Source organism: Camelus dromedarius, chromosome 12, assembly GCF_036321535.1.
Source record: "Camelus dromedarius isolate mCamDro1 chromosome 12, mCamDro1.pat, whole genome shotgun sequence".
NCBI classification, from domain to species: domain Eukaryota; kingdom Metazoa; phylum Chordata; class Mammalia; order Artiodactyla; family Camelidae; genus Camelus; species Camelus dromedarius.
Window position 1 is genome coordinate 64,304,938 of NC_087447.1, and position 60,948 is coordinate 64,365,885.

The following is a 60,948-nucleotide window of genomic DNA, read 5'->3' on the forward strand; positions in this document are numbered from 1 at the left end:
TGGCAACGTTGGATCTCTTGACCCAGGCGTTGTTCCACTTCTGTTCACTGTATAGTCGTTTGTTGAATGGTCCATATATACTTTATAGATTCCTACAAATACTTTGTATTTCATAATTTTAAAATGTTTTTAAAAATGCACTAACATAGTGTCACGTAGTGGTTCATAGAATCATTTGGTTTATAATGTCTTGTTTTGTACGTTGTTTCAAAAATCTAGATTATATTTCTAAGTTTTTAATCCTAATAATGTTCAGTGATGTCATCTCATGTTTATTTATTATTTACTTTATGATTTTTAGAAATATCTAATTTCTTTTAGATTTACAGAAAGTTGAGAACATGGTTCAGAGAGTCCCCAACCTACCCCACTGACATTTCCCCGTATTTCATCTTAATTCCTATGGTACATTTATTGCAATGAATGAACCAGTAACAAGATGTTATTATTATCAAAGACTGTTCAGACTTCCACAGTTTTTACCCAGCGTCCTCTCACTGTTCCAAAATCTCAAATTAGGTGTAGTTTTCATGTCTACTTAGTTTTCTCTTGCTGTTAACAGATTCTCACTCTTCCTTGTTTTTGACAAAATATTTATACAGAAACATGACCATTCTGGGGTACTACTGGTCAGGTATATTGTAGGATGCCCACCCACTGGAATTTGTCTGAGGCTTTAATTCTTACGATTATCTTGGGTTTATGCATTCTTCCTGAAAGGATTACAGAGATAATTTTATCACATTTAATCACATCACATCAAGGACCAATAGTGTCCAGGTAATCTTTGACTCTTGACAGAGATTTGGCTGGAATAGTGTTTGGTTGGGTCCTCTATAAAACCACACCCTCCCCCCATCCCACCCCACTGGCCACCCTTTACCTGCTGCTCACGCTCAGGGAGCAGGGGGCCACACTCTCTTCCTTTGGGGTGGAGTACTACATAATTTATTTGGGATCTTCCGCAGAAGAGGTTATTTGTCTCTTCTCCATTTTAATTTCATCAACCCTTTATAACAGCATGAACTCAGATACATTTTAAGCTTTGGGTCATCTTTGGACACTACTTTCATTATTTTGTTGCTGAAATTGTTTTAGCTTCGGCCATTGGGGCTGTTTTCTGATTCCTGTGCCCCTTTGAGGTGCCCACATCACTGTGCTTGTTGTTAACAGGCCCTTAATTTCAAGCGCTGTAAGATGCTCCAGGCTATGCTGTGTATTGCCGGCTCCAGCCCTGGAAACTTTATCAGCATAGCCAGTTCTTCATTTTATTTTACTTTTAGGTATCAGATTTCTGATTTAGTGACATTTCTACTTTGGTATATGGTTGTTTTCCTTTTTTTTTTCAATCATTCCATCATTATTTTTATCTTTCCTTTTCTTGTGCATAGTTCTTTTTCTTGCTTTGTTTTTGCTAATCCCTTGCATTCAATGTAAAAATCAATAGAGTTTTAGCTATTACGTGGATGTTACTGTAGATACTCTGTGGATATTAATTTTTTAATAAATATGCTTGAATTCAGTTTCTTAATTGTGGATTTTCAATTTTATTTCATTGTGATCAAGATTGTGTTCAATATGTTGATTCTATGGAATTTTTATTGATATTTAATTTGCGATCTTCTAGCGGTAAATTCCTATAAAAGTTTTCTATATATTGAATAGCATTTTCCATTTTGCTATGTGGGTGTTGCCAGTTATATAATCAAGATGGTTAAATTTGTTGCTTAAAGTTCTATAGCATTCTTAATTTTCTTCTCTGCTCATCTCTCAGTTTCCGAGAGAAAGGTGTTCAAAAAAGCCTCTCACCACGATTTCAAATACGTCCGCGTTACCTTAAAATTCTTAGTCCTTGTGGTGTCTGTGTCAGTGCTATGTGGCTAGGCACATAAAGTGCATCACTGTAATATTTACCTTGTGAGATTTTCTTTTGTATAACTTTGAGATGTCCATCTTTAATCTTATAAATACATTTGATATTAATTGCTGTTAGATCGGGTTTCTTTCGTTTAATACTGGCATGTTTTGACTATCCGACTCCTTTTCTTTTTAACTTCTTAGTTCGCTCTAAGACTGGTTTAAAAAAGCAACAGGGGCTGGAAAAAGCGGGCTGAGGAGCCGGAACCCCCATCACGTGATTCTCGTTGATTGGTGCTGATGAAACTAAAGCGCTGCTCAGGTATAAAGCTGCGGCGCCCAGGACGGGGTCTGCATGTGGACACTAGCTGCCAAGGGAGCACCATCTCTCTGGGTCCCTGAATACCTCCGACTGGAATCTGGATTTTGTTGGTAGCAGGTAGGTCACTTTATTTCTAGTATTAGTGCCTGTGAGCCTAAGAGTTATTTTTCAATCACAAGCTTAAAGTGAGTGTAGTTGTGTATGTCTATCTAGCTGTCTGTCTATCTATATATTCAGAGAGAAAGAGAACCGCACACAGGGGTATCATTTTCTTGAGGTTTTGTTTTTTGGGGGTATTTTTTTGCAGTGGTTTCAGCCCCTATCTTTGTTTTCCTATTTTAAATTTACCTTTCAGTTTAATGTACCCTGTTTCTTGAGTTGAGTGCTTAACTCATTTATTTTCAAACTTGCCAATTTCCTTTTAGTTCAGTTAGATAGTCCCCCCTTTTCTTTCTTATGATTTGTCCTAATTTTTTCCCTTAAAATTGCAGCTTTACTAAGGTATAATTGACATATAAGGTATATATAAGTGTAAAATATAAAATATTGAGAGTGGACCTTGTGGTGATTTGACAGACATTGTGAAAGATTCCCCCATCTAGTAAATCAACACAACAATCACCTCACATACTTACCTTTTTTGGTAAGAACTTTCAAATTCTCATCTTTCAGAAAATTTCAACTGTACATTCCAGTGTCACCAACCATAATCAGCATGTTTTATATTAGATCCTCAGATTGTATTCATTTTATAGGTAAAACTTTGTATATGTTTTCCAACCTCTCCCACATCCCCCTGCAACCACTTTATCTATTTCTTTCTCTTTTTTTGTTTTAAGATTCCACAAATAAGTGATGTCATATTTGTCCTTCTGTTTATTTTACTCGGCATAATATCCTCCAAGCCCATCCATGTTACTGCAAATGGCAAAATCTCATTCTTTATTGAATGGCTGAGGGGTGTCCCATTGTATCTGTATATATACCACATCATCTTTATGCATTCATCTACCGATGGACACTTAGCTTGTTTCCATATCTTGGCCCCTGTGAATAATACGGCAATGAATGTGGGAATGCAGATACTCTTGGATATTCTGTTTTTATTGCCTTTGGATATATACCCAGTAGTGGGATTGCTGGATTATATGGCAGTTCTCTTCAATTTCTGGAGGAAACTCCATACTGTTTTCCATAGAGGTTTCACCCATTTACATTCACACCAAAAAAGTGTATTTTTGCCCTTAAATTTGAGGTTTGAAATTACACCAATTTTTAAAAGCATGATGTTAAATCAGTATTTCTATTGTCATGCATGCACTTATTTTCACATATTCTGTATTCCTTTCTTTAGGTTTGGCTTTGAAACTTCCAGGAAGAGACATCCTGCTGCAGTGAGGTGAGACGTCACCCACGCACTCAAGCCTGTGGGTCTGCCTCGGAGGCTCTTATCCCCCTAACGGAGGAGACTCGCAGAGCTGCAGGCTGAGGCACGACTTGGCTCAGAGAGCCTTCTCCACTGGGAAGTATTCTCTCCTTTCGGCACAAAATACTGACCAGCCTGGAGTCCCTCTGCTGGATCGACAAGCCTGGAAGAAGAGACAGCACCTCGCTTGTTGACAAGTTCAAGTCCCAGTTACTGCCTCACAGATATATCGTAACTTTTCTAACGATTAACAAAGAACAGAGACGACATCCGTCCCCAGCATCCTCAGGTGTCTGAAGCCTGCCTGAGAGCCTGGGAGTCTGCTGCTCATCCTAGTGCAGCCATGAGGGCCAAGCACCTTGGTCCCCAGAACCCAAGGTGTGCGATTATGACCTTCCGCCCAACCACGGAAGAATTCCAAGATTTCAACAAATACATAGCCTATATGGAATCCCAAGGTGCACACCGAGCGGGCCTGGCCAAGGTAATCCCACCCAAAGGCTGGAAAGCCAGGCAGACCTACGATGACATCGATGACATCTTAATAGCCACTCCCCTCCAGCAGGTGGTCACTGGCAAGGCAGGTGTGTTTACTCAATACCACAGAAAGAAGAAGGCCATGACCGTGAGCGAGTATCGCCGCTTAACCAACAGCGACAGATACCAGACTCCGCTGTACTATGATTTTGATGATCTGGAGCGCAAATACTGGAAAACACGCCTCTATGATTCCCCGATCTACGGCGCGGACATCAGTGGCTCCTTATTTGATGAAAACACCAAAGAGTGGAACCTGGGTCACCTGGGAACCACTCAGGACCTGCTGGAGCAGGAGTGCGGAGTGGTCATCGAAGGCGTCAACAGCCCCTACCTGTACTTCGGCATGTGGAAGACCGCCTTCGCCTGGCACACGGAGGACATGGACCTGTACAGCATCAACTTCCTGCACTTCGGGGAGCCCAAGACCTGGTACGCGGTGCCCCCGGAGCACGGCCGGCGCCTGGAACGCCTGGCCAAGGAGCTGTTCCCGGGCAGCTCGCGGGGCTGCGGGGCCTTCCTGCGGCACAAGGTGGCTCTGATCTCGCCCACGGTCCTCAAGGACAACGGCATCCCGTTCGGCCGGGTCACTCAGGAGGCTGGCGAGTTCATGGTGACGTTCCCCTATGGCTACCACTCTGGCTTCAACCACGGCTTCAACTGTGCGGAAGCCATCAATTTCGCCACCCCGCGCTGGATCGACTATGGCAAAGTGGCCTCGCAGTGCAGCTGCGGGGAGGCGCGGGTGTCCTTCTCCATGGACGCGTTCGTGCGCATCCTGCAGCCCGAGCGCTATGAGCTGTGGAAACGCGGGCAGGACCGGGCGGTGGTGGACCACACGGGGCCCACGGCGCCTGGCGGCCAGGGCCTGAGCACCTGGAGGGACGTCCGTGTGCCGGCCGATGCCGTACTGGGGCTGAAGCAGCGCCAGCGCCCCCGCGCCCCATCGAGATTTGTGGTCCTGGGTAATGGGACCTGCCGGAGTGCCCCTGTGTGTCCGGAGTCTCCGGGCCCCTCGCTGGCTTGGGGTTCTTCTGTCGCCCACCTCAGGCCTCCATCCACCAGCAACTCCACGGAGCCTGGCCTGACCCTGCCGCCTACCCCAGGTCCATCCATCCCTGATCTCCAACCAACAGGCAGATGTGGTCCTACTCGGCGTCCACGGGAACAGGGGATTCGTGAGCCGACTGTCGGAGCCCGGGCTAAGAGGCGCCTTTTGGACCTTGAGGCTCAGTGCCTCCTTGCCAGTGAGCCCTTGATACACAAGACTTCACCGCGGAACTCTAGTCGCCAGCATCTTGCCAAAGCTTCTGGGTGCTGCTGTGCCCCTGATCTTCAACCCTTGGGACCCCCATTGGATCCAGAAAATCCTATGCACCCTGGCCCGTGCCTCACATCCTTGGACAGTATTACAGCCAGTTTCCTTGACAGCATCCCTCTGATTCCTCCCAAAGTCACTGCGACTGAGAGAATGTTCCCCAGAGACCCAGTTGAGGACTGCAGGGCTCCTGTGAACCTCTGTGAGGTTATAAGTTTGGAGCACTCTTATGCCTGTAGAAACCAGGTCCCAGATGCCGAGACCAGAATCTCCCACATCCCTGGCTGTGATTCCCTGGAGCTAAAACTAGAGGTAGCTGCCTCTCTTGAGTCCTGTAATGGGTTCTCCACCAATGGATGCTCTTCAATCTATGAGCCCATGATGACTGAAGAATTTGCCAAATATGTCTTTATCTGAGTCTCAACCCCAGAAACCACAGAAGCTCCCAGCCAAGTAATAATCTGGGCTGGGCTTGTCCCCAGTGGAGATGCTTTATGTCCAAGAAATGACACATTTCCGAAGCTGCCAGATGCTTTCTCCTACTATGACAACCAGGGCTCCCAGCAGTCTCCAAAGTGGACCTTCCCATCGGGACAGCTGCCATGAAATGTACTTCTCAGGGATTCTCACCCCACTCCTGAACACTGATGGGCCTTTGGCCTCTGCCTTGGCCTAGATGCCATGGACGCTGCTTGTTTCTGATGGCACCCTCAGGGTACCTCCCTGCAGGGGTGTGCCCCTAATCCCCACAGTAATTCGGGGCAACACTGGATGATACTGAGAATCTGGCTAGGCCCCCTCCATCCCCAAGTCTCACCTGGGCCTCTCTGTCACTGATCCTGGCCACCAGTGGACAGTGCCGCAGCCACAGGGAGCCTCAGGAGCTTCTCACCCTGCTGGGATTCTGACACACCCTACCTCCCGGGCCACTGCACATGCCAAAACTAGCTAGACCTTTGCCCATTTGGATCTGCTCACTAGTTCTGTCTCATGGATATTTGTAACTTTATTGATGTTTATTAAAGTTGTTATCCTGATGTGTAGCTGCAACTTTCTTTCTTTTTTTTTTTTTTTTTTTAGTTTTGAAAATCAGAAGAATCCCTAAAAGAAAGTCCCCTGGCAAGCACCCACCTGCTCTTTTGCCTGGTATAATGTCCTCATTCCCACGCCCTTCTGCCTACGTCTTTTATTCGGTACCGCTCTGCGGTTCTCCTTTCTGCTAGACCGGATGATGCCAAGTTTGAATTACATTTTGCACAAATAAACTTTTAATATACCTCAGTTTCTCTTTTTAACAATCTAAAACAAAGGGATTCAAGAAAAAGAACATGAAAATGAATATATGTATGCATAGGCATGACTGGGACGTTGTGCTGTGCACCAGAAACTGACACATCGTAACTGACTGCTTCAATTCAAAAAAATTAAAAAAAAAATAAATAAATAAATAAAGGGATTCAGAAAAGTTAAAAGTGAAAGAACAGAGCTATACCAAGAAAAATATAAACAGAAACCAGGAGTCATGAATCTTTAATGTCACACAAACTAGATTGAGGCTCAAAGGTAAATGAAAGGGTCTAAAAGCTAAATTTCACCATGAGAATATAGCAATCATGAGGACCCAAGCAACCTTGGAAAGTGTTAATTACAGAAAATAAAACAAGCTGAAAGGAACACATTAAAAATAGGAGAATTTAAGTCACCTTATGTGATCTTGTGATGTATAATATGAATACATATTTAGTCTTCATCCCTGTTCCTGGTCCCTAGCTCCTAAAAGCCTTGGAATTTTCTAAGTGAAGGGAGTGGCAGAGGTGTCTTTTGTTATGTTAATGATGCAGGTACTGGAAAGCCCCTAGGTCACAAAAGGATGGGGGCTGGTTGCCAGGGGAACCGATCCTTTGGTTAGAGGGTTGGAATTTTGAGCCCCACCCCAGACCTGCAAGGAAGGGAGAGAGGCTGGAGGTTGAATCAGCCACTAATGGCCAATGGTTTAATCAATCGTGCTTTGTAGTGAATCCTCCATAAAACTCCCCAAAAGGATGAAGTCGAGGGAGCTTCTGGGTTGGTGAACATGTAGAGATTCGGGGACAGTGTCATGCCTAGAGAGGTCTGGAAGCCCGGTGCCCTTTCCCCATACCTTGCCCTGTGCATCATTTCCCCCTGGCTGTTCCTGAGTTATTACAAAAGGATACAAACCAGTGATCTAGTAAGTAAAATGTTTTCTGAGTTCTGTGAGTCCTTCTAGCAAATTAATCAAACCCAAAGAGGGGGTTGTGGGAACCTCTGACTTAGGCAGCTGGTCAGTACAGGTGACAACCTGGACCTGCAACTGATGCCTGAAATCCAAGGAGAGGGTGGTGGGAGCTTCCAATCTGTAGTTGCTGGCTGGGAAGCACAGGTGACAACCTGGAGCTTGTGACTGGCTTCTGAAAGTGTGGGGGGAGGGCAGTCTTGTGGGACCTGCTCCTCAACCTGGGAGATCAGATGCTATCTCCAGATAGGTGATGTCAGAATCGGGTTGAATTGTGATGCTTGGCTAGTATCCCAGGCATCATTGGTGGCGCTGTGGGGGAACTGGAACACACATGGGAACTGGATGTTCAGAACTCCCTTTTACCTTAGTGCAAGACAGACCTTTGTTTAGATGATAACGAAGGTGTGGAAAAGAACATTTTGGAATCTGTAATTGGTCTGCCTGCAATGGAATTATATCAGGGCTGATTGAATAAAATAATTCTTTCAGTCATATCCATCACATAAATCTTCACTAATTTTTTTTTTGGCTGAAATCCCATTTCCTTTGTACAAGAAACTGCTGAATCTAGAATTCAGATCCTGAATGAACTGAAAAGCTGGGAGATATTTTGATAACTCTAGTTGCTTAGAGTTGAGGGTAGAATTGTTGATTTTGAGTGACATGCATGCGAGTTTGAGGTTGTAGGGTTAATACTTAACGTTTTGTGTGATAAGGATTCACGTGGCTCTCTAGCAACTAATGCTACATCCAGAACAGCTCCTGGGATTTGGGAGTTCAATGCTTATTAATTTAAAACCATAGCATCTGAGGAACATGCCATCTGGAATCTAAGTTTTACAATAATAACACTTTGTCCAGTCGTGGGAAAAAAATCATTTCACAATTACATTGCTCACATGGAATCCAAAGACTGAACAGGTCTGGCTAAGAAGTAGAAAACCAGGATGTCTGATAGTATTGTCATAGCCACTTGGTCCAGCAGGGGGCGAGAGGGAGGCAGGTGTGTTTACAGGGAAAGAAAAACCCCAGCGGTGAGGGAGCATCTGGGGGGGGGGGGGGGGGGGAGGACTAAAAGCATCAGACTCAGGCATAGGTGGGTTTTGAAGATTTGGAGGGAAAATATTCGGAGAATTGCTTATACCTACGATCAAATTACGGGGTTAAAAGTCAATCGCTCCTTATATGGTAAAAATTCTGAAACCTGGGAACCATTCAGGACCTGCTGGAGCAGGAGTGCGGAGTGGTCATCGAAGGCGTCAACAGCCCCTACCTGTACTTCGGCATGTGGAAGACCGCCTTCGCCTGGCACACGGAGGACATGGACCTGTACAGCATCAACTTCCTGCACTTCGGGGAGCCCAAGACCTGGTACGCGCGGTGCCCCCGGAGCACGGCCGGCGCCTGGAACGCCTGGCCAAGGAGCTGTTCCCGGGCAGCTCGCGGGGCTGCGGGGCCTTCCTGCGGCACAAGGTGGCTCTGATCTCGCCCACGGTCCTCAAGGACAACGGCATCCCGTTCGGCCGGGTCACTCAGGAGGCTGGCGAGGTCGTAGTGACTTTCCCCTATGGCTACCACTCTGGCTTCAACCACGGCTTCAACTGTGCGGAAGCCATTAATTTCGCCACCCCGCGCTGGATCGATTTCGGCAGTGACCTAGGAATATGGATTTTGCATGATCTTTGCTGAAATCTGAATCAGAGTTAAGGGAGATTTCAGGTGAGCATCTTTAAGAGGATAGAAAAAGAGGGGCAAGTCCAGAAGGAACCTATAACCACCCTCTGGGAAAGGTTAGACTAATGACATTAAGACAAGAGCTTTGTAAGGTACTGAAATTGTGTGTGTGTGTGTGTGTGTGTGTGTGTGTGTTGCCGTCTTTTGTTTTCCTGCAGCAGTAAGAAACGAAGACTTTGTATTCTTGGAGCAGCAAGGAGTTAGGGAGTAGGGAGATTTTATCTTCCTTTACAGCCAGTCTTGGAGATAAAGGAATAAGATGAATTTCGCCATGGAGAGGCGAGGACGATGGCCGAGTCCCTGGGATGCACTCTAGAGAAGAAAGCAGACTTGGGGTGGCCTGCCTGGGTCTTTATGGGCCTGGGGAACAGAGCTTATATTGTAACAATGTCTCTGTGTTGTTCTCATCCAGGGCCTGCGAGGAGGTTCAGTGAAGGACGTCTTTCTCTTAATGGCATAACCAGAACTGTGGCATGAGATTCTGATGTCTCTGGAAATGCCTATTGTAGGGGATGGGTGGGGGAGGCTCTGCCTGCCTCCTGTTAGAGCTTCTGATGGACAGTGGGTTCTTTTGTATTGTTGGAGACCTGAGACTTGGCTGTTGGCCAGGGAAGCTTGGTCCTGCAGATGGAGAAAACTGCAGAAGGTGGAGTTACACAGGGTGACCTCTGGCACCTGAGATAACGAGTTACAAGGGCTAAGTGAGGGCAGTGAGGGGGACTGTGAAGGGAGTTGGTGCTGCTGAGCTGGGCCCCCAGATAGGCTGCGGTAGATCAGAGGTGCTGTGATTAGGCCCCGGTCCTGAGCAGCACAAAACTTTCTAGTCTGAGTCCCCCCACTGCTGCGCCTGCCACTGCATTTTTGCACTGTCTCACCGGTTCAGTCCTCCCATCAGTACATCCAGGGCCATGGGGGCTGCTTCAAAGTGGAGCCAGATTTCCTGGGCCTGAGCCATGACCCTGCACTGTTACCAGGCTGTGAGGCATCTTCCCTGGCTCCGCTGCACAGCTGCAAAGTTTCCTTCCTTCCTGCAGAGAGGGGTGACTCCCCGGGTGACTCCCGGGAGAGCCTGATTCTGTCCATGATGAATCTCCTTTCATCCTGGGTATGGGAAATTCCAGAAAGGCTATTACTCTGGATGGTAATAGTAATTTTCTATTTAGTATTCTTTCCCTAGCACCTCTCCTGCAGCCTCTTATTTTTTTTTTAATGGTGAAGGAACTAAATGTGATGTTGTTGATGTGGTTGGTTCTGTGTTTTCCCTCCATCCTCAAACTCAGTCCATCGGTGGACCCGCTCTGTATGCAGATGTGCAAAGCTGATTCTGAAGTCTGATGTGTTTAGTAAAGCAGCCCTTTCCGTTATCACACCTTTAACCTTTCCAGCAAGTGCTTAGAGAGGGGGGAACTGGACCTAGAGTTAGCAGAGCAGCATTCACACCTGCACTTTGCTTCTTTCAAGTCTTGTGACCTTCAGCAAGAAATCACTGATTTTCCTCTGAGCCAAAATGACAGCGTGAGAGTTTTGTGAAGTTGCTGGGGATGTAAATGTGACAGGCATGTAGGAGGTGCTCCGTTAATTTGCATGTGCATCCATACACTCTCGCCATCTAGGGCAAGCCCGTGGCCAAGGACATGTATTTTTTCTCTGATGCTCAGTTGTTACTTTTCTCACCACCCCTAAAGGCTTACCCATTACTTTTTCTTTAATTAATAGACTTTATTTTTCAGAGTGGTTCACAGCAAAATTAAGTAGAAAGTACAGAGAATTCTCACATACCCCTCCACCAGCATCCACCTCATTACTACCCCGAGTCCGCAGGTTAATTTATGGTCTACTCTTGGTGTTGTGCAGTCTATGGATTTGAAGGAAGTCTAATGACAGGTATCTACACTTGTAAAACCATACAGAATAGTTTCATTGCCTAAAAACCCTCTGTACTCTGTCTACGCACCTCTCCCTCCTCCCAAACCGCTGACAACCATTGATCTTTTTACTGCCTCTTTAGTTTTGCCTTTTCCATAATGTCATTAGTTGGATTGTACAGTATGCTGTCTTTTCTGACTGATGCCTTTCACTTAGTAACATGCTTTTAAGTTTCCTCTGTATTTTGTGATTTTATAGCTCATTTCTTTTTATTGCTGAATAATATTCCATTGTGTGATGTGCCACCGTTTATTTATCCACTCACCTGCTGAGGGACATCTTGGTTGCTTCCAAGTTTTTCTGCAATCATGACTAAAACTACTATAAACATTCATGTGTGGGGTTTGGCGTGGATGTAAGTTTTCAACTCATCTGAGGAAATAGCAAGGAGTGAAATTACTGTATCATATGGTGAGAATATATTTAGTTTTGGAAAAAACTGCCAAACTCTCTTCCACCCATTATTTTTACTGGTAGAAAACTTCTTTTTTTTTCCCTCATGATCCACCACCTATTTGTGCATAAGGTCACACGCACTCATTTGCAAATTCCACTCCTTGCTGTGTTTGTCCTCACTGAAGTGTTACCAGGGCAAGGTCAAGATTTCACAATCGGTCAGGAGCCAGAAGACCCAGCCTTTATTCAGACTCCTACACCGATGTGTTGAGTAATCTGCCAACAAATCAGGTCTTTCCGTTGGCTGTCTGCTTCCCTGTGGAGGGAAAGGGAGCTCTTCGCGACAGTGTGCCTGTGTTAGGGTCTGCACGTAAGTGTAAGTGCAGGCCACTGCAAACGTAATTTGTGCTAAATAAATATCAGCTATTACTATTATTACTTATAAACCCAAACTTGTAAGATGGACATTAGAACCTGGGCTTAAGTGTAACTTGTAAGAGGTTGGTGTTCAGGTCTTGGGACTCCTCTAAGATTTATGAATAGCCTCAGTTATGAATTTGCCTGACTGCCTGTCTGACTACCTGGCCGCCCTGAGTTATTCATAGAGATTAACCATTACAGCACTCAATTTCCGTGTGTGTAAGGAGTGCTTTCCAGGCACTTAGAAATAACTTCGCCATGATGTTGATTTCATTGGATGTGGCTATGCAGGGATTTTGAAGTTGCTTGCCCCCGCCACAATGCTCAAGGTGGTGGGAGTGGCAGCAGGGATCTGGGTGGGCAGAGACACATGTCCTTACTTAGTTAATACAAACTCCTCCAGAAAACCACTGAGTGATGGGAGTGATTGGTGTTTTAGGGTGAGCTGGGCCTGGAGGAATTTGGGGACCACAGGGCCTTTGAAATCGCTCATAATTCACAGCCGTCCCTGGAAATGGCTCTATCTTTCCTACCGGATGCAAATCCTGACAACAGGAGGTGTGTATGTTCTGGTTTCGTGCAGTACCAGCTAATGTGGCTCGTGTCTGACTCACATTGAATTAGATGGGACTCTAGCAGCAAACTGGCGTTCACTCAGTTGAGAATGGCCATTCCAGCAACTTATGAGCAACCCCAAATCAATGCCTTGCAGTCAATGTTTTGGAATTTTGCTGAGGCCTGTATTTGAATAATGCAGAGGGCTATCAAAGAAGGCGACAGCTCCTGGGGAGACTGCAGCAGAAATTCTCTGGAAACACATCTCCCAGGTGAGAGGTCAGGTATGAGAATTGAACAGGCAGTGGGTCTGAGGCGATACACGAGGAATCCTGGCTTCAGATGAGGATAATATTTAGTAAAGCGCTAGCATTAGGAGTCTGCATAGATCTCAGAATCCATTCCCTGTGAATGTCAAGGGTCCACTGAATAAATTTCTTTTTCCGGAGAAACTTCTTCTTTTTTGCATTCTTCTTCATGGAAGTCTAGTCAGTTTACAATGCTGTGTCCGTTTCTGGTGTACAGCATAATAGTTCAGTCATACATATACACACATGTTCGTTTTCAGGATTTGCAGATACTAACTACTATATATAAAATAGATAAATAAGTTTCTTCTGTATAGCACTGGGAACTGTATTCAGTATCTTGTAGTAACCTATAATGAAGAAGAATATGAAAGCTGAGAAGCTTCTTAGTAACTAGGTGGCTTAGCCTCACCTCTCCTGTGCTGGTGTCACCTTGACTGTCCTTACACATCTCCCTCTAGGACCCCAATTACTATATATACCTATGGTTCATCTTAGATCTGTATTATCTGATAATACAATGTTTGTCTCAGATCTGATAATCTGTATTACCAGATTAATACAATCGGTTATTATCTTTCTTGATTTTCTCTGTAGAGTGGAGATGCAGTGACAATGGTTGATTCAATCAATGACTTGGCACCAGCGATAGAAATGAAAAAAAGAGCTAGCATTGTAAGAAATAGCTAAAATAAATGAATAGTTCCTATTATAATGTTATTGCTTTCCCATTAATTGTCTTTTAGAATAAGGTGTCCAGTTCTGAGCTGGGAGTTGAGCCAGGTAACTTGCAGAGCCGGAGAATAAACTGTATTTCTCATCTTCCAATACAAGACTTCCGTTTATTCACTCAACAAATGTTGTTAAGGCCCCTCCCTGGGCCAGGCTGGTACCAGATGCTAAGAAAACATAATACGGAGTTTACAGTTTGTTTGGAGACAGACCAACAACTAAGCAGTTTCATTGCATCACAGCTTCTTCCCAGCAACCATAGCCGTAGCCAGGACCCCCCCAGTCCACTGGCTTCAGAGCCCCTGAAGAAGCATATCTTTTACTGGGAACAGTAAAAAGGCCCATGAGGCTTTCAGAGGTGTTTTAGTCTGTTCTTGGGCCCATGGCAGCTTTCCTGATCACTTTTCTCAGCCGTGCCTGACAAATGGGCACAGGTGACTTTTGCAGGGAATGACGGCTGCTCCAGGCCTTCCTGTCCTGCCAGGGCTGCAGAGGCATGGGGCTGCCTTTGAATGCCCCCACCAGCCACTTCACTCTAGGAGTGAGTGCAGTTCACTGTGAAATCCCTCCCTTCCTCCACCCACGCCACTGACATCCCTCGGCTCCTTTAGGGAGCCGGTCATTTCAATTCCCTTTCCTGTGTTCCATTCTGCCTTCCCACTCTCTACCCGCTACTATCTTCCCCAAACATGTCTTACTAAAATCCATATCTTGACACCCTAATCCCCGATGAGGGATTTGCAGATGGGGCCTTTGGGAAGTGACTAGATCCTGAGGGTGGAGCGTTCGTGAATGGGATTAATGTCCTTCTAAGAAAGATGAGTACTCTCTTCACCATGTGAGGTTGCAGCAAGAAGGTGGCTGTCCGTAAGCCAGGAACCAAGCCCTCACCAGGAACCTAGCCCTCACCAGGAACCTGACCATGCTGGCACCCTGGTCTTGCACATCCAGCCTCTGGAACCATGAGAAAAATGTTGTTTAAGTCACCAGTTTATGGTATTTTGTAAAGCAGCCCCGTGGACAGAGACATACCCCTAACTACTTGTCTGCAGTTCACACTGGCTACTCTAGGAGAAAGGTAAAAAGAAGGAGGCTAGCAAGATAGGACACATGGTTACCATACTATGAGGGTCCACAATGTACCAAGACCCCTGACTCGCAGTTTATATACCATAGTTCACTTTGCCTTCCAAGAGCTCAGTGTGGAGTCTGGCTGATGGAGATTGGAAGCCCAGCTCCACCACTGACTAGTGAGAGTGGACAAATGACTCAGCACTGGGAGAGCCCAGCTCCCGGGAGAACCCAGTGGTCATGGCACACACCCTGCGTGGGAACCCCTGCCCTGCACTTATAAACCTTGTGACCTTGGCCAGCTGCTTTTGGAAGTGATAATAACAGTACTTACAACAAGAGGGTGGTTCTGGGGGTAGGTGGATGTGGTAGAGCACGTGCTTAGTATGCATGAGGTCCTGGGTTCAATCCCCAGTGCCTCCACTAAAAAAAAATAATGAAATAAAATTTTTTAAAAAGAAGGTGGTTGTGAAGCTCAATTGACTTAATATAAGTAAAAGATTTTAAATAGTAACCAGCCCGAGGTAAGAACAAACTATTATTTCACGTATAGTAAAATATTTCTTTAAAAAGTGTAACTTCAGCACAGTGTTTAGCAAGAAGCACACAGCCAAGTCGAGCTATAATTGATGTTTTTATCATTATTACTTATTTTGTATTACTTGAACAATATTATTATTATGACTTTTAAAAATTAATGCTATTATTACTTTCAGACTTAGAGGTGACAGACCGGCAGTTGTCCCTGCTAAAGTACTTAAAAAGAGAATGACAGAGGTAAAGGCTACAGCTTCTGTCACTCAAAGCGTGGCTGGGATCTGCGACACGGACATCACCTTTGAGTTTGGTGGAAGTTGGGAAGCTCAGACTCCAGAGCAGACCTAAGACTCAGAATAGGTTACTCTAATTCGGAAAGATACATGCACCCAGTGTTCATAGCAGCACTATTTACAACAGCCAAGACATAGAGACAACCTAAATGCCCTTCAGCAGATGACTGGATAAAGAAGGCGTGGTATATTTACAATGGAATACTACTCAGCCATAAAAGAGAATGAAATAATACCATTTGCAGCAACATGGATGGACCTATGGATGGACCTAGAGATCATCATACTAAGTGAAGTAAGCCAGAAAGAAAAAGAAAAATACCATATGATATCGCTTATATATGGAATCTAAAAAAATGACACAAATGAACTTATTTACAAAACAGAGACAGACTCACAGACAGAAAACAAACCTATGGTTACCAAAGGGGAGAGGGGATGGGGGACAGGTAATTAAGAATTTGGGTTTAGCACATACAAACTACTATATATAAAACAGATAAAGAACAGAGGCCTACTGTATACAGCAAGAAAGCCATATTCAGTATCTTGTAATAGCCTATAATGAAAAAGAATATGAAAAGGAATATATATATATGTATAACTGAATCACTATGCTGTGCACCAGTATTTAACACAATGTTGTAAATCAATTATACTTCAATTAAAAAAAGAATCTACAACTTTAAGAGGCAAGCTCAAGATAGAGAAGCACCGCCCTAGCACGCTGGTCCTCAACCCACTGGAATCACATTTGAAACAGACTGATGCCCAGGTTCCCCCCAACCGCCTCCACAACCCCCCGCCCCCGGCCACTGCCCTGAAACTCTGTTTCCACTGGCTGCAGTACAAATGTGAAAACTGATGTGCGGTCATGGTCACGGTCGACGCCCACCCACCCCGCACTGGTCCCGGGGGAGTTAGGCTGCAGGGGTGGATGGGAGTTTCGTTCCTTCAGCAAGTGCCAGTGAGAGTTCGGGTTTGTTTTCTTTCTGGTCAGGCCCAGTGGAAGGACGGAGGGACATGGAGAGGACACATTCTTCCCCCCCGCCCCCGCCATTCCTCAGTCTTCATTCCAGCTGTGGACACGTGACAAGGCTCAGCGCAGGCTTCCTGGCCAACGTTTCTGTTTCTCTTTGTTGCGGGTCACAGCGTCCCGGCCGTGTTGGCTGGCAGTGACCCTCTCAAGCCTGTGTGCGCGGGGCTTGCGTTTTGTGCAGGGGGAGTTTGTATTTCCTTGAAATGGGGATACCCCTCCTTCCTTCATCCACCCCTGGCCACTGCTCACAGCACCCAGAGGCTGCCCTGTTGGGGAAAACCTATCCAAAGGTCTCCTGACACTTCCTCTGAGATCTTTGACCCCTGGTGGAAAGTTTCCATTCCCACCAGGCTCAGGCCAGTTATCTGAGTGAGCCTTGCTGGCAGGACGACAGCTCGTGCCCCATCGTAAGGCTGAAGACTCTCCTGGGGGCAAGTCTATTATTGTTATTTTGTGGGAATGAGGGTTCTGCGGGTGTCAGCATTTCTGAATTTTCCAGAGCAGCTAAAAACTTGGAATTTTATGGGAAAATAAAAAGGAAATGTTGGCAGCCAATTAAAAGAAACTTAAAAGTCCTGAGGGTGAAATAAAACATTTCCCAAGCTCAGAGATGCCCCCGTTCTGAACAGCCCGTTTGGTTGTGGAGATTCTACCAGCCATGGTGACTAACCTAGATGATCTCACTGTCCTTTTGGAGTGAGGAGAAAAGAGGAGACCCCTGGGGTCCTCTAAGTCATGTGGTCAAAGGATTTTCACTCAGTGACTTGTTAGTTTGGTCGCACCTCTGCACCCCTTCCGAAGGCCTAGGCCATGGCTGTGTCTGATGCTCCCCATCTAAGACCCTGTGTGTCCTCTCTGCCTGGCCTGGGGCCAGATCCTGTAGGAGTTGTGTAGAGTGTACTCTGTTTCCCTAGGATAGCAGCACAGAAGGAGAGAAAGGGGGATCTACCCTCCCCAAGCTTTTCCCTCCCTCCCCCTCTGCCCTCCCAGGACACCAGAAGGTCCCAGCATTTGACAGCGCTCCTTGTTTAATGCTGCCATGCCTCTGCTGGTGACTGAATGTTTCTCCCTCAATATTCCCTTTATACCAGATGATGTGACTTGTGTTTGTTGCTAATATTAGATTTGCAACAGATGCCCTCATTGTGGGGCCCTGGGGACGTGTAAAGCAGATTAATCCAGCAAAGACAAAGGCCTCAAATGCTCGGTGACGTTCATAGCAGAGCTGGCTGCAAGGGGCAGGGGGCTCTCACTGTGTTGAGCAAGGTAGGGGGACAGGCCAGTAAGAGACCCGGGAACTGAGCCCACCACCCCGAGGCCCTTGGGAAGGTGGACAGAGCTCTTGGGGGGAGTGGGCCTGGGGCGTAATGCATCAGGAGGAGGCAGCTTCATCTGGAGACCTACAGTAATGTGGTAAAAATGACAAGTCATCCAGTCCTCACTGGTGGCCACAGTCAGGAGCCAGGGGAACCAGATAGCAGGTCTAGGCAGATGGTGGAGAGTTCAGCGAATGTGGCCGAATTCCTGATTCTTTGTGCTTCTTTCTGTTTTTTTCAAGAAAACCTTTTAAGACAGACCAGAGGAGGGTGGTTACCTACTATGCACCTCCTGGGTCTTAGCATGGACCACTGGGACTCCATCCTTTCTTTGCATCGCCCTTATTTTCTTATTGCAAGATAATTTGTATTGTGGGGCATGTGTGTGTGTGTGTATGTATGTATGTATTTATTTTTACTGAAGCATAGTCAGTTTACAACGTGTGTCAATTTCTGGTGGGCAGCATAATGTTTCACTCATACATATATATACACATATATTCATTTTCCTATTCTTTTTCATTATAGGTTACTACAAGATATTGACTATAGTTTCCTGTGCTCTACAGTAGAAACTTGTTGTCTATTTTATATATAGTAGTATCTGCAAGTCCCCAACTCCCAATTTATCCCTTCTCACCCCCTTTGCCCCCTGGTAACCATAAGTTTGCTTTCTATGTCTGTGAGTCTGTTTCTGCTTTGTAAATAAGTTCATTTGTGCCTTTTTTTTTTTAAGATTCCACATATGAGTGATATCATATGGTATTTTTCTTTCTCTTTCTGGCCTATTACACTTAGAATGGTGATCTCCAGGTCCATCCAGGTTGCTGCAAATTGCATTATTTTATTCTTTTTTATGGCTGAGTAGTATTCCACTGTATATATGTATATCTATTTATCTATCTATATCTATAGATACATATACCACAACTTCTTTACCCAGTCACCTGTCAGTGGACATTTAGGTTGTTTCCATGTCTTGGCTATTGTAAATAATGCTGTTATGAACATTGGGGTGCATGTATCTTTCCATATTAGAGTTCCATGTTGTGTTTTAAAATATCTACTGAATGTGTTTTTCTTTTTTTACAGATTTTTATTTAATTGTCTTAACCCCTAGGGAAGTTACTGTTGCACAGCAAGTTGGAGACGGCATCTGTCTGACTCTGTCACCTCCTACACATGCCCACCTGCTAGCAGAGGTTAACATCCTAATGTCTGCTAATGAGCGTTTTCTGTCCGTAGTGATCCCAATGGCCCCAGTGCTAGTGCAGAGCTGCCTGAGACTTGCTCAGGGCCAATGGATCAAGGGTGGTTTTTGTCTCAGGAGGGTTGTGCTGGAAAAGTTCTGTGTTCTAAAGGTCCTTTCTTGATCTGGAATTGAATTGTCAAGTTGAATCCTGCAGCTAACCTGTTTAGAACCCAAGTCTAATCTTTCTGAAAATAAAACTAGAGCCCTAAAACTACCTGTCTTGCAAATTCCAGATTTTTGCTATTGCTTTTTTTCCCCCTAAATGAAAGACTGACCACCTACCTATAGAGAAGCTAGATGGAAGAAACAAACTAGCGTTTATTGAGCTTTGCTATAAGTTATTAACTGCTTCACATGGTTTAGTTAATTGAATTCTTATTTCATAGAGATCAGGTCGGTATTATTATTCTTGTTTTGCAGATGAGGGATTTAAGATTCAAAGAGCTCAAGCAGCTTCTAAGTGGCAGAGCTCAGATTTAAATCAGTTTCCTGATGCCCAAACCCCTGCTTTTCCCATTTATTTGCACTTTTGGAGTTCTTTTGCAATTGCCAGATGTTGTTACATGCAGACTAAGACAGACACATATAGACAGAGATAGAACTGAATGTTTTCCTTAATTTTTTTATAGTGATAAAAGCAAACAGCAATTGTTTTAAATTTATAAGTAATTATAATGGAATACTTAGGCAAATGGATTTCTGACATAAAAGTTCAGAGTTCTGTGTTAAAAATCAACATGACCTAATAGAAAACTTCAATTATGAGTACCAGGATGGCTGAGACCATGTTTTATTCACTCTGTGTCCCCAGCAATTAGCACTGAGCCCAGCTCACAGTGAGGAGGGAGGCACTTAATATTTGTTGAATGAATAAATGTTTCCTCCATCCACATCAGTGTTTGGAAAAAGAGACTATCTACTCAATATAAATGAACCTCCTCCACCCACTGAACAGACCGTTGTCTTCAACAGTATTGCCATAGACTGAACATTCGTGTTCCCCCCAAAGTTCATGCATTGAAACTTAAGTGATGGTATTTGGAGGTGGAGCCTTTGAGAGCTGATTAGGTCATGAGAGTGGAGACCTCAGGAAACAGTTTAGTGCCTTATAAAGAGACCACAGAGAACTTGCTTGTCCGAATGGACTAGGACAGATACTAAATACTGGGTTCAATCCCCAGTACCTCCTCTAAATAAATAGATAAATAAAATTATTTACTTCCCTCCCCCTGAAAAAAATAATAAAATAAATTTTAAAAAATTAAAAAAGGAAGAATGACTCAGTGCCTTGGTGGTCTATGAACACCCAGTGAAAAATGAACTATTCCTGTGAGTTTTCACAAATGTATTTTCACTAAATCTACAGTGGTTTCTAAAGTTCAACTGAATTGAATATTATTTGCTTTAAAAAAGGATTTTGGTATTTTTTTCTCTTGTAAGATAATCTCTGTATAAAATTTTAAATATACAAAAATAAAATAAAATAATTTTACTCATCTATCATGCAAAGGCAATTATTGAACTTTTCTGAATCTTTCATTATTCTTTGCATATGTTCACACACTATGATTATATCATGCATAAGATTTTTTATTCTACTTTTCTAATTTTTTTTCTATTATAAACAGGTTAATAGAACTTAATTTTCCTTTTTATTCTGGAAGTTAAAAAAAACAACTTCCATAATACAAAGACAATATATAACCTGTCCTAGTTAAATAAAACAATATAGATGAGAAATATACAGGTTATTCAAAATGAAGAAAATCGAGAACGTGTAATTTTAAAACAGAATGTTCTGCATTCTCATATTGACGACTGAATACATGTTAAAAGGGAACATACAATCATCAAGAAATAAAAGCCAGGGAAACTCCTTTTGATTCCCTGTCTAAATATGCAACATTTATTCAAGTCTGCATGGCTGTCATATGAATAAACCCTTTTTGAGGCCCAGAGGTTGAGCTGAATTAAGGTTGGTGGGAAAGCTTGGAAGTTGCTTATAGGATCAGTCTCCAAGCTTCATTAAAGCATCACTGGAAATGTGCCCAAGAGTTCTGTGGGCCACATGTCCTTTTAGTACCAGCTCATGGTGGGAGAGTGTGTGTGTGGCTACGTGGCTGTTTCTATGAGGACCGGGGTTGACTAATATTGCTAGACACCATCCAAAGTTTAGCTTTACTAGAAAGAAGACAGCTCTGCCCACAGTGGCAGGAGATCATGACTCAGCCTCCTGTTGGCTTGGGTGTCAACTACCATTTTTGACTCTGAGGTCTTCTGTTTCTCACTTGAGGATTGAGCCAGGCATGCTTTCTTAGATTTAGTCATGATTAGGAAGATAAATCAAGCATTCTAACCCAACTAGGAGCTACTCCTCAGCCTCCTCGCCTCTCCTCGTAGTCCAAACGGGATTAATTTCCTCATTACTCATCAATTTCATGCAAGTGCTAGAGAATCAACAGAGAGGACATCCAAAGAAGTAGCTTCAGGGACCTGAACTTTCAATTATTATTCTAGTTTGCGAGCTGCTGTTTCAACAGTAAGTATACTTTTCCACCAGTCGCATAGTCTTTCCAGAGCTGCTTCTCCCCAGATTAGCTTTGGCAATGCTTCTCTGCCCTCATAACACACAGTCCTTCCTTTAAAGAGTACTTCCCACACTGTATCATAACTGCTTGTCTGTCTGTTGTTGACTGAAATAAACCTATAAGCTGAGAGTTATGTTTTATTCAGTAGACTTTCTGAGGACTCAAACCTAGGAGTCAGCCTCTCAGATCACTCTAGGAGACAGCCAAAGAGACAGGGGAGGAGCCAGGATACAGAGGAGTTTTTGCCACAAAGACCAGGTAGTCAGAACATCAAAAGATTACTGTTAATTAAAGAAAACCAGGTATATCAAGGTAAGGAATTTAGCACTTTTCTGTATCTGGGAAGACACAAGATTAGGTCTGGGTTCATTGAAACCGTTCCTTTGGTATGCACCTAGCTATCTAGGGCCTGTATCTTGTTCTTTCCCATCTTGAGTTCCCTCCTGGTGCACTGTTGGGGGTGGTGGCAGAGGCCGATGACTTGATGGCCGCAGCATCCTTTGTTACTGACATGGCTGGCAGTAGTTTTCATTTCACAGTCTTCCCTGCCTACTTCAAATTCTGTGGTGCAAAGTTCTGTGTAGGTCTTGCCCTGGAATGGAGCTGATGCAGCATGAAGTCTCTGTTACAGAGCTCACTGGTGGCACGAACGTTCCCAGCATTGCCCTTCCCTGTCGAAGGCAGAGCATCCCTTACCTTTCTGCTTTCTATTCTGGTTACGCATATAGTCCTGTGAGCACCACGAGAGCAGGGGCCCGATCTAACTTTGTTTCCCACTGAATACTCGGCATCTAGCCAGCGCTCTTGGTAGATATTTCAAAAACATTTTGAAAATGAATGAATGAATTAGAGCCCTGAGAATCCACATGAAACTTCATGGAGGAAAGGGTTTTTTCTTTCTTATTTACTCACTCACTGTGTTGAATACTTACTGTATAGCAGGCACTCTGTTTATGTCCAAGGGTGAAGGTAGCCATTAGATACTGGGGAAATACTGGGCTTACCAGGCACGATTAAAAAGCGGGGCAGTAGTGGGGCAAGTGGTGAGGACAAGCTTGTCAGAAAGGTGATTTGAGGAACTAATGTTTAAGTGGATTGTGCCTTAAAAAAGGAAAAGCTAAATGAGAGAAGTGAAGGGATGGGAATACAAATGAGGATTCCAGACCAAGGGAAGTATTTTATGATGCAAAGTCTCAGAGACAAGAGAGAACATGGTCTGTTCTAGAAACTGCAAGGTGAATGGTCCTGCTCAGAGCACAGGGCCAGGTGGTGCTGGCCAGATGTGAGGCCCGGGGGTTGTGGGGGGTCAGGTAGGGAGTCGGGCTTCATTCTAAGGCAAATGGAGAGCAATTGATGGGCTGTAAGAGTAGGATGAGATCATCAGATTTATTCTAGGAAGTTAGTCCAGCTGCGAAGGGATTGGATAGGATGAAGGGATTAAAACCTGGATATGAGAGATGAGGTGGTGGGGCTGGGGTGATTGGAGAAGTGTCTAGTTGGGCCCATGTTTTCAAACACCTTGGAACAGAACCAACCCAACCACAGTAGTGCAAGAAGGATGTCATTTTACTCCATATCAGCCAATACTTTTCCTCTTCAGGCCTTTGCTGAAGCCTGTTGACAGATGTTGGATTGGCACAGGTGTGAGCATAGAGATCTAAGAGGATCTGGTTTGAAACCTCCTCCCCGTGAGAAGAGAGTCAGTGGAAGAGGGACCAGAGGCGATCAGATGGAGAGAGAGCGGTGAATTATCGATGGACCACGTACCACTCATAAAGACGCTGTGAGAGGCAGTCTTCCCTTGGAATTGATACAGGAAAAATGGAGCGTGAGAGGATGGCCCTGCTCCAAGTCCCAGGTGAGTGTCCCTGGGACACGACCCATCAAGTGCGGGTCCTTGGCTTCGCACTTGAAAGAGTTCAAGAGCAAGCCATAGCAGAGAAAAAGTAGACATATTCAGAGTGAAGGAGAATTAGTAAAATGGCCACACTTAGGCTAACAGAATGCTTATTCTTACGCTTGCCCTTAAAACAGTCAACTAACCTGACTGACCAGTTGCTACTCACAGCTCCAGGCCTGTTGTTAAAATAAAGCTATTAATTTTACTATTTCTGCTTTATTCCGGTAATAAAAAGTAATAATCATACTTGGTTTCTGAGTTGTTCTTCAGGGAGAAGGTCGTGGAACTGTAACCTTACAAAAGAGCCTGAATTACCAAGAAGACCACATCTTGGATGCTTACGAGATGAAGAGACTGAAAAAGGGAACCACTAGCCTCTATAGAATTGGTCGCCTGGAGGCATCATGAGGCCACTCGAAGTCTTATGACAAGAAAATGATTCTGCTCATTGTTATCAGTGTTTTATTGTTTGAGCTACGGCTATTTAATCACCCCACCCCATCCCCAAGGTGAGTTCACAGTTTTGAAGTCACTCTCCTGCTGTGAGTCCCCTTTGCCTGACAAAGTAATAAAATTGTCTCTTTTCTTCTGTGCTGTAAGACCCGGTCTCTGAGTTTCAATTTAGCTCATCAGTTGATCTTTTGGCAACAAAAGAGCTGCACACTCCATTGGCTGAGCGTAGGCCATCTCAGAAGGCCAGAGAGACCATGAGATGTGGGGATGGGTGTTTAGTTTAAAGTAGCCTATAATCCTGACAGCCTCTAATGAGAGGATGTGACTCAGGTGTACAAGGGTGGGATGACCTGGCTGAGGAACAAGGCCCACAAGACCAGGGTCATCAACTCCAGATCGCAGGGGACTCCAGGTCCTGCCGTTTTTATGACATCACACTAGATTTTTTTTTTTAAATTAAAAAACAAATTTAGTTTTCATTTCAGGGCTCAAACCTAGTCAATATTTTCAGATATTGGAGCCTGTAAGGAATTTGTTCTTAAGCTCCAAAAATGTATTTTCCTAACAATTTATCTCCTATTTTATAGACTCACCTTACAGATTTGCTGTGACTTAGATGAAAGGCCAGGCTTCAGAACCAGGCAGGTCTGGTTCAAATCTGGCTCAGGATTCACTGACTGTGCCAACTCAGGCAAGCACCAGAATGCTCTGGTCCAGTTCTGCATGTGGCACACTGGGGAAATCAGACTAAATAATAAGTGGAGGCACTCCAGTACGTGCTCTGGCTCTGTCTCTACCACCACCCTAGTCCAAGCTACCATCTCTCATCTGTAAATGTTTTTCTTCATTCATTCTGGGCCACTCCATTCTGGCCCATTTCTGCCCAGAGAGCAAATGTGATTGTGTCACCACCATTGAAAGATCAAAACTCTCAACATGATTTATTTATTTATTTGTTTGTTTGTTTACTGAAGTGCAGTCAGTTACAAGGTGTCAGTTCCTGGTGTACAGCACAATGTCCCAGTCATGCATATATATTCACATATATTCATTTTCATATTCTTTTTCATCAAAAATTATTACAAGATATTGAATATAGTTCCCTGTGCTATACAGAAGAAATTTGTTTTTTATCTATTTTTTATATAGTAGTGAACATCTGCAAATCTCAAACTCCCAAATTTATCCCTTCCCATCCTCTTTCCCCGGTAACCATAAGATTGTTTACTATGTCTGTGAGTCTGTTTCTGTTTTGTAGATAAGTTCATAGTGTCCTCTTTTTCTTTTTTTTTAGATTCCACATATGAGTGATATCATGTGATATTTTTCTTTCTCCTTTCTGACTTTCTTCACTTAGAATGATGATCTCTAGGTCCATCCATGTTACTGCAAATGGCATTATTTTGTTCTTTTGTATGGCTGAGTAGTATTTCATTGTATAAATATATCACAGCTTCTTTATCCAGTCATCTGTCTATGGACATTTAGGTTGCTTGTATGTCTTGGCTATTGCAAATAGTGCTGCTATGAACATTGGGGTGCATGTATCTTTTCGAATTAGAGTTCCCTCTGGATTTATGCCCAGGAGTGGGATTGCTGGATCATATGGTAAGTCTATTTTTAGTTTTTTGAGGAATGATCATACTGTTTTCCATACTGGTTGCACCAAACTACCTTCCTACTAGCAATGTAGGAGGGTTCCCTTTTCTCCACACCCTCTCCAGCATTTATTGTTTGTGAACTTCTGAATGATGGCCGTTCTGACTGGTGTGAGGTGATACCTCATTATAGTTTTGATTTGCACTTCTCTGATAATTAGCAATATTGAGCATTTTTTCATGTGCCTATTGGCCATTTCTCAACATGATTTATAATATTTCTTTCCAAACTGCAGAACATGAGCCATTTGTGTGTCATAGAAACAAATTTACGGGTTATCACCAGCATTTTTTTTAAAAAGTGGAATAAAACAGACTACAACAGAAATACCAGATTGCAATGTCAATTGTAAGCGTTAAGTATTACATGAAACTTATTTCTCCTTGTGGATCCTATCAAAGAATATTTGACGGCCTCCAGCCCATAACGCCCTGAATGCTATGTCCCCTGCCTCCTTTTTTAGCCCCATTTCTCCTAATCTCCTCTGAGTTCTCTGTTCTTTATCCACACCCACTTTCCTTAAATTCCTCCAACATATCCTGTTGCCTTCTGCTGGGAGACCCCTTGGCACATGCTGCTTTCCTCTTCGCCTAGTTCACGTCCTCCCCTTGGTATCAGTTCACACCACACTTAACTCAGGCACAACTCCCCAGACCACACCCTGAATCCCCGCAGGGGCAGGTTGTCACAGATCCACGTTCAGTGTTTCATTATTCATTTAATAGCCTGCTTCTTTGATTAACGACAGGCTTTCCCATTAGGCTTTGTCCTCAGGACCACAGGGACCCAGTTCTTGTTTACCTCTGTACCCAGTCTCCTAAGCCATGTTGGCACATAGGCACTCAGGAAAGAAGTAACGAATCAACCGAACTATCAACTAATGATGTTGGCTGGTCTCGTTTCTTTCTCGGTTTTGGTTTTGATTCTAAGCCTTGCACCTAAGAAACCACAAGAGCGGTACTATCTCGTACCTAGGTGAGACAGTTGCTACAACAGGATTTCCTAACTTGGGCCCCTGGACTTCCGATCTGCTAAAACTGTATCAGAGTTGTGCTTGTGTGCGGGAATCGTGTGCGGCATTGTTGCGGAGAGACTAATTTTCATCGGATTTCGCATCCGCTCTAAAGAGCCACAGTTCTGTGGGCATCTCACGCCGCCCCTTTGCATCCCTGAAGGTCCTCGGGGAGCGCTGGTTCAGGCTTCCAGGCTCCCAGCCCGGGAACCGTCCCTTCCCGGTCCCTCGATTCAGTCGACACGGCACAGACCTTCCAGGCTTGGGAGCGTGCGTCCCCGAGCCTGCGGGCGGCACAAGCCCGGCTGCAGCCCCGGGAACAGGGCCGGCATCCCGGCGCCCGGCCCTGCGCAGCCATCTTCAGGGAGGAGGGCGCGAGGGAGGCGCGGCCTCGGGCCGCGGACCCGCCCCCGCCACCCAGGCCGCCCAGCCCAGCCCGCGGAGCCCTCGCCCCGCCGCGCCGCGCCGCGCCGCGCCCGGCTTCCGACTTCGCCGCCGCCCGGCTCGGCCACCTCGCGCGCTCCCCGCCGGGCCAGCAGACGCGCCATGGGCCCCGCGCTCTGGCTGGCGCTGGGCGGCCTCCTCGGCCTGGCCGAGCTGCTGGAGGGCCGGCTGGTGCGCGAGGAGGAAGCCGGCTTCGGCGAATGCGACCGGTTCTTCTACGCCGGGACCCCGCCCGCCGGGCTGGCGGCCGCTGCCCACGTGAAGATCTGTCAGCGCTCCGGGGGCGCCGAGCGCTTCGCCACCCTGTACAGCACCCGGGACCGCATCCCCGTGTACTCGGCGTTCCGCGCCGCGCGCCCCGCGCCCCTGGGCTCCGAGCAGCGCTGGCTGGTGGAGCCGCAGGTAAGCCAGGCGGTTCCCAAGCCCGGCCGCTGGGCTGGCCTTCCAGGGCGCTTTGCAGCCTCCGCGAGCGACAGGGCGGGGAAGGGCAGCCCCAGCCTCTGGCGCCAAGGTTGGGAAACCCGGGTCTGCGATCTGGCCCACTGCGCCCCGGAGAGACTGCGTGCCCCAGCCCTCGTCAAAGCCAAGGCACGAGCCGGGCCTGAGGTCCCCAGTGGGAGGTGGTTCTCCCTGCACGTCAGTGTGGGCATCTGCAGTGTCCCATTCATTTCTTGAATGGTGAGGAGCGGGAGACAGAGACCGAGGAGGCGCGTCAGATCTGCGGGAAGCCAGGGCCGGGAGCTCGCAGGCCTGTACCACAGTCCTGTACCACAGTCCTGTGGGAGTGGGTGGGTGGGAGATTGTGGATTTTCTTGCCCATTTTACCGAAGAGGAGATTAGGGCTCAGAGGGGCGAAGAGACTTAGGGGAAGATAAGGCAGGTCTTTTGGGCTTAGAAGTTCACTGCCCTTCCTACTGGGGAAAAGCTTCCCTTCTGCAGAGGCCACCTGCGCCTGAAAAGCCTTCCGGTCTGCATGGGACATTGAGTAAATTTGATCTGAAGTTGTGCTGAGTTAGGACAGTAAAGGTACAGGGTTTTAGAAAGGCGATGAGATAGTTACATATAGTACGGAAGCGTCGACCCTCACCAACCAATGGGAAGGACAGACCAGCTTTTCCTGACTCTTTGTATCTAAATGCTCAGACGGCTTGGCCACCCTGTCATCTCTTAGGATTTTCTGTTCTGTCTGGTGAGAGAGACCAAACACTGCCAGAGGCCCTGCTGAACTTCCCTAACGCATCCTGGCCCACCTCTGCTCTCTAGAACATCCAGCCAGGCTCCCATGCCCCAGCTACCAAGGCCACCCTAGCTAAGGGAGGGACTGAGGTCTCAGCCCGCCCATTTTTTTTTTTTTAAGTGCCGCATTAAATTTTGTTGATAATGATAGTAAAATATATACCTATTTTTAGCAAATATTTTTAAAACACACCCCCAAATGATATGATTAATTTATTCATACAAAAGTACACAGTATGTCTGGTGCTGCTCACTGCTTAGTTTTAAATCAAGCTAATGAAAACATTAGAATTGCATAGAATGAGCTGGTACTATTATAAAATATCTGTGTTGACCCCTTACAGTTAATAATAGGAATAATGTTCACCATTTATTACATGCTTCCTGGGTGCTGAGAAATATTTTACATAAATGATCTCATTTTAATTGTTACTAGAACACCATGAGCTACATGTTCTTAAACCCATTTCGCAGATGAGGAAACTGAGCTTGAGAGATTTGTAAAGTCACACAGGTAGTAAGTGGCAGAAGTGATCCTGAGCTCAAGCCACCCGGCCCCACAGCTCATGCTCTCACCCCACAGCCACACAACCATTCTCAAGAAGAGTCCGAAGACCTATGCATTCTGAATTTATCTACTGAAGTTGTCAGCTCACCCATTCCTGATGGCCACAGCTGCCCAGACCCACATTGCGAACAGGGGCCCGGCTTTCAGCTGTTTCATTCAGAGCTGTGGGCTGTCATTTCTGTCATCTCCTTCAATTATTTCTAGCCCGCAGACCTTGATCAGGTCTCAAGCCATCTACACCTGCCTCCTTACCTTCTCCCCATCCTGTTGATGTCACGACCTGTGGGATCAGGCGTGGGAAAAAGCCTTTGTGAATTATACACACTGAAAGCGTAGATTCATCTAAAGTTAGTTTGCCCCCCAACTGCACCCCTCGAGCTCTCTGGGTATCCCCCATTATGCATGTGATTGTGGGCCTGTCTCCTTGAGGATCTTATGGATGGCTTGGGGAGACAGAACATACACTTGAGGCCTGCTGAACAGGTTTCAGTGAAATCCCAAACTACCACAATTAGTAGTCAACCTCGTGTGCCAGGTACTTGGGGTGCTGGGTACAGAGCGTAGCTCTGGAACTCAAAGGCTTTCTGGTCTGCAGGTGAAGCATGCTGCTGGGTGGAGAGGTGGCATCACCTCTGATGAGAGCCATGCTGTGTAGGTTCAAGTCTCAGTAAACTCTGAAACTTGGGCAGGCTAACTGAGAGGTAATAACAAGGTGGATTTGAGGACTAAATGAGTTATGCTCTATAAAGTTGTCTGAGAGGTGCCTGGCCCATGAGTCCTAGCTGTAATTATGACATAAGCAAAACAGTTAAAAAAGGTAAACAGAGTCCTATTAGAATTCTTCTGTCTTGGAGGTGACGGGGTGAGCTTAGGGTCAAGGTAATGTTTGTCTGTGCCTGGAAGGATGAGGCGGAGTTTGGAAGGGAGACGAGGAGGACATTTCCAGCAGAGGGGACATGCCGAGTGAGAGACGCATGGCGGACGCAAGGGTTAGTGTGTGGGAAGTGGTTGGAGCAGCTGAATGAGTACAAGTGAGTAGGTGACAGTCTACTCAAGGGCTCAGAATAAAGAGGAGTAATGGAAGGGAGAGGCCAGGTAGGAAGGAGTCATCAAGGAAGGCTTGGGGTGGGGGTGGGGAGCCATTTATGCCGTTATTGAAGGAGCCCAAAGGAGCATGACTCATTCAGCAGAGAAGAAGTGGCCAGAACCTTCACATGGGCCCTGGGTAATGAGGAATGGAACTGGGGAGGTAAGAGGGGAGAAGGAAGAAGGAGAAAGAGAGGGTACTTGCAGACGGCATCTTGAGAGGTGAGAGGTGCAGCAGTTCCGAAGAGGCCAGAGTTCCCAGCTGGGGTGGTGGGAGTGGTCCAGGGGCTGGGCACAGCCGTTAGGATGCCTTTCTCTGCAAGATGGGCTTGTGCCGCCCACCCCTGCCCACCCCTGCCCACCCCAATGTCAGGTCAAGTCAGCCAGGAACCAGGGGGGATTCAGAGGGAGTCAAGGAGGGGATGAGGGAGAAGCCGCCCGATGCGATGCTGGCGGGCTTGGGAGCACACTGCAGCAAACCTTACCCCCCATCCCCCCAACTCCGACGCCTCAGAGCCAAGGTCCCCGCCAAGGTCCCCGCCAAGTTCCCTGCTGCTGCAGAAAGATGCTCGGGACTCAACGTGGACTTCTGGTTGCTGCCGAGCACTCTGTCATGCTGACTCACCTTGTGCCCACATCACCTTTTTATGAGGTCAGTGTTGCCAAGAGGCTCAGCAGACAGAGGAAGAGGCAGGAGACCAAAGGAGCTGGGTGCTCGCCTCGGGAGTGACTCAGGCAGGGCTATTCTGACCCTAGGACTCCCAAAGCCTAATTCAGCAGCTTTTTTTTTTTTTTTTTTTTTGGTGGTGGGGAGGTAATTAGGTTTATTTGTTTATTTATTTTTAGAGGAAGTACTGGGGATTGAACCCAGGACCTTGTGCATGCTTATCATGTGCTCTACCGCCTGAGCTATACCCCCCCACCCCAATTCAGCTGCTTCTAAGGCTGTCCTGCAGTTTCCCTTTGGGGAAAAAAAAACCCTTCTAAATCAAAGATCATAAAAACTTAGTCACTCTTATGCTTGAAACCTTCAAGGTGTTGGCTGCTCGCTACCTCCAGGACAGAGTTCACCCTGCAGAATGCAGTTTACAAGGCCCCTGTGCCCTGGCTCCTGCCGGCAGCTCTAGCCTGTCTCCCAGCCCTTGCCACCCTCATGTAATGCTCTTGCATTATCCAGCAGCCTGTAGTGCCTTCATAAACCATCCTGGCACATTGGTTCCTTTGCGCGTGCGAATTCCTTTTTGCCCTGCATGCCCTTTCTACCCCCATCTGGCCCCTCGCTGCCTCCCCTCCTCCATTCTTCAAGACTGCTGAGCTGTCATCTCCTTCAGAAAGAACAGCCCACCTGAGCAAGGTCCACTTCCTGAGTTAGACCCACCCCACAGCACCCCCTACAATTTCTTTTTTTGTATTTACCACATTGTTTTAGAATTACCTGCTCACAGGTCCATCTCCCCAGTGTGAACCCTTGAGAGCTGAAAACCGTGTTTTATTCACACACTTGTGTCTAGGACATAGAAAGCACTTGCTCAGTGTTGAATAACATAATTTGATGTCAGCAGGGCCAATCAGGTAGCCGTGGGTGAGATATTCGGCTTGAGCGGTCTTGCTGGAGGGCTGGCTGCTTCAGAAGCTTGCGCCTGGCCGGCCAGCAGCCACTGTTACAAACATCTCCCACATGCAGAGCTGGAACATTCCTGCAAATCCACTCCACCGTCTCTAGCCTTGGGACTACCCCAGCTGACTGGGGTCTCTCCTCTGGATGACAACTCTGTAGCATCAGATACCAGGATCCCACATCTGGGGGCCTTCTGAGGGACAGAATGAGAACTTTACAAGGAAGCAGAGAAAGCAGAGGACTGTTGTGGGTTTTATGTGGAACGTGGTCACCTGTAAATTGAGAATGGGGAGAAGGCAAGAAAGAGATGAGATGGTGTATCCCTGTTAGCATGATGGAGATGGTTTGGAGGGTTTCCAATCAAAACTAGGTTCTGGTTATGTACAGGGAGCCTCAAACCTTTTAGCTTTTCAACTCATTTCCATTTAATAGAAAAATTGAGGGAAAAGTACTAGTGATGGCTTTGCAAAGGACATTGTCAATTTATGCTGGAAGCCAATGTATAAGAGCCTGTCATTTTGTAAACGTGAATACTGGGAGGAACTGGTTTTATATCCGGCCTATACTTATTTAATCTTCTAAAAATACTGTGAGGTAGATATCATTCTCTTCATTGTGGAAATGAGGAAACTGACTCAGAGAGGTTAATTGTTGTGCCCAAGGTCACACAGCTTGGATTTGAACTCATGACTCATTACTCCTAGTCTGGTGCTCTTCTGATGTGCCATGGAGATTCTTTGACCTCCCAGGGATCCGCTGCATTAATGGTCACAGGACTTTAATTCTCATCTTTTTTTTTGATGCAAAACTCACACAAAATATTTTATTATAAATTAAAATTCACTCCCTGCACAATGGATAATGCGCACATTGGATGTCATCATTCTCATCTTTTATATGGGAATATAAATTTCTACTCCATTTCTCTTTCCCAAGAGGGAGCACATATTTGACTGTGTGAATGTTGCTCAGCTGTCAGTGTCTCAGGAGTGAAGCAGATATTCTGGTTAACTGCAAAAGTATCTTCCTTAGAGGGCCTAATGAAGTCATGGTTCAAGTCTTAGTAAATGTATGGGAACAGCTGTCACAGAACCTCAATTAAGTCCTTAATCTTTAATGTCCATCAGCAGCCTCTTGCTTGCACATCCTGAAACTGTTAGACACACAGTTTAATTTATTCTAACATCAACCCCCTTTTCACTGTGTCAGAGAACAGATCTAGAGAAGATGGTATACACTTACATCTCTGTGTAAGGCACTTAGCGAGCCGGACAATTCCGATTCTTGCTTCCTCATTAAGAAACTTGAGTTCAGACCCCTGCTCTACCATTTACAAGCTATGTGACCTTAAATTCTTCCAGTCTTATTTTTCTGAGCTGTTCATTAAAGATAATAACAGTGTTTACTTTCTAGAGTGGTTGTGACAAATAAGATAGCACAAATAAGCATGTAGCGTGGTGCGTGTAGTATGATGAGTTCTTAGTAAATAGCAGTGCAGATACTAATTAAGGTCTTCCTCTAACAGGTGTTAGACACACACATACACACACACACACACACAGGAATGGAATGTTGGATAGACAACTCCTACAATTCTACAAATCTCTCCTAAAATATAGAAGATCCATCTGTATATCTTCTCAAATGCTTGGCGTATGTCCCACATTCACAGAATAGGTTCTCAGAAGGTACATGTTGAGAGACTGAATGAATGCAAGATGGAATGAATGGGTGGATAGATGGATGGATGGATGGATGGATGGATGGATGGATTTAGGTGATTGGAAACACACAAACAAAACAGGTGCCAGAGACACCTCCACCCTCCCTGCCCTGGGCAACCAAGAGGTGTGTTGTCACAAAACAAACAGTGAGCAATTGCATGCCACCCTACTGTGCTGAGCCTGAGAAGGGCTGGGAAGTGCCTGACTTACAGGGATAGTTCCAAAGTCAACTGCGTACAATTTCTTCCCTACTGGAGTGCAAAGAGTAGAAGCAGGAGGCACACCTGCTCCCCTGCGTGACAGTTTCCTCCCCGTCTGGCTTTTTCTTCATCTTTGAATGCAATGTTTCCATCTGATTCATGGTCATTCTCAGGAGCAAGTTAAGGGACTTGCCCTATATTGGCAGAATATTTTAGTGATATTTTGTCCTGGAACAGGCAGTGGTGATGGATCTGTACACCACTCTTTTAGTCCTGACTTAAATTTGGACAGTCCAGGAAAGGAACTGTCATTTGTTGATCCCTTACTTCTGTGCAACTTAACTTATTCATATAATCACCGTAGGTATTGTGATCCATGTTTTACAGTGTAGGAAACTGAGTTCAGAGTGGTTAAGTAACTCATCCAGGGTCACACAGCTGCTAGATGGCAAAGCCTGGACTGGAATTTACGGCTGCCTGGCTCCAAGGCACTTAGCCCTCTTTCTGCTCTCTCATGTTGTTTTCCAGTTACAGTGTCAGTGTTCCCTCACCAGATTCCAAATGCATTAGCTAGACTTGTTATTTTATTGTTATTTTACTGAATTAATCCAGTCCTTTGGATGATATCTGGCTTTGCTGCTAACACACCATTCTGGAAATCTCACTTACAATTGATGGTGATTGAAGGGAGCTTTCCTTGAGGAATAGAGATTTTATTCTTTGGGTTTCAAATGCCTCTTTCTTTTAAACTGTCAGCTCTACAAGTGAAAATAGGAGAAAGTAAATCCTCCCACCCACCAATGGCTTTTGCTGCCAGGGATCCCATCTTGCTCCCAGAATTCCTGTTGGTTCAGGAATGTTTCCTCCTTCAAGCTGTGTATCTTGGCTCCCGAGTGGTCAGATACCTTTTGGTTCCGTAGAACTCCACATCCATGGCAGCAGTAATTCGTTGCTCGCGAACATATCTATCTGGCCACTGGCAGGAAGGAGAAATAAAAAAGAAACCAACTCATGGGGCGAACCCAAAATAGTAGCACCGTTTAGTATTCCTGTCATGGTTTTATTGACCCAGTGCCGACAGAAGTGTCACTCAATCAAAGGAGGTCATATGAGGACATTTTATGTTTTTAATCAAGACGGAGAGTATGAGTACTTCTCATTTTGCTAAGTAAATAGATGGCTGAAATTTGAAAATGTAAATTAGATTTACAGTTGACTTGCCCCTTAATTTTAGGGGTGATTGAATTACCCTAGGATGCATGATTGACCAGGGACCCTGTGAGGACGTGGCTACTGGTTATGTTTCTGAAAGACTGGGTATCTCAGGACACACGGGAGCCTGGGGAAAGGAAAGCTGGGTTTATGAACCATGAGAAGGTTTTTTCTGCCCCCTGAATATTTCTGATGTATCTGGAACTGCAGTGCCTGTGATGACCTTCGATGCCTCCTTCATGGCCGAGTGGACCGTTCGGCATGGTCCGGGGCCTGGCTCCTGCATCTCAGTTGACAGACTTCAGTGCTGTCATCCCTGCTGTCTGCATGCTGAGGTCCCAGCTCCCACCATCTACATCCAGCCTCTGCACAACAGCTTCCCACCTGGTTACCCCATTCCACCTGTGTCTCCTTCAGCCGTTCTCCACCCTGAAGCCAGAGAGATTGTCTCAAAGCATTCATCTCATCCCCATTTCTCTCGGGATAAAGACAAGCCCTTATCATGGTGTCCAGAGTCCTGTGTGGTCTGTGTCCCATCCCCTCCCAGCCTTATCTGGCGTCACACTTGGCAGGTCTTAACTTTGGGCCACTTGGGCTTTTCTGGTTTGTTTTTTGTTTTTTAATTGAAGTATAGTCGGTTATAATGTGTCAGTTTCTGGTGTGCAGCACAATGTCCCAGTCATGCATATACATACATATATTTGTTTTCATATTCTTTTTCATTAAAGGTTATCACAAGATATTGAATATAGTTCCCTGTGCTATACAGAAGAAACTTGATTTTTTAAATCTATTTTTATACATAGTGGCTAAGATTTGCAAATCTCAAACTCCCAAATTTGTCCCTTCCCACCCCTCTTCCCCTGGTGACCATAAGATTGTTTACTATGTCTGCGAGTCTGTTTGTGTTTTGTAGATGAGTTAATTAGTGTCCTCTTTTTTTCTTTTTTAGATTCCACATATGAGTGATACCATATGGTATTTTTTTTTTCTCTTTCTGGCTTACTTCACTTGGGATGATGATCTCTAGGTCCATCCATGTCGCTGCAAATGGCATTATTTTATTCTTTTTTATGGCTGAGTAGTATTCCTCCATATAAATATACCACATCTTCTTTATCCGGTCATCTGTTGATGGACATTTATGCTGTTTCCGTGTCTTGGCTCTTGTAAATAGTGCTCCTGTGAACCTTGGGGTGCTTCTATCTTTTCAAATTAGAGTTCCCTCCAGATATATGTGGGCTTTTCTCTTTTGTTTTTGTTGTTTTTAATTTCTATGTTGTCTCCCATCATAGGACCTTTGTGCTGGCTTTTTTTGTTTGTTTGTTTTTTTCTTTTGTGTCTTTCATAATATTCCCATCTAGGTCAACTGCCTGTAACACTCCCCAGTGGCATCAAACATACTTTTTTTGCTGGCGTGTTACAGTTACGCTGCATGTCCCCCGGCTAGACTCTAAGTTGCATGAGGGCTCTTGTGCTCAGCATTGAATCCTCATTGTCTAAGTCAGGGGCCAGGGACCTTTTCTGTAAAGGGCCAGATAGTAAGTATTTTAGGCTTTCAGGCCATGTGGTCTATGTTGCAACCATTCAACTCGGCCGTTCTAGCACAAACGCAGCCACAGACAATGCATAAATGCACAAGGATGGCTGTGTTCCAAGGGAACTTTGTTTATGAGACAGGTGGTGGGCTGGGTTTGGAGCTCAGGCTGTAGCTGGCCAGCTTCTGCTCTGGCCTGAGGCCAGCCCTGGGTCAGTGCTTCATCAACGTGGTGGAGTAGTGAGTGCTCAGTATATGTGGATTGAACACCAGCCATGAAATCTGAAAGCTGTGTAATCCTATTCCAATTGTGGCCTGCCACCCTAGATCTAGACCTACAGACAATGTCAGTGAACTGTTTTAATGTGGTGGTGATGGTGGTGATTTATAATATTTAGGTATTTAGGTTTTTTTAGGATTATAAAAGTAATACTTGCTTTTGGTAAAAACTATTTTTCTGAGCCTTTTGGAAGTATCTAAGGAAAAAGATCCCACTTCTCATAGATGACCAGTCTTCACAATGTGTGTGTGTGTGACATTCCGGAAATTTCCATTACATCTTCAGAGACATGTGTACTCTTACATCCTTTATTCTAGTCAAGGATTAGCACCCTTTTGGACTTGGTGAAGTCCAACAACTTCTAACAAGCCTCTCAAACAGCCATCACCCCCAGGGAGTGGGAGAAGGAACCTGTTTTTGTTAATTGAAGTGTAGTTGATGTGCAATGTTGTGTTAGTTTCTGGTGTATAGTGATTCAGTTATATATATATATATATATATATATATCCTTTTTCATATTCTTTTTCATTATAGGTTATTACAAGCTACTGAATATAGTTCCCTGTGCTGTACAGTAGAACCTTGTTGTTTGTCTATTTTATATTTGGTAGTTTGTATCTGTTAATCCCTAACTCCTAATTTATCCCTCCCCCACTTTTCCCCTTTGGTAACCATAAGTTTGTTTTCTATGTCTGTGAGTTTCTTTCTGCTTTGTAAATAAGTTCATTTGTATCATTTTTTTTTGGTTCCACATATAAGTGATGTCATAATATTTGTCTTTGTCTGATTTACTTCACTTAATATGATAATCTCTAGGTCCTTCCATATTGCTGCAAATGGCGTTATTTCATTCTTTTTTATGGCTGAGTAGTATTCCACTGTGTGTGTGTGTGTGTGTGTGTGTGTGTGTGTGTGTGTGTGTGTACGTGTATACACCACATCTTTATCCAGTCACCTATCCATAGACATTTAGGTTGCTACCATGTCTTGGCTACTGTAAATAGTGCTACTATGAACATTGGGGTACACGTGTCTTTTTGAATTAGAGTCTTCTCCAGATATATGCCCAAGAGTGGGATTGCTGGATCATGTGATAGTTTTATTTTTAGCTTTTTAAAGACTCTCCATACTATTTTCCATAGTGGCTGCACCAAATTACATTCCTACCAACAGTGTAGGAGGGCGGAAGGGACCCTTTTGATGAGAAAATTTGCACATAAACAATTTGTCTCATTAGGCACATATATTTAGGAATAGAAGGCCTGGGGACTTCAAATGCAAAGTCTTTTTCATCATCTTTTTCTTTCAAGTCTATAACATGTATAACTGACGGACGGCCTGAAATAATCCCGCCTTCTTCCCTCTTCCTGCATTCCTGAGCAGAGGAGGTGTTACCTTTCTCCTCTTACAGAAGAAGAGACAGGGGCCCAGGGAGACCCTGGTCTGCCTGGAGTCACAAGACCAGTAAGTGGCAGAGCTGACAGATCTCACTTCCAACCTGGAGTTCTGTCACTGAACCCCACTGCCTTGTAGTCTCACCCTCAGAGGAACCTGAAGAAAAAAAGCAACATTTATAGGACACAAGAGAAAAGATCAAAGAAATGGAAATGATTTTACCTGGAGGCAGATTACTAGCCTCAAGTGATATTTATGGCACAAGGTTGAAAGGCAGATGTTCTTTCTTTTGTGCTCAAGGCAAGAGGCAAAAGCTTCACCAGCTTGAGGAGGGTTTAGATTGGATGCAAATAAATCATTTCCTGACAAGAGAGCTATTATGCTATGAAGAAGGGTCCAGGGGCATCAAGTCTTCCTCTCTAATGATCTTGAAGATGAAGGGTGCATTTTACCTGTTGGCTTCGGAGAAAGGTCATCTCTTATAGTTGGTTACCGTCTTGTGTGGAGAGTGGCTCTCAGCCTTTCGCAGTGGCTCTGAAGGTGCCACATAACTGAGTTGATGGCAGTACCTTGGAGCTCACTGACCAGGCTTGCTACTGCTGCTGCTTTTCTGCTGTATTTGCTGCCATTCTGTTTCTGTATTCTGGCCCTCGGCCAGGCAGAGCCTGGGCGTTCCCTTTCATTCATTTGCATAATAAATGTGGTCACAGCCAATCAGCAACAAGAGTTGATCATCAGTTTGTTCTCCTCTCTGTCAATGAATCTGGGTTTAAGAGGTATGCAATCACTGGGGTCTTCAGGCAGAAACAAGGTCACCCTGTTTACTACCTGTTCATTTAGTCATTCCTGGTCAGAAGCTGTAGAATGTTCCATTGCAAAGGATGAGTCCCCAGATGTCAAGTTGCTGATTGATACTTTGATCGGTGTTGTTATCATCATCAGCATCAAAACCAGTTATGGAGTTTTTGGGACAAAGCCCAGAAAGAGGAGTCCCTGCCGGGGACCTGGGACAAGACCCTGCCCTCTGGTGTCCTGTTACTTAGTTGCGAAGGCAGATCATGTACTAGAAGTGGTTTACTTAACTCTCTCCCACCAGACTGTTAGCCTCGAAGGGTCAAGGACTGAGCACCCAGAGGGGTTAAGAAAATGGCTTTTGTAGTGAGACAAAATTGGGCTGAGTCCCAAGCCCTGTCAGTTGCCAGCTGTGTGACCCGGCAGATGTTACTGAATCTCATGGAACCTGGTCTGGGCTCATAATGATGCAGGAAAAAAGAATGTGGGGCAAGAGGAGGGCCGTGTCCCAGGTATCAGCTGAGCCCCTGGGATGTGCCCTGCCAAATGTGGGTCCTTGGCTTTGCACAAGAAAGAATTCAGGAGCGAGCCACAGTTGAGTAAAGGCAGATTTATTTAGAGAGATACATACTGCATATAGTGCAGGCTGTTTCAGAAGGCAAGAGAAGAGCCTCAAGGTGTGGGGATTGGGTGCTCAGGTTAAAGTAAAAGTAGGCACACACTCCATAGACAGTGCCAGCCTGTCTCCAAAGATGAGGGAGTGAGAGAGGCAGCCTCAAGGAGAGATGTTGCCAGTTTTTATGGTCTGGGTAGCTTCACAAGCCAGCAAGTGGGAGGACAATTCCAACTACCCTGGGGAAGGGGCTGGGATTCCCAGAAATTGGGCCACCACCCACTCTTTGACCTTCTATGGTTAGCCTTGGAACTGTCACTGCGCCTGAGGGCATGTTATTCACCATGCTAATATATTACAGTGAGCGTATAATGAATCTCAAGTTTTACTAGAAGTCAAATCTCCTGCCATCTTGAGCTTCAAGGTCTACTGGGAATTGAATCTTACACCATTTTGGTGTTAATTGCTGTGTCATTCCTTGAATGACTGTGCCCTGCCCCCTTCCCTTCTGTCTCAGTAAGTCATCCCTCTGCTACGGAGGCCTTGGGGGATCAGTACGACAGTGTGTGGGCCACAAGCGTTGTGTCTGCACACTCAATACATAGACTTTCGTTAAGCCTGGGGGATGAATAAGTAAACTTTGCTTCCCAGACCATGCCTGCCTTGGAGACAAGCAGGAGGAGGGTCACGGTGCTCTGAGGTCTGACCCAGTGCTGCTGCTGACATGCCCTCCCCGCCCTCACACTCCCGCTTCATCGCTGCCTGGCATGGGGCTGGTCGCGGCTTCTTCTCTGAGTTCAGCGGCTCCTGCACTGTCCTCGCTGTTACTCTGCCCAACAATATTCTCCTCTGTTGAGGAATTTGGTAGAAGGGCCTTCTCTCCATCCCCTGGTGTGCCCCTCTGATCTGTTCCCAGATTTCTGGGACCCAGACACGTTTGTGCCTGAGATTTAATCCAAGTGTCAAGAAGGTTCCTGGCCTGCAAGGTCCTGGCCCCGATTCGCTTGGGTTCTCACAAGAACAGGGCTCCTGAGATTTCAGGCTTGTTGGTGCATGAATGAGAAGCTTATCCAAGCTTATTCAAGTGAAGGGCAGGACTGTAGTAAGAGATCACTGGTAGATTCACAGGATCCAGAATTGGGAACCTTCTAGAAACCAAATGATCCCACAAAGTCTTCAGGATCTTTCTCCCACCCTCCTCTGTCGTCTCTCCCTTAACCAGTTCTGCTTTCCCATGGCTCAGCTGGGCTGCCAACCCTGAAGTGCATCTAGCCGCCTTCACACCCTGACCATTGTCTGGCTCTAAAGCTTCTTGGATGGAGAAGCCAAGAGAGCCACCTGGTAGGTTGCTGGCCAGATTGGCTGTCCCTTGGTTGTGACTGGCAAGGAGGTGGGTAGGAGAGAGTCACGTGGTAAGAAACACTGCTCTTTTAGAGAAAGTGTCAGAAATATTTGGTTGAATTAGAAGTCAGAGTTGAATATGGCTCCAGGGCTAGCATACCTGGGGATTAATGGGGAGATTCTGGAGCGGGCAGCCAGATAAAATACCCGAGGGACCTTCTCGACTCAACAGAACCTGTTGTGCGAACCAGCCATGTGTGTAATTCATGCTCCAAAGGTCCTGAGGTGGGTGTGATCTCCCAGGACCGGGAGGGTTGGGGTCTTGCGAAAGATCTTCCTGAGGCTGTATCAGGTCCTGGCAGGAAACAGATGGAACTCTCAAGGAAGTTTAACTGACAGAATTGAATGAAAAAACTATAGAGAATTAAGAGCATCAACAGATATGATAAAGGACTTCCTGAGGGCTTGGCCTTCAAAGGAAGCTGTCACCATCCCAGGCCTGTGGGGTCTGGAGGACACCTGGTGAGAGCCAGGACTGCAGAGAAACTCTTCCAGAACCAGAACCACAGCAGCCAGGTGGGGAGGGAGCAAGGGAATAAATCCTTTCTCTTCCCTCCTCCCACTGGCTGCCCCACTCAGAAGGCAGAGGGCAAGAGAGCTCAGATGATTTGGTCCCTAGAAATCAGCATCCTGGGACGGAGGAGAGTGGAGCACAGACCTGGGAGGCCAATGGAGACCACCCAATGCAGGAGCTATGAGGTTGCAGCTGGGCCTGGGCCCCGAGATAGGACATAAGTGTCAGAGAGGAGTGGTGGAGGCGTCCCCAGCCAATGATGAAGCGGGCAGTAAGACAGAGAGAAGCAGGGCAGCGTTTCTATGACAACCATGTAACTGACACAGCTGGGGGACAGGGATTGTCCTGTTTTGGTTGAATGTACGGGGAGATTTGAGAGAAGAGGTTGGAGGAATTTAAGAGGGGGTGGGGTGTCATGACTGTGCCAGTTTGTCATTTAACCAGCGAGTATAGGATGCTACGGAAGGTGTCAGAAGTGAGATGTGATCCAAAAACGGCATATAGCAAAAATAGACTTCTCTTTCCACACATGAATAAGGCAGGAGATCCATGCTTATCCATTTTGGTGACCAGACTATTAGCTGCTCCAATGGTGGAGGATCCACATGGCCCTATAATAATTTTTTTCTCTCTTGGCATTTTATCACAGCTCTTGCGACGTATGGATAATACCTCTCGCAAAGTATGACTAGCATGTGAATAAATTAAGCCCAGCTGGGCCACTCCCAGAGGCCATGTAAGCATTCTGTCTCGGTGCTGTCCATGGACCGCCTGCATCTGCATCACTTGGGGCGGTGGTTCAAAATGTACTTTTGAGCCCCACCCCAGGCCCACTGAATACATCTCTGGTGTGAAGCACAGGAATGTGCATTTTTAACAAAGACCAAGTTGCTTCCAATACAAACTGAATTTTGAGAACTACTGATTTAAGGAGACAGCACTCATTTCTTGTAGTAGGTGTCTAGGAAGGGATTCCAATGCACTGGAGACAAATAAAGGATGTAGATGAGAATCTGATCGCCATCTGGTCCAGGAGTTGTCCATTTAGAATCACCCAGGAAGCTCAAAAAACATCCGGAGCTGATCTCCAAGCACCATCCCCTCCCAGTCAAGATTTGTAAAGCTTCCTGGTGATTCTCACTTGCCGCCAGGCCTGAGAACCTCTGATCTTGTGTGAACTCACAAGGTGAAAAAAATGAGAAAAGGGGAAGTCTCAGCTTAACTGATTTTTCTGAATTCTGCACCACTTGGTCAAATGATAAGAATAATTGCTCTGGAAAAGAAAGCAGAGTAGAGAGTGGAAAACAGGCTTCAGTGAGTAATGAGGAAGGAAACCAAAGACGGCCAAGGGTGATGTAACCTGAGAAGGTCCTGCAGGTCTGGAGAGGTCTTAAAGGAGTCGGCTGGGCTCCCAGAGGAGCAGACACAGGAGTCCCACGGGTTTGCCATCGAGGTGCCCCTCTCCCCCGGCCTCCTCGCAAGCCCTCCCTTGCCCACACGCAGTGCCAGTTTAGGACTGATGCATTTTTTTCATCCTCTCCTACCTTTATTTTTATTTATTTTTTTTCAAATTTTGAAGAAAAAGGAAGGTCTGACATGAACGCGGAACATCCTTTCATTCCCTCCTGGGTTCCACCTTTTTCCAACTTAGGAGAGAACTCTTAGGCCATTGTTTTTGCTTCTCCACTGTTCGTTGTCACAGAAGCATGCTAAGCACCTGCAGTGTGCACAGCACAGGGAGAGCTGCAGATCCCGCCCCTCCCCCAAGGCAGGGAGGTGTGTGAGCGGCCCGGGGGGAGTCCAGAGACTGGGTGATTCAGGGTGAGGGGGGCGGAGGGCATCGGGGAGGCTCCCTGAGTGCTGGAGGGCTGTTCAGGAAATGAAAAGCCCTGCATTTCTCATTCCTTCAAAAAAAAAGAAAAGAAAAAAAAAAAAAAACCCTTTCTAATTCTTCTAAAGCTGTTTCTATTCCCCAGAGGATAAAGGATAGTTATGTGCCAAGCAGGGAGGATTTTTTTTTCTTAACTGGGTAGATGAGAACTCTGTTTACGCCCTTCCTGAGAGCTGGAAGGCCTCGTGGTTTATTCCTCCTCCAATGCCCTCCATCCGTTCTTGCGGCCCCAGTGGCCTCCCGTTCTTTTCTGAAAGGCAGCTCTTTCCGGCGCCGGGTATCTTCCGTGGTCCGAGTCCTCAGATCGACTTCACTCTACCGCGTGGGACTGGGCGGAGGGCCTGTCTGCGGCGTCCAGCTCCGGCTCTGATAAGATTATCTGATGTTCCGATTGTCAGCGGCAGGCTTGGTTCCTCGTACGGGGCGCGGGGGAGGGGCGGTCCTCCGACCCACCTGGGGACGGGCAGCGGGGTGAGAGCATCTCTTTAACGTCTGTGTGTGGATTGTAGTTCACACAGCAAAGACAACACGGGAACACCCACTGTTCAACTCGTCCGATTATGTAACTCTCGTTGAAAAGTAAACCCCAAAGGAGAGAGCCTCGATCCCTCGAGTTACCTAGGCGCTCACTAGGTGGTCCCCTGATCTCTGGATCCTGCCAGAATCGTCTTCAGCATGTGCTTATCCAGTCTCAGCCTAGGATTCTGCCCGGGAAGGAAGCTCCACCCTTCCCGTGGCGAATCAGTGCAAAGCTTCCCAACCAGCGTTTTGATGACCAGCGTTTCCACGGGCAGGTCCTGGAGCAGAACTAGAGGACAGTCTGTCCTCTCTGGAGCCTCTCTTTTCTCGTCTGCAAATCGGAGGAAACCGTGTGTGTATCCGAAGGGTATTGTGGAGCGCAAGTGAGAGGATTCTTCCAACATGTGGAGGTGATCTCACTGGTTGGGAAGGACAGACCCTTCCCCACCTTGACTTTGGTGGTCCGCCTGCCCAGCACAACTATCCCCTCTGTCCGCTACTCCTCGCCACTGTCTACCCTCATGCCAGCCGCCCAGCAGCAGCAGAACCACACCTGGCCCCTCCACCTGCCAGCTGCTGACCTGCTGGACCCAGCCTTCTCCCCGTCCCCAGGTCCCCCGAGCCTGTTTCTCCTCATCTGCACCTGCTTAGTCCCCTCACATCAGCACTGCCATCAGCCGTCACCTGCAGCCCTTGGCCCTTGCCCACCTGGATGCTGACAAGTGCTGAAGCTTTGTTTGTGTCCAGCGGATCACTGTCACTCTCTCAACAAATGGCTCCTCCAGTGTCTTCAGTGCCAAACACACTGGTTTCAGTGGTTCAGTGACACTGGTTCCTGAGGTTTGCAAGGATTTTGCAGACCAGGAACCCTCAGGGACAGGGGCTCTGCTCAGTGGCCCCGTGCCCTTCTAGCCACCTTGTCAATCATCCCCCTGAGATGCCCTCAAGCCCCAAGATGCTCCTGTGTACAGAGACCTAGGAAGCCCCACCCTCCCAACACCCCCTCTTCCTTGGGCATGTGGGGGAGGGGCTAGAGGACCATCTTTGATTATCCCTGTAAACCCTGCTTCTCCAGCTAAGACTCTACTCATCTCCTGCCTTTACATAAAGACGTCACAAACAGGAGGTCGGTTCTGCAGCCTCGTCTTGCTCATATCCAGGCATGTCCACAACCTGTCTTCCTTGCTGAGCCCCCGTGGAACTCACCCTCTGAAGCCTCACTAATGACTCTCTAATCATCAGAGCCCTCAGCCTCTGTCTCCGTCCTTCCCTTCCCTCTCTGTGCAGGTGCCACACACTGTTGGTCATCCTCTAGCTGAAGCTTTGTCCTCCTGACTCTGAAGTGACACTGGACAATCGATTCTCCTGCAGCCCCATCTGTTTCCCAGTTTTCTCTCTGTCCCTGGCACCCCCTCACCCCGCAACTGTCCTCCGCTCTGTGGCTTTTTTTTTTTTTTTAATTGAAGTACAATCAGTTTACAGTGTTGGGTCAGTTGCCCTGTGGGTCTTGGATGTCCCTTCCTCACCTAGAGGTGTGGGCTGCTGCTGGCTCAGGGCTAGACGCTTTTGAGTCTGAGATGCTGGCCATAAGCCTCGTTGGCTCTGCCACTTACGAATTGGATGACCTTGTACTTGTCACTTACCTGAATTTTAATTTTCCAATGTGTAAAATGGAGATGACGGTAATGCGTACCTGGTAGGGTTGTGTGACGGGTAAGTGGGATGCAGCGGTGCAGGGTTTTCTAAATTATAGTCATTTGCAAACCTGCTTTACAAGACTGCCACCTGTGCTGCTGTTTACTTGAAATTTGGGCTTTACTTTGACTTGAAATCAACTCCTTGGAAAACAAATGTAGTCTTATCCTAAATAATAATATCCATGGAACCGTGTGTATGAAATGCTGGCTATGTTTTCCCAGGACACAGTCAACATGAGTGCATAGCTATTAAAGTAGACACATTCATTTGTGTACTTACTATTGTCCTGAGCGCCACAGGGTTACATGCACTGCGGGGCAGATCCTCCCTGAGTCACACCGCAGTGCTCGGGCCCCAGGAAGTGTGTGCACCAGGCTGAGCCTTTGTTGATGTTACTCCTCTGCCTCCAGCGTCACTCTGGCACCCAAGCTCTAGTTCTGTATCTCCAGCTGCTGTAAAATATTTCTGCCGGTCAGTTTCATCTCATTTAAAGAGCAGCCTGTCCGCTTTCCCTCCACTCCCCTTCATTTCCGGGCGACCTCGGTTCCAGCCTGGGGCATCATCTTTTACCTTCCCCGGACCCTCCTGGATCAGCCACCACCTCCTGAGGCTCCTTCTTTCCAGGATCTTGCACATGCCCTTCCCTTTCCATTCCCTCCATTGCCTCATGGTCCTGGCTTTCCTGTCCAGTGTGGGCAGGTGTCTATCTCTCTGGAATTACACGTCCCTAATGATGCTCTGGCCTCAGAAGCCATAAGGCAATGTCCACTGGGTAACAGGTCAAGTTCAGATTTGGAAGCACAGGGTTGAAAGCATCCAGGAAGCCGAGAGAGCAGTAGTGTGTTATGGTCACTGACGTCAGACCACTTGGGTTTTCGACGTCACCCAGCCTCACCCACAGGGTGACATTGGCACGCTGCTCAATGACTGAGCCTCAGTTACACCTTCTATAAAGTAATAGGGATCCTGTTAGGGTTAAAAAAGATACTTCAGGTAAAGCACATCCCATGGTGCCTGGTACACAGTGAGCGCCCGGTGAGTGGTGGTTATAATTGTTCTATGACTTGTTGTCTATGTATCAGATCATTGATAGTCTGGTCCCTGCTATTCCTTCCAGTTAAGCCTTTCACTTTTCCTTACACAGAATCCTCCTTTCTCAGGCTGCTGGTCTTTGCCCCCAAGCCTTTGTATATTGTTAAGCCTGATTGACCTCTCTGTTTCTCCCAATGTATCAAAATCTTGCACATCCTTCTAACCCCCTCTCAGCTTCTGTTTTCTTCAAAAAGTAAAATGTCTTCTCTGACTGCCTTCCTCGTGCCCCTCCTTCCTCTGAAATCTGACTGCTCAAACATTTATTTGGCTCCTAGCTTTATCTGCATTACACTGTTGTTTTTTTCTTGGTTTCCTATTGAGCTTTGTATGTGTCTGTGCATTGTTTCCCTAAGTAGATGGTGAGTTTCTGGATGTGAAGGCTTATGTTGAGGCAGATGAAGCCACGACTGAGAACAGCAGCTAGGGGGCTGGACCTCCTGAGCTCACACTGTGACACCACCACTCACTCACTGTGCGACCTTGAATAAGCTGCGGAATCTTGACGTGTCTCCGTTTCTCCACCTGTCCAATGTGATCATAACAGTACCTAGTGTTTGTGAGTTTGAGTGAATACGTAGTGCACCCACTCACTGATTTATACATGTAAAGTTCTTAGAATAGTGCCCGGTGTGTGGCACTTGATAAATGGTGGTGGTGGTTGTTATTATTACCAGTCCCAATGCTTTCTCCTGCAGTAACGATCACACATAAATACGCTTAATACGTCTTGTGGAATGGGTGAATATTTCCTCTCTAGCCCTCCTTCTCAATTTTCTATTAGTCTATTTTCCTTCCATGCATATTAGCAGGAAAATTGAAAGTCTCCCTTCATTTAATTCCAAAGCAAAAAAGAAATCCCATAGATTTAAATGTCCTTTACTGTCTGGTATAAGGAAATAGACCAGCTCATTGAAAGAACCATTTTTCTTGGTACTGAATTTGAAAAGGAATTTATTATAAGATTATTTATGTGGCAGGATGCTGGTGGAAGGTGGGGGGGCTCATTCTTCTAAAACCTACTTAACATGTTGTGATTAGGAAAGAAAATTTTTCCATTAAACACAGGAGCTGTATCAAATTACATCAGCAGCCCAGGGGGACTGGGCCAGCAAGGGTGATTACACAGAGAGAGCTTTGTACCTGTCCCTCCATCCAGTGACTCCACTGGGAAACCAAAGAGTAAGATTAGTGGTGCTTGCAAATGGGCAAGTATAACCCAGAAATTGTAATCTGAAATTACCTCTGACATCATAGGTGTATTTTTGTCTTTAGGAAGCAGTGTTGCTGGTAATTTACTATAATTGCAATAACCAGATCATTAAACTGTGTCTGCAGAGAGCTTGGAAAAATACATCTGCCTTTCCCATGACAGTGCATCAAAGAATATATTACACTTGTAAATCAAATATCCTTGTTATGTTTAGCACAGTTTTCCATACATGAAAGCTACTGATTTTATTTCGATTTTTCAGATGACTCTTCAACAAATGATATTAAAACATTAATCATCTTTGGATCAGAAGAAAGTTGTGTCATAGGTTAAAAAACTGGTTTGAAGACAGGAAGTATGAGTCATAATGGGCATTTCTCTCAGTGGAGATCAGTTCGCAGACTATTATAAAGCCCTGGGATTCAATATGTTTAATAAATTATATGGTAAAGTGACTTCATAATGTAACATCCACTTTTTAATGACCCCAAGTTGCAAAATAGAGAAGCAGTGGAAATAAATTTCAGTAAGACAGAAATACCTTTGTGAACAATTACAGGTAATAGATAATGCAAAGAACTTGGTAAAAATAAACAAACACCAAACAGAATTAGACTGTTTGTAAGCTGGCTGATGTGATTTGGGAAAGGGCTAGGAGTCCCGGTAGCCTGTTCTTAGTGAGAGACTTCAGCTTGTCAAGTTCTTGACACATGAGTAAAGGTGTTGACAGCTACTGATCTACTTATACCAAACAGTTATCTGAGGGTAGTCTAAATAGAAAAAAAAAAAAAGATTTAAGTGAAGTAAATAAATTTTGAGATGATAAATCTATAATGAATTACAAAAAGAAACAAGGGATACTTCATGAGAAACTTTATAAACCTTAACTAGTGGGGAAAACAAAGTTCCTGGGCAGATGTGGAATTCCTCTCCTCCCACTACAAACACATACATACGTATACATATATATGTATATATTTAAATTAAATTCATATTTCAGTGAAAAAATAAGAAAGAGAAATTTTCAGGTGCCAGAAATATATAGGAAACCAACAGCCAAAGCTGTGTGGGGGAAGCCACACGGACTCCAGGGGCGGGGGCTTCAGCCTGCCTGGGGACAGTGACACACCCTGTTCATAACAGGGATCTGGAACTGGGCTCACCAAGTAAAGCTGGGCGCTGGCAAGTTGCTGTGGCGCTGGTGCAGCAGGCGGGAAAGCTACCTGCGAGTTGTTACAGGAAGTAGCTGTTCATACTGTGTCATTAGTGGAAATGGCCACCCTCCAGAAGTAAGCTTAAAGTCGTCATCTTTCCTTTCAATGGGTCCAAATGTGCACTGCTTTCTCCCTGTGAAAACCCTGAACTGAGAAAATAACTCAGAAACCAGTACAGAATCATTGAACTCTTTAGGGCTCCAACAGAGGCAACTATGAAAGCAGTCCTGTTAGATTTGCCTTTGTTTTCACTTTTGTCTTTTTCAACAAAGCATCATAGACCTCTTATAAGGATGAGCTTACAAGCAGAAATTACAAAGCACTTAAGTATACCCACCGCCTTGAAGTCAGCAACAAAGCAAACTGAAAAAACCAAATAAAATAGACAAATCATAAAAGGACTTTTAAGAATGTCTAAACTATTGAAAGATAAAAAAAAAGAATTCCACAAGATGAAAATAAAAGGAGGAGAATTTGAAGTAGAACCAAATAGAAATACTAGAAAAGAAAAAAGAATCATTGAAATGAAAAACAAAAAGAAAAAAAGAAAAACACCTCAACAAACTAAACATAGCTAAAGAGAGATTTAGTGAATGAGAAGATAGATCTGAGGAGCTCACCTTGAATGCAATATAAAGAGTTAATGAGACGTAAAATACGAAAAAGAACATAAGTCACAGAAAGGAAAGAGAGACTTTGATATAATTGGATCCTCAAAGGAGAGAATAGAGGATTCATTGAAGATCAACATATGGTCTTATAAAATATTCTTTGGTATTTTTGTCAGATATTTAAGACTGGCTTAGCTAAACCTTGGGAAATTTCTCTGTTGTTTATTTTGTGTTTTAATTTTGACTAGCAGCATTCACACTGATTTATATACATTAGTGTATTGAACTGAGGTTATGACCAGACAAGCCCAGCCTAGGACACCTGACAGTTTTTCTCCAAGAAGTTTTGCTGTTTTTGCTGTTCTCTGCTACAGCAGCCAGCGTAGAGAAGAAAAAGCAAGTGGCCAAGTGAGGTGCTGAGAGGAACAGTGCCTCCTGGGGACCAGCCAACTGACCAGTTTCTAAGGGTAGTAGTAGTAATCTGGAAACTTCTCTAGCCAGTTGCTTCCTGCCTGGTGACTCAGCTTTCATGTGCACATCAAGAGTGTATGTTTAGTTTCTGCTTTGCCTCGGGAGGCCCAGGGCAGGGTGGTGCACAGGCCCATTGTGAAATTGAGCCCTGGCCTTCCTAACCACCTCCATTCAACCGGTCCCATTTCCCACGTGCCTGTGGAGTGTGGGCAGAAATGGCTTAACCTGGTTGCCAGGTACACAGCCGTGGCAGAAAGCTGGAGCCCCCTGAACTCAAGTGGCCTGAGAGGATGCAGAAGCAACCAGCTAAGTCCACTCTGGCCTTGGCAGCTGGGAGATCAGGCTCTGACGTTTGGAAGTAAATCAACCCACAGTCCTGGTTTCTGTCTAAGAGCAAGACATTGTGTTGTCTGTTACACACACACACACACACACACTCACACACACTCTCTCTCTCATTCTTCTTCTCTTTCCCCCAATCTCTTATCCCTTTCCTTTTCTCCTCCTACCTCACTCTCTTTTCTTCCTTCCCCTTCTTCATCCCAGGATCTCTCTTTTCTCCACTTGTGCTCCACCCTGCCTTCCCCGTAGGCGTTGTTTCTTCGCTAGGTGGCCCTTGGGCTGAAGGTGAACCAGTATGCTGCCCGATGCTCTGTTACATGGCTTCCAATTAAAACACCAGCTCCAGGCTTCCCCTAGGTGGGAGAGAGAAGCTACACCAGGCTCAATGCAGACACAGTACCCTCGTAACCATGGAGAAACAGGCATCTTGAAATTCCTGACCTTCCACCCAAGACTCTACAAGCTTGGCTCTGGGATGTCTCAATCTCATGATTAAGGAACAAGACTGATATTTCCATGGAGTATATCTTTCAGCTACAGGAGAGCAGCAGCAGAAGCTCTGCAAAATGAATGAGCTTCTTATCTGTGTCCTACAGGGATGTGGTGGGAGTGGGACCATCTAGGATCATTTCCAATGCTAGGGCGGGTGGAAGGAATGGAACAGCTTTGAAGGGTGAGCTATGGATTGCTTCATCAGACTTCAGTGAATATTCCTACTTTTACCCCAACTGGCTCATCCGTTGCCTTCACCAACCCCGTACGTACACGCATGAGCGTGCCTATATCTGCCATTGCAGCACCAGAGAAACACACAGTTGGCTGCCCTCCTGACAGGAGGTGCAGCAGTCCACATGGCCTTGACCTCCCTTGGGTTTAGTGACAGGTTGAGTGAGTGGCACCAACTCTAGGGAATCAATTAGTAAGAATTTACTTATTCTAATTAGTTTCTTTTTTTTTTTTTCTTTTGAAAGTAACACATAAATAACGTGTGGGTTGATGTGGCTAGGAGAGGTGCAGGGGGAGAAACAAGAAAATAGGCCAAAAAAATACCCCTTGTACCCCCAGGAGTCAAACAGCCACAGCAGACATTTTCATGTGTTTCCTGCCAAAGTTTTCTCTTGCCTAGCTTTAGACTTTAAAAAATTGTTATTTAATTTTATAATCTGCCTTTTCCTTTCAACATTCTAACACATAGCTCCCCATCATTACAAATTGTTCATAATTACAAATGCTTCTTAATGGCTTTGAGAGATTTCTTTGATGGATATAAACATCATTTACTTCACTGTTCCCAGTTTTTGAACATGTAGGTTGGTTCAGCTTCCTGCTGTTATAAATACTGCCATGACGACCATCTCACATTGACAAGAGCGCCTAGAGATTCTAGTATGTGTCAGTCCTTGACTGGGTCCTGTAAACAGGGTCCCTGGTGTCAAGGAATTTACAGTCTAGTGTGGGAGCTAAAAAACAGTTCTGGGTCAAGCCTGAGCTCTTTCCTTTCATCCTTTTAGACTGGTAAAGTGAAAGGAAACATTATACTGCTGAATTAAAAAGGAAAAAAAAAAGAACTGAGAGATGTCTATATTGATCAATATTGATATAGGCAACATATCTGGATTGACCTAGACAGAAAATGAATTGTTAATAAATAGCAAATGTTATGAGGATATTAGGCTCAAAGAGCAGTTGCTCAGGGGAAGGAATAAATTAGGATTTGGGATTAGCAGATACACACTACTGTATGTAAAATAGATAAACAAGGTCATACGGTATAGCAAAGTATATTGTTACTACAATATCTTGTAATAACCTATAACGGCGAAGAGTATGTGTAATATATGTATGACTGAATCACTATGCTGTACACCAGAAAGTAACACAACATTGTAAATCAACTATACTTCAATTTAAAATTTTTTTTCAGAAACTAAAAAAAAAAAAGAAAAAAAAGGAAAGCAGTAGGTCAGATTTTAGCTTGATCTGGTAAGTGTCTAATAACTGACAGTAATCTATACATTTCCCACCATTTGCTTTAAATACTCTGATTAGAGTTGACTGTTTTTCATATGTCCCAAAGTACACAAAATTATTAAGAATATATTTGTTAAATTGCAGCCGACATTGGTGGCTGATGATCAGAATGGCGGTTCTGATTTTTATGGGCCTGCTGAGGTCTGCTTTCCTCTGGCTTTCATTTCCGTGATCAGTTTGAATCTCATGGAAAAAGTCTTCCCCAAAAGAGCTATGAGATTTATAAAACCACAGCTGATTGCACACCAACGTCCTGCTGGTGTATTTGTGTGAGTGTACGATGGGGCATGACTGCAGGGCAGGACTGGAGTATACACAGAGCGTGAAATTGGAAACAGCCTGTTTGAAAGATGCTCTCAGACATCAGGACTGTGGGGTATTAGAAGGAAGTGTGTGCACGCTTCCAAACCCAAGCGCTGACGTGTTCATGCAAAAGGGACTTCTCTAGGGTCCTGGCAGAATGATCTGAGGGCACCTGCCTGCTGTGAACAGGGACGCTTCTCAGCAGTTTCTCTCTTCTTTCAGATTGATGATCCCAGCAGCAACCTGGAGGAGGTGACTGAGGAGGCTGACGCCACCACCTCTGCGAACAGCCTGGGAGGCAAGCAAGCCTTGAATGCAGACTACCTGGGTTCTGATTACGAGAGAGGACAGCTGTACCCATTCTCCCTCAGCGGCGACTCCCCCACGGCCACGTTCACACTCACAAATGCAGCTCCCATGACCCCATCCTTCCAGAAACGGTGGTACATGAATCTCCACAGCCTGATGGACCGGGCCCTGACCCCGCAGTGTGGCGGCGGGGACGAGCTCTACATCCTCACAGGTGCGGTGCCCTCAGACCTCAGAGTCAGAGGCAGAGTGAGCGTCCCGGAGTTCGTATGGCTGGCGGCCTGCTGTGCTGTCCCCGGAGGAGGCTGGGCCATGGGCTTTGTCCAGCATCCCCGGGACGCGGAGGTCATAGAAGATGTGATGGTGAAAGAACTCGAGAAACTGCTTCCGTACAACCCACAGCTGTTCCAGAACAACTGTGGGGAAACTGAACAAGATACAGAGAAAATGAAAAAAATCCTAGAGGTGGTTAACCAGGTCCAGGAGGAAGAGCGGATGGTGCAGTCGAAAGGGAGCGCGAGGGGCACGAGGTCCGCCCTGTTGCCTCCAGAGCCAGCCGGGGAAAGGAGTAGCCTTTTGGGCAAACTCCTGGGCTTCATCGCTACCCCGCTCATCAAGCTTTGCCAATTAATTTATTCCCTGGCCATCGGAGTCCTGAAGTACGTTGTGTATTTCCTGTGGTTTGTCACCAAACAGGTGATTCACGGTATAGAAAGTTCCCTTTACCGCCTGGGCTCAGCCACCATCTCATACTTCTTGACCATCGGGGAGGAGTTGGCGAGCATTCCCTGGAAGGTACTCAAAGTCGTGGTCAGAATCACCAGGGCCATTCTCCGGATCCTCTGTTGCCTGCTCAAGGTTGTGTGCCGCGTCCTGGGCATCCCTGTCCGCGTCCTCGTGGATGTGGCCACTTTCCCTGTGTACACCATAGGCGCAGTTCCAATTGTGTGCCAGGACATCGCCGTGGGCCTTGGTGGCATCATCTCTCTGCTCTTCGACACAGCTTTTGGCACCATGGGTGGCCTTTTTCAGGCCATTTTTACCGTCTGCAAGTGGATTGGGTACAAGATGACTTTCGACAATCCTGGGGAGTTATAAGAACTCAGAAAACAGAGTGCCCAGTCACAGGGAACTTGCTTTTTTTTTTTTTTTTTCTTAATAGAGAAAGCTGGAATATTTTGTCTGTTCTGTGGGTTTCTGTTCACTGTCAATTATTATATTTTGGCCTTTGGTGGGAGTGTCTGCATGTTTTTGCAAAGGAAGATGGTACAGTTTAGATGACCCTAGAGAGATGCTCAGGGTGGGATTACGTGTAGGTTGTCGGCTGTGATGTGGGTGAACTTCCAAGCTGCTCAGTTATTCACTGTGACACAGATCACCATGCGAGACATGCTGCTGTTCATTTGTGATCATTAAAAATTACAGGAGAGGGAAGAATGAGAACGAGGACAGCTTTAAACCAAAGTGTTTCCAAGAAAAGGAGAAGGGAATCTCACTCCTCCTATTACTCTCTGGGACTCAAGGCAAAACCGATATAAATATTCCTGGCTAATTCGTTAACATTTGTTTCTCTTTCTCCCCAACTTGGCTGACTTGGTGAAGTGCAGCTCTGCTTCCCTGCTGAGATAACTTTCTTAGGATATGGAATCTGCTATATCCCTTAGCTTTCCATGGCTCCTAAGGGCCTATCAGGTTGGTTTGAGGGGGGGTGTTTTGTTTTGTTTTGTTTGCTCCAGAGTTGAATTTTGCATCCTTTTTTTCTTTTAGGTAATGATAAGCAATTTATGCCAGATGTGGCATAACAAATTCTGAATGCAAGGGAAAAGATTGTTTGCCCCTTGAAAAGTCTAATATAGTCCTCCCAAGTTTAAAGAAGAGAACATAAGAGTCAGACCGCTGCTCTGAGAACGTGCTGTAGGTCCGAGAGCATCCTTCTCCAAGCTCGGATTAACTTGACATATATTAAATATCTGGCTGACAAGACTGAGCTCAGAGACCTATATGTCAAGATAATATGAAAATTCATATCCGATAATATCCTAGAGCAGTTTCTCTTACACTTTAAGCAAGTACCCAGCTCAGTGGAACACTGACTTCTGTCCTTAAAGGACTGTTTTGGTACCAATGTATAGACGAGAGCCACAGAATAAAAACTCTTCTAGCCATCTAGGGAAAAAAAATCCATACACCTATATATCTAAGTTTGTGTATGTAGAAACTTGATTCAGAATCATTATCTCAGGAAATTACTTTCAGAGTGCGTTTGAGGCTGGAACACCTAACTCTCCCACTAATGCTAGTTCTGTCTGAGAGCTCACCACCAATGTTTTGATCAAGCACTTGTCATTCTAATTCTAGCACTGAAACTGATAATATGGGGAAGCAGAACCTCCCAAACTTTACTCTGCCTTCCACAGCTGAGATGGAACCACCTGGATTTTTCTGAACATCCTCAAGAGTTGCTGGGAGGTAGAAAAGGGCCAAGTGTAAAATGCTGATCTGGGGGAGTGCAGGCCAGCACTCATCTAGAAGTGAGATGCAAAAGCTTGGGGTCTGGAAAGGCAACAGGGAGAGAAGAATGGGCCAACCGTTTGCATCAAGTTGGCGGACAAGAAACGTGAGTGTAATCAGAGTTAATGTTTTGTAGGAGAATCATTGAATTGGACCCAAAGTAGAAGAGCAGCCAGCAAACTACCATCCCCATCAGTTTGTGATGCAGGGCTGGGGAGTGGGGCGCCAGGCCGTGTCCATGTCAGAGGGAGCCGTGCACTAGCTTCTCTAAGACTCTCGTGCGGAGGTTTGCTAATATTTCTGTTTGTGAGCGTAAAAGTCTGTGGTCAGGCTTCCCTTCATTTCTGCAGTGTGAAGGTATGTGGAAGGGTGAGGGTTTGTCTTGTACTGATGGGTCAAGAATCCTGGTGGATGAAAGAAAGGGAATCTCAGAAGGGACCAGAGAGATGGTCTGGCTAACCCCTCATTTGATAAGGAAGCTGAGGTCCAGGGAGACTGGCTGATGGCAGGTCAGGAGCTGGGGTCTTCTGCACCCGTCCCATCACACCTGGGATGTCAGATACATGGTGCTGGAGGTTACCGTGCAGCTGCCTCCCTGGACCGTGGCAGAGTTTTCTCCATCATCCATCAAACAGGCTAGGCCCTGATGAACCAGCTGGACTGGCCTATGTGATGACGTGATTACCATCCATGCACAGCATCATGCTTACTGCCTCCTGTGGGATCGACGTTCCCTCGTCGTGCTTGTTTGCGTCCTGTAAGGTCCAAAGGGACTTCCATGGCAGCTTGAGCCCCCTGGCACCGTAGAAGGAGCAGGGCATCCAAACTGCTGCTTGAGAACCATTTGAAAATGTCCTCCTTTTCAGTTCTGGTTGCTTAGTGTCTTATTTATTTATTATGATGTGGCCTTTTTTGGAAATCTGGAAAGGGATAATAAAGCAAAAAATATCCCTAAGGTTAGGCGGCTGAGACTCTCCACTCTGGACCACTGGTTCACTGGCTCTGCCAACCCCATTCCCAGTGAGCTGCTGTGGGCTTTGAGCTGGGAGTTCAGGTTCATGAGCCCCACCTCTGGCTTGAAGATTTTCCTGTGGCTCTGCCATGTCCTCAGGCCCCTGGGGAGGTCAGCCAACTCTTCGTGATTTCGGAGCTGATTTTCTAGTCTGTGGATCAGCCACGCCCTTGGACACTCCTCTTTTCCATTGTGCCTTTTGAGCGTTCGCTTCTCACTCAGCATCAGCCCTTGCCCCTAAATGCAGACGAGGGGTTGGGAGAAGGGGCTAGAGTGAAGCAGCAGCCATCCACGCAGTCATTCATCTGTCAAACGTGCACTTGAACACCCAGGTTGCAGAGATCAACAATGCACAGGTCCCACCTTGGAGCGGAGAGAACACGGCGCACTTGATTACCAGCCTGGACCCCGGAGCACAGGAGGGAAAACCAGAAACCATGGACGTTGGGGAGGCCTTTGCAGAGGGTGTGACTAAAGTCAACTTGACATTTTCAAGCTATGTACAATGCTGTGCACCTTGCAATGCTCAATAAAGTGATTGTTGACAACTCACTAGCCTCTCGGTGAAATAGCTAAAGAGTGGTGGTTGAAATGAGGTTTCGGGGGTTATCTGTGATTTTTATTTTTTTCCATTTTTCTTCTTGATCCACATTAACTCAAGCCATTTCCACTCCCATCTGGATTTTGTTTGTTTGGTTTGTCTTCAATTTTGAATCATAGGTGAGAAAACAGAGAGAAGGTTAGATCATGGAAACAGGCCCCAGAACCTCTTTTCCATGTTGTTTCTCTGAAAAGCTATTTGAGATACCAAATATTTGCGACGTGTCCTTCCTAAACAAGCACCTGGGGCTTATTGCTTCACTGGTTCTAAATCACATAGGAAATGTATAGAAACACTCTTATTTGTTTATTCATTAGGAGCCCTTCCCTCCAGTGTGATGAATAACAAGCCATCTCTGCGGGGGTGGGGGGCAGTCCTCTCTGTGGCCTTTAGTAGGGTACCGCCCTGCCTGCCCCCAGGTGGAGGTGGCAGTAATTCTCAGCCGCCTGCCCAGTGTAGGCAGGGTCTCATGGGTCCTTCTGTGCCTGTGCAGCGTTTCAGCTAAGCTCATCACACGGTATGTGCTTGTTAAAACGTCACACGATGAGCCATGTAGTGTGGACTCCTTGGCCTTCATAGATGGGTTTTTCTGAGTTCCCATTGTCTCTTTCTGTAGGTGTTTTCAGATCATGGCTTGATTTCTAATAATTATAAGCAAACCTATTATTTTTAAGCTTACATGTCAGCAAGGAAAGTTCTCATGCCCACTTGTCCTTGCTGATTGTGTGCAGTGAGTAGGGCCAGGGGTCCACAGCGAGATGCTCTCAAGCAGAGGTCAAGGTCACTCCTGGAGGCCATACTGCCTGAGGGTTAGGAGCCGGGGCTCTGGAGTCAAAAGGACTTAGGCTCGAATCCCGGCTTTACTGATTAACAACTCTGTGATCTTGGGCAAGTTACCACCCAAAGCCTCAGCTTCCTCCTCTATAAAATGGGGCTAAATATTAGTACCTACCTCAGAAAGTTGTTATGAGAATTCAATGAGTTAATGAAGTTAAAGCATTTATCACCATGCCTATCACAGGGTGAGTGCTCAGTAAATGTTAATTGTCGACAGAGCTATTTTCGGTCATAATATCCAACCGCCTTGGATGGAATGGCTAGAAGTTGCCTTAGAGCTCAGGATGTTTCTAGATCAGAGCTGGAAGGGCTAGGGTTAAAGTATGGTCTGGGAGTTGAGGTCGAGAATGAAAGAGGAAGGAATCCAGAGTTTAATCAGTGGTGCCAACATGTCTGAAGAGACAGGCGAGGGTAGGACCTAGAGTTTAGAAAAAGGAGATTCTGAGAACAGGGACCCTACATGTTGTTAGCACTGTTCAGGAAGGGAGGCATGAGCACTTCTGGTACCTGGAGTAGAGAAGCATTTCCCTCCAGACCTTTCCAGGCTAAGCCCATAGTTTTATAACAGATTGAGTTTTCCAAGAACACTTTTCCTTGGACGAGGGTTAACCAGACAGAGACTATGTACATTTCAGCAGCTGAAAAGGAAGATGACATTCACTGTAAATAGTCAATCTTTTTTCTTTTTCAGCCCCTTGTGAGTTAAGGTATTATGACTTAGTGCCCAAAGACTAATTGATCCTGGAGTATTGATTAGACATAATTGCTGGATGCCCATAGTTAATCCTCAGAAAATGCAATTGAATGCAAGCATTACATTTAATTTAATCTTTTAATTAAGTTTAATTAATTAATTGTGTTAATTAAATTTAATGCAAGCATTAAAATGATCACCCACCTTCCCCCACCAGCTCACACTAGGTACAGTCTTCAGGAGGCCCTGCCTGCCAGCCTCAGTGCCATCTTTGGGTGACCTCATCCCATCCCATACCTGCATCCAAAGCAGATGCTGACAACACATCTGGACATTGGAGGCTTGAGTATGATATTAAAAAAACTGCCTGCTATCTCTGAAGACTGCATACCTTTTAAACGTAAAAGATTATTTTTATAAAGAAGAATCCATACTAATCAGATGAAGCAAAAGAATTTTGATGCATAATTAAGAAATTACAAGAAGTCTACTTATTCTTTGTGTTCTTTGGATCACTCTGGTTCAAACATTAAAATTAAAAAGTCATGCTGGCAGATGCCCCGCGCTTGTGGGTTGAGCTCCTGAACCACCTTTTTCATTGACAAGTTCCACTCCCTCTTCCTGACCTCCTTGCCAGGCATCTTTTCATCCCTCTGCCTCCTGCTCCAACTGATGTACATGTTAGGTGCCTTCTGGGCTTCTGAGATTTGACCCTTGAGGGCCAGTCTTGCTTCTTTTTATCTTGATATAGTCACACTGCCAGAGAGATCACTTCTGTAACCAGAGCCCCTTCCCTTATGGACAGTTGCTCGAACATCCCCAGTCAAGAGGGGTCCTGCCTCCTGGGCACTTAAATACAAGCTGCAGACTCCTGGATGATGGGGGAGAGCTTTACGAGGTTAACAAGGGGGCTTTGACCCATGCACCACCCAGAGTTAAACTTACATGGATTTAAAAGTATAGAAAATTGTAATTTATGGTTAATGAAATGGGTTTGAGAATAATTACAATAATTTGGTGGTGGGGGAGGGAGCGAGGTGATGCCTAGGGAAGTTTTAAGCCAGCTCTCTTTAGGATCCTCATATATGTCTATAAATCCCTCCTGAATGCAAGTATAAGTTTGGAGACTCCTTGCTCAGCTGAGCAAGTTTATTGGCTTTCTTCTCATCTGAAGGTGGCAGGTTCCCCCAGACAGAACCCTGGAGTCCGCAGAAGTACTTCCATCTGCAGGGGTTCATCTGGTCGTCCCAAACACTGCCCGGACTAGAGTATTGGCAGGTAAACCCACAGCCGTCTAGACTTTGACAGCAGGAGCCTAGAGTTCTTGTCCTCTTTGCTTATGGAGTGTTTCTTTCTCTTTTGGACAGGAAAAGGGCACATTTACTAAGCTGGACCAATATTCAGTTAAAAGAAAAAACTAGGTTTTGGAGTGTATTTATTTACTTTTTCTTTATGGGTACAAAGAGAAGTTCCATTCAGTACTGCATTGACCAGTGCTACCCTGACTTAGAATGACCCCGAAGACTTCGGGTTACAGGAGAGGCCAGGTCCTAACAAGAGTTTCCAGGATTTTTGGCATCTTTGGAAGAAAAAGGAACTCAAGGTCAAATTTGCCCTGAATTCTGCACTACAGTGTTCCTATAAAAGGCTATGGTACAGAGCTTGGGGGGTTTGTTTTGGTGGTTTGTTTGCTGTAAGTCTGCCCTGTGGATTCTATAGACCTGAGTCCAACTCTTAGTTCTCCTATGACACTTTTTGGGAAAGTCTCCAAACCTCCGTGAGCTTTAATTCCTTATCTGTGAAACGTGGATCATAAAAATATCAACTTCAAAAGGTTTGTGTAAGAATCAAAGGAGATAACAGGCTTTGTAAACTATAAAGTATAGAAATATAAAGATTTAGTATTATAGGAGGCTCCAGGGTTGGTTCTATTTTCTCAAAAATTGACACATAGTTCTTTTTTTTTTTTTTTAACGGCTGGGGGAATAGTTACATGAAAATTAAAGCAGTTATCCAGAAAGTGTAAATGGCTTAGCCAAAACCTGGGCTTGACAGTAAACATTGAATGTTGTAC

At 45.6% G+C, this 60,948-nt stretch overlaps 2 protein-coding genes across 2 annotated transcripts; both read left to right on the forward strand.

Annotated features, from left to right (window-relative positions):
- Positions 1-3,948: 3,948 nt before the first annotated feature.
- Positions 3,949-5,877, forward strand: LOC105102910 (lysine-specific demethylase 4D-like). The gene has a single exon (XM_031459311.2). The coding sequence runs from the start codon at positions 3,949-3,951 to the stop codon at positions 5,875-5,877; it is 1,929 nt and encodes a 642-aa protein (XP_031315171.2).
- Positions 5,878-27,419: 21,542 nt separating this feature from the next.
- Positions 27,420-57,294, forward strand: ENDOD1 (endonuclease domain containing 1). The gene is made up of 2 exons (XM_031459312.2): positions 27,420-27,754; positions 53,133-57,294. The coding sequence occupies exons 1-2, from the start codon at positions 27,455-27,457 to the stop codon at positions 54,315-54,317; spliced, it is 1,485 nt and encodes a 494-aa protein (XP_031315172.2). The 5' UTR covers positions 27,420-27,454; the 3' UTR covers positions 54,318-57,294.
- The last annotated feature ends 3,654 nt before the right edge of the window (positions 57,295-60,948 follow it).

What these genes read in the sequence shown, in the direction of transcription:
- LOC105102910 (XM_031459311.2), top strand. Translation starts at nt 3,949, where the DNA reads ATGAGGGCCAAGCACCTTGGTCCCCAGAACCCAAGGTGTGCGATTATG.
- ENDOD1 (XM_031459312.2), top strand. Translation starts at nt 27,455, where the DNA reads ATGGGCCCCGCGCTCTGGCTGGCGCTGGGCGGCCTCCTCGGCCTGGCC. An exon ending in GCTGGCTGGTGGAGCCGCAG is followed by an intron (nt 27,755 to 53,132) that starts GTAAGCCAGGCG and finishes CTCTTCTTTCAG; the next exon opens with ATTGATGATCCCAGCAGCAA.